This window comes from Schistocerca serialis, chromosome 1, assembly GCF_023864345.2.
Source record: "Schistocerca serialis cubense isolate TAMUIC-IGC-003099 chromosome 1, iqSchSeri2.2, whole genome shotgun sequence".
Taxonomy (NCBI): Eukaryota; Metazoa; Arthropoda; class Insecta; order Orthoptera; family Acrididae; genus Schistocerca; species Schistocerca serialis.
In genome coordinates, this window is record NC_064638.1 from 948,321,194 (window position 1) to 948,393,282 (window position 72,089).

Consider the following 72,089-nt stretch of genomic DNA (forward strand, 5'->3'; position numbering starts at 1 on the left):
CGTCCGAGTGCCAATTTCAATGAAGTCTTTAGTCACAAAGCAGGTCCCATACTCTGTTCACTAGGTGACAGCGCCGACTGCACTGAACACTTTCCGAATATCAAAGAGCGTAACATCAACTTGGGCATCGCTATCCACTTTTCTCTGGAACTCACGGACTAAGGGCACGAGCTTAGTTTCAGAAGGCCGCCACCTGGCGGATTCCACGTCGATATTTACCTTTGTAACCTAGTTTCAAAGGATGATATCGGTCTTCGTAAAGGTGATAATTCGTGAGCACGGCACTTGTTCCACAATACTGCAACACACTGACGTCTGCGACATTCGCTTTATTTATTTTTTATTCGTCAATCTTCTGACTTGTCTGGTGCTGCCCGCCACGAATTCCTGACATGTGGTAACCTTTTCATCCCACAGTAGCATTTGCAACCTACATCCTCAGTTATTTGCTGGCATTAGTCCTATCTCTGCCTTCCTTTACATTGTCGAACGCGTTTTCCAGGTTGACAAGTCCTATGAACGTTTATGGACTTTTCTTCAGTCTTACTTCATTATCAGAACTGCCTCTCTCGTGCCTTTACCTTCCCTAAAGCCAAACTGATCATCGTCAAACAGATTCTCTATTTTCGTTTCCATTTTCGTGTATTCTGTTCTTGTCAGCAATTAGGATGCATGAGATGTTAAGATGATTGTACGATAGTTCTTCTGAATTGAATGTATAATCTTTTTCCGAAAGTCTGATGGTATATCACGTCTCAGGTATTTTAGGCGACAATTTAAATAGCCGTTTTGTTGCCACTTCCCCTAACGATTTTAGAAATTCCGAAGGAATTTTATCCATCCATTCTGCCTTATTTGATCTTATGTATTCGAAATCTCTCTAACACCCCAGGATAGTATCCCCAGCGGACACTGAAAATTCGTCCAAGTTCTACCTTGGCAGCTCTCAGAAAGCGAACCGTCTGTGTCAATGACCAGTAGACCGCCAGAGAGTGAGAAATACTGAGCGAGTTGTGGCAAACATGGAAGCTATCACAGCACGGGGGAACGACGAGCGCCAAGACTTCAAGTGAAGCATAATGACGTGGTCGAAGTCGAGAGATACCTTGATACTAGTGGAGCTTCGTGAGAAAGATTAGATACAACGCAACTTTAAGTACTCAGGCGTCGAGGCTGCAGAATAGAGCCACTGTAATGTGAAGTTATGAAGTCTGAAGTTACTGGGAGAGCTGACAGCGAGGAAAACTGGTAAACACGATGTCATAGGTATCCCTATCACCGCAGAGCACTCGGCATGCGACCATATAAATATCTCACATTTTTAACAAATGTGTGATTGATGGTTGCTGACTGCCGACTGCCCAGCGCGTAGTCTCAGCTCTTGTGTCGGTTGCAGGTGTCCAGTGAGAGGTGAGGCTATGGAGATCGACCTACGGCACGCCTAGCTGTCTCTGATCCACTAGGAAACCATGAGTCCGGCTAGAATGCCGCTGCTGCCATCTGCAGTGCCAGCTTTGGAGGCCACACTATTGGGACGCGGAGGCCGTCATTGCTCTGCAGGCGTGCTGGAAGCTTGATCTGCGTGACGTGGACGCTGTCCCGTCATCGGTCTTCGAATGGGTGGCCACCGCTGCAGCTCATTCCTATTCCTGTGGCAGACACCAATGCTGCTGGCACGCTATTTACTAAACAGGGCCTGAGAATCGATCCCTGCGGACCAGCGAGTATTTCAAGTGGACCTGGGCCAGACTGCTGAGTGAAAGTCTTCGAGGTCCTTGAGGTCACTTTGGAGACCGATACTCAGAGCCGGATTCCGCCGGATCCCACGGTCGACAGCTGCCACCTAGCACTTCACTGTGCTGGCGACATTGCAAGACGAGCGCAAGCAGTGTTCCGCCACTGACGGAGATGGTACTCCGCCGGCCAGGTTGTGACACAGCGCTTTCGAAGACGATCCTGCATTACTGCCTAATGAACGTGTTGTTGTCAATGACGTTTTCTTTGCGCTTTCGAACATAACTAGCTTCTGGCGGAAGCTGTTTCTAATACTGGATTCTGTTTCTAATACTGGATCCCCTATCTCTTCCCTGTCGACTCCTGCTTCTTCTTCTATCACGTCACCAGACCTCTCCCTCGTAGAGGCCTACAGTGTATTAATCCCACCTATCCGCTCTCGCCGGCCGGAGTGGCCGAGCAGTTCTAGGCGCTACAGTCTGGAACCGCGCGACCGCTACGGTCGCAGGTTCGAATCCTGCCCCGGGCATGGATGTGTGTGATGTCCTTAGGTTAGTTCGGTTTAAGTAGTTCTAAGTTCTAGGGGATTGATGACCTCAGCAGTTAAGTCTCATAGTGCTCAGAGCCATTTGAACCATTTTATACGCTCTCTACTCTTCCTTTAACAGCGAAATTTGCGTCACCATCCTTGATTTTAGTTTCACCGAAGGTTGCTTCGACTTTTCTATATGCTGAGTCACTCCTTCCGTCAATCATTTCATTTTCGACAGCTTCACATTTTCATGCAGCCATTTCACCTTAGCTTCCTTAGATTTCCTTCTTATTTAATTCGTAAGTTCCCTGTCTTTCTGTATTTCTGAGTGGTTTTGTACTTTCTTTTTAGTTGATCAACTGAGGTATTTCTTCTGTTAACCATGGTTTCTTCGCAGCTACTTTCCGTGTACCTATGTTTTTCTTTCCAACATCGTTGATGGCCCTTCTGAACTGCTTACTGAGCTATTCATTATCGCAGTATCAGAGAACTCATTCCATAGTGTTTCCATACCCCACTTTTTTGCGCATTGACTCCTCCTGACTAGTCTCTTAAACTTCAGATTACTCTTCATCACTACTTAATTTTGATCTGAGTCTGTATCTGCTCCTAGGTACGCCTTACAATGCAGTATCTGATTTCATAATCTCCGCCTGAAAATGATATAATCTAACTGAAATCTTCCCGTATCGCTCTGACTTTTCCAAGTATATCTCCTCCTCTTGTGATTCATGAAAACAGTACTCGCTATTACTAGTTGAAACTTGTTACAGAAAATTAGTCTTTCTCCTCTCTCATTCCTTGTCCCAAGCCCATATTCTCCTGTAACTTTTTCTTCTACTCCTTCCCCTACAACCGCATTCCAGTCACCCGTGACTATTAGATTTTCATCTCCCTTTACGTACTGGATTACCCGTTCAATATCCTCAAATACTTTTTCCTTCTCTTCATCTTCTGCTTGCGACATCGACATGTATACTTGAACTATCATCGTCGGTGTTGGTTTGCTGTCGATTCTGATGAAAACAATCCTACCATTGAATTGTCCACAGTAACTCACTCTCTGCCCTACCTTCCTATTCCTAAAGAATTCTACTCCCGCCATACAGTTTTCTACAGCTGTTGATATTAACCTATACTCATCCTACCAGAAATCCTTGTCTTCCTTTCATTTCACTTCACTGGCCGCCTCTATATCTAGATAGAGCTTTAGCATTTCTCTTTGGAGATTTTATAGCTTCCCTACCACGTTAAAACTTCTGACATTCCATGCCCCGACTCTTAGAACGTTACCCTTTCGTAGGTTATTCAATCTTTTTCTCATCGTCACCTCCCCTTTCGCAGACCTCTCCCGGAGATCCGAATAAGTACTAGATCGGAGTTATTATCCAGAGGAGAGATGATCATGATACTTCTTCAGTTACAGGCCACATGTTCTGTGAATACACAGATCATTGCTGTTGATCATTGATGATTCTTGCATATATTATGCGGCAGTTTCACACATCTCAGCACTTGACGTCATATGCTTGAACTCAATACAGTACAATGTCTTATTGTTCTATACACATAAAAAAAGTTTCGCATCGCCTCGGTTCCGAGAGTTCAGGAACCTGTACAGAAAATTGGAATAGAGATCAACATAAACATCTCTTCCGCCCTTTTTATCGCTCATGAAAACCACGCGTTGCATGTTGTACCACCTTACAGCGAGACCTTCAGAGGTGGTGGTCCTAATTACTGTAAACATCGGTACCTCTAATACTCAGTAGCACTTCCTCTTGCATTGATCCATGCCTCTTTTCGTCGTAGCACATTATCCACAAGTTCATCAACGCACTGTTGGTCCAGATTGTCCCAATCCTTAACAGTGATTCGGCGTAGATCCCTCAGAGTGGTTGGTGTCTCACGTCGTCCATAAACAGCCCTTTTCAATCTATCCCAGGCAAGCTTGATAGGGTTCATGCTTGTACAACATGCTGGCCACTCTAGTCGAGCGATGTCGTTACTCTGAAGGAAGTCATTCACAAGATGTGCACAACGGCGACGCGAATTGTCGTCCATGAACACGAATGCCTCTCCAGTATGCTGCCGATATGGTTGCACTATCGGTCGGAGGATGGCATTCACGTATCGTACAGCCGTTACGGCGCCTTCCATGACCACCAGCGGTGTACGTCGGCCCCACATAATGCCACACCAAAACAGCGGGGAATCTCCATCTTGCTGCACTCGCTGGACAGTGTGTCTAAGACGTTCAGACTGACCAGGTTGCCTCCAAATCTGGTTGAAGGCATGTGCAACACTAACCGGCGAAGAGAAACGTGGTGCCTATCCTGAGCGGTCCATTCTGCATGTTTTTGGGCCCATCAGTTCCACTCTGCATGGTGTCTTGGTTGCAAAGACGGACCTCGCCATGGACGTCAACAATGAAGTTGCGCGTCATGCTGCCTGTTGCACACAGCTTGAGTCGTAAGATGATGTCCTGTGGCTGCACGAAAAGCATTATTCAAAATGGTGGCGTTGCTGTAGGGTCTCTCCAACCCATAATCCGTAGGTAGCAATCATCCACTGCGATTGGACCGCGGTATTGACCGTCTAGGCGTGTTCGAGCCGTGTACCTCCCTCTGGGTGGAATGACGAACTGATCGGCTGTCGGACCCCCTCTGTCTAACAGTCGCTGCTCATGCATGGTTGTTTGCATCTTTGGGTGGGTTTACATCCCTGAACAGTCAAAGGGGCTGGTCTGTGATACAATATCCACAGTGAACGTCTATCTTCAGGTGTTCTGGGCACCGGCGTGATGCAAAACTTTTTTTGGTGTGTGTAGATATAGTCAGCGGCATATGTGGAACTATCTGCGAAATGTGTTGAAAATAGAGTTAATAGCGACGAAGTAATTAATTAAAAAGTCCTGCATGATGTGGAAGTTTTTCACGTATGTCACTCATTATGTTTGAGTGTAGAATATGTTCCAAGATTCTACAACAAATCAATGTCTAGGATATTGGAAAGTAGTTTTGTGGATCACTTCTAGTACCCTTCGTGTAGAAGGGTGTGCCCTGTGCTTTTTTCCAACACCTGGGTATGGTTTTTTGTTCTTTTCTTCTTGAGCTGCATACTTTCCCTGATTACTTTCTTCATCATCCTTCAACAGTAATTTGACTTGTTCTTCACACCTTGCGGGATTTATTATTGGGAGCTCCAACGTTAGGCGGGTGATGGAGCCCCTTATGGAAATAACGGCGAGGGCTGGAAAGAATTCCAACGTTCACTCGGTTTGTCTGCTAGGGTACCTCATCCAAGATCTGGAGGCAGCCTTGCTTGCGGCTATCGGGCGTACGGTGTGCAGTCGTCTGCAAGTAGTTGCTCACGTCGGCACCAATGATGCCTGTCGCTTGGGTTCTGAGGCGATCCTCAGTTCGTACAGGCGGCTAGCGGATTTGGTGAAGACCGCTGGCCTCGCACGCGGGGTGCAAGCAGAGCTCTCTATTTGCAGCATCATTCCCAGAGTGGATCGGGGTCCTTTGGTTTGGAGCCAAGTGGAGGGTCTCAACCAGAGGCTTCGTCGACTCTGTGACGGTCTTGGCTGCAGATTTCTAGACTTGCGCTATTGGGTGGGGAATTGTATGGCGCCCCTAGATAGGTCAGGGGTGCACTACACAAAGGAAGCGGCTACTCGGGTAGCAGAGTACTTGTGGCGTGCACATGGGGGTTGTTTAGGCTAGGCAGTAGCGCGAGGTGTCCTGATGGACACTCACCAGTCGACGTGCAGGCAGGGAAATCAGGACGCGCTCAGTGTAAAGACGCTTCAGCTATCAAGATATTAGCAATAAATTTCAGAGTGTTCGGAATAAAGTTCCAGAATTTACTGCCCTCCAGGAAGCGTGTGGTGCGCAAGTTATTCTTGGGACTGAGACCTGGCTGACCCCTGAGATAGGAAGTTCTGAAATATTTAGTGAGGGCTGGAACGTGTATCAGAAAGACAGATAAGATACCGTAGAAGGTGGTGTCTTCATTGCAGTTGACAAAAATATTGTGTCTACTGAGGTGGAAGTAGAGTGTGATTGTGAGGTTATCTGGACACGTTTAACAGGGCTAGGAGAAATAAAGTTAATTGTTGGGTGTTATTACCGGCCACCAGGTTCCACCGTGATAGTTCTAGAATCATTCAAAGGGAGTCTACAATCTGTATCGCAGAAGTACCCGGATCATGCTATATTAGTCGGAGGCGACTTCAACCTACCTAGTATAGACTGGGATGTCTATGGATTCATTACAGGTAGTACAGACAAACAGTCGTGTGAATTACTTTTGAACACATTATCCGATAACTGTCTTGGGCAGCCAAATCGACAGCCAACGCGTAATGGAAATATTTTAGATCTGGTAGCCACGAACAGACCAGACCTCATCGACGGTGTCAGTGTTGAGACAGGGATTAGTGATCATGATGTTGTCATTACGACTATGGTTACGAAAGTTAAAAAGTCGGTCAAGAAGGCTAGGAGAGTATTCTTACTAGAAAGAGCAGACAAGCAGTTGTTAGCAACCCACTTAGTAAATGAATCGACTTCATTTACTTCCGGTGCGATGGACGTTGAATAATTATGGGCAAATTTTAAACACATTGTAAATCACGCATTGGACAAGTATGTGCCGAAAAAGTGGGTTACGGACGGAAAAGACCCACCGTGGTTTAACAGCGCAATTCGGAGAATGCTCAGGAAGGAAAGGCAGTTGCACTCGCGGTACAAAAAGGATCGGGGGAATAAGGACGGGCAAAAGTTAGTAGAGATTCGTGCTGCTGCAAAAAGAGCGATGCGCGAAGCATTCAACCACTACCACCGTCATACCTTAGCAAAAGATCTTGCTGAAAACCCAAGGAAATTCTGGTCTTACGTAAAATCGGTAAGCGGGTCGAAGGCTTCCATCCAGTCACTCACTGATCAGTCTGGCCTGGCAACGGATGACAGCAAAACGAAAGCTGAAATTTTAAATTTAGCATTTGAGAAATCTTTCACGCAGGAGAATCGTACAAACATACCGCCGTTTGAGTCTCGTACACATTTCCGTATGGAGTACATAGTGATAGACATCCCTGGGGTTGTGAAGCAGCTGAATGGGTTGAAAATAAATAAATCGCCAGATCCTGATGGGATTCCAATTCGGTTTTACAGAGAGTACTCTACTGCATTGGCTCCTTACTTAGCTTGCATTCATCGCGAATCTCTTGCCCAACGTAAAGTTCCGAGAAACTGGAAAAAAGCGCAGGTGACGCCTGTACATAAGAAGGATAGAAGGACGGATCCTCAAAATTACAGACCAATATCCTTAACATCGGTTTGTTGCAGGATTCTCGAACATATTCTCAGTTCGAATATAATGAATTTCCTTGAGACAGAGAAGTTGCTGTCCATGCATCAGCACGGCTTTAGAAAGCATCGCTCCTGCGAAACGCAACTCGCCCTTTTTTCACATGATGTCTTGCGAACCATGGATGAAGGGTATCAGTCGGATGCCATATTCCTTGACTTTCGGAATGCGTTTGACTCGGTGCCCCACTGCAGACTCCTAACTAAGGTACGAGCATATGGGATTGGTTCCCAAATATGTGAGTGGCTCGATTACTTCTTAAGTAATAGAACCCAGTACGTTGTCCTCGATGCTGAGTGTTCATCGGAGATGAGGGTATCGAGTGTCCCAAGGAAGTGTGGTAGGTCCACTGTTGTTTTCTATCTACATAAATGATCTTTTGGATAGGGTGGATAGCAATGTGCGGCTGTTTGCTGATGATGCTGTGATGTACGGGAAGGTGTCGTCGTTGAGTGACTGTAGGAGGATAAAAGATTACTTGGACAGGATTTGTGATTGGTGTAGAGAATGGCGGCTAACTCTAAATATGGATAAATGTAAATTAATGCAGATGAATAGGAAAAAGAATCCTGTAATGTTTGAATACTCCATTAGTAGTGTAGCGCTTGACACAGTCACATCGATTAAATATTTGGGCGTAATATTGCAGAGCGATATGAAGTGGGACAAGCATGTAATGGCAGTTGTGGGGAAGGCGTATAGTCGTCTTCGGTTCATTGGTAGAATTTTGGGAAGATGTGGTTCATCTGTGAAGGAGACCGCTTATAAAACACTAATACGACTTATTCTTGAGTTCTGCTCGAGCGTTTGGGATCCCTATCAGGTCGGATTGAGAGAGGACATAGAAGCAATTGAGAGGCGGGCTGCTAGATTTGTTACTGGTAGGTTTCATCATCACGCGAGTGTTACGGAAATGCTTCAGGAGCTCGGGTGGGAGTCTCTAGAGGAAAGGAGACGTTTTTTTCGTGAATCGCTACTGAGGAAATTTAGAGAACCAGCATTTGAGGCTGACTGCAGTACAATTTTACTGCCGCCAACTTGTATTTCGCGGAAAGACCACAAAGATAAGAGAGATTAGGGCTCGTATAGAGGCATATAGGCAGTCATTTTTCTCTCGTTCAGTTTGAGAGTGGAACAGGAAGAGAAGATGCTCGTTGTGATACGAGGTACCCTCCACACGCACCGTATGGTGGATTGCGGAGTATGTATGTAGATGTAGATGTAGATGTAGATGTAGACGTACGTCGGCATATCTCCTGAACTAAGTGTCGTGCAATGATATAACTTTTTCTGGTACGTTCAGTGGTATATGTGAATACTGTCTGCAAAGTATGTCACGAACGCAATTAGTATTAAGGAAGTAATAGATTAAAAAGTCATGTTTCATGTGCTAGTTTCTACGCACAGCGAAAATGCAGTAAGCGTTAAACTTTTTTCCTTTCATCATTTTGTTAGTGTCATCGGTGAGAAGAAGTTTCATAAAGGTTTTAAATTATAGATAAAGTTTGTTGCAAGTCTCTAAGTTCTCTCATTCTCAAACACTGGATGACTAAATTATGGGTATTCTCTCGTTGTAGGCTACGCAGCTTTCACAAGTTACCATTTGTTTAATACATATTTGCTTTTCTTTATGTTTACTTCATTTAGAGTCCGGCTGTTCATATAGCATCACTGGCGCTTCTATATGTCAACTTCTATTTATTTGCGATTAACTACATCTTTAGCCTAGGAAATCAGTTCCCTGGTTTGAAAACAGCAGTGTAAACTACGTTTTCGTGTTTTGGCTTGGCCGCGCGGGATTAGCCGAGCGGTCAAAGGCGCTGCAGTCGTGGACTGTGCGGCTGGTCCCGCCGGAGGTTCGAGTTCTCCCTCGGGCATGGGTGTGTGTGTTTGTCCTTAGGATAATTTAGGTTAAGTAGTGTGTAAGCTTAGGGACTGATGACCGTAGCAGGTAAGTCCCATAAGATTTCACACACATTTGACTTGTTTTTGGTTCGCTGTCATGCATCTGTCAGGATGAAGCAGGGCTGTAAGTGAATCGCTTACTGCGGAAATCTTTTTGCAAGGTAACACCTATCTGGCACCACCTACAATTTTCCATTTACTGTAGATAGGCAACTACTCCGGAGCATGTTGTTGGTTGTACAGGATAATTAGGAGCAAGCTGAAGGAGGAGAAAAGATATTGTGCAGTAGATATCTTCGTCGAACTCATAAAATGAGAACAACTTTTCCAATGCTCAAATGAATGTGGATTCTTTTATCGACTGCAGTTGCTGGTTGCGTACATTCTATTAAAGAACCTGCCTCACTGATGATTAGTTTGATAAAGTCGCTTTTAGAGACCTGAAAAGTGTCTCACTATTTCAACATACCATGAAAGGAATTTCTCAGCTCAAAATCCAGATATTTTTACGTGTAAGATGAATATTACTAGCTTGGCGATGGACACTTTAAGGCTGAGAAAAGCTGTACAATCCTTGGAACTCCCTTCAAAGGAAGTCTACATATCTGTACTATCTATAAATAACAGCAAAATGGATGGCACCAGGAAATCTTTGGTCTATATTCCTCAAGATGAGGTGCAGTTATGGAATTCAGTCACATCATGGTTGACAACAACGGCATCTCGTGATGTAGGTGAAGGTAACTGAGTAATGCAAGCATACAAAACGTCAAATGCTATTCAAAAATATATTTAAAATGTTTATTACAATAATAGACGTCGATATATACAATTCTATTTTAAAACATGTAACTTAACCCTAAAATTAATTTGAAAATCTAGTGTACTGCAGAAAGGGAACATGTTTAACAGCAACAAAGTCAAACCCTCTTTTTCCCCTTACGTCATGCTTGACTTTCACACGAAAACCGTGCGGTTCTAGGCGCTTCAGTCTGGAACCGCGTGACCGCTACGGTCGCGGGCTCGAATCCTGCCTCGGGAATGGATGTGTGTGATGTCCTTAGGTTAGTTAGGTTTAAGTAGTTCTAAGTTCTAGGGGACTGATGACCATAGATGTTAAGTCCCATAGTGCTCAGAGCCATTTGAACCATTTTTTTTCACACGAAAATATGAGGGCTATTCGGGAAGTAAGGTCCGACCAGTTGCGAAACTGAAACAACAGTGAAAATCAAAACTGATTTATTTTGGGACAGTTAGCTACACTTCCCAGCTACATCTCTACATAGCTACCGCCCCGATTGAGACTTGTGTCTAGCTTGTACCAACTTTCCAATACCGTCATCATAGAAGGCAGCCGCCTGTGCTTTCTGCCCATTCCCTACACTGATCTGCAGCTTGTCTGTGCCATAATATTGTCTTTATAGCCAGCGGTTCACATGAGCAGAGATGAAAATGAGAGGGAGCCAAGTCTGGGCGGTATGGCGGGTGTTCAAACACTTCCCATTGAAAACGCTGCAGGAGAGTTCTCATGGCCACTGAATTGTGCGGCCGAGAATTGTCACGAAGAAGGAAGTGCATGACAGTTACGTTGTGTGGGCTGCATGAAATCAGGCGAAATTTTTCACAGGCATTCATGCTTGGTGGGAGACACTATTTTCTAGGTATCTTTACGTGCTGCCTGTGGCTCAGAACTGAAAAAGAGTTTGATCGACAGGCGTACTAGAGATAATGTCCAACACATCTATACAAAAGCATCAAATTTTCACTGTGGTTTTGCGCTGAACCACCGATCCTGTCGCAGCAATTCAGCAACGATGTCTGCAGCAGGGGAAAGAAAGGCAATCTGCAAACCAACAGGCTTCACAAGAGCCTAACCGTGTACCCAATATCGACGGTCCGCCGCAGATCAAATTATAAGTTTTTTTCCCAGTTACTTCAAAATTCCATAAAGAAAAACGTTAAGCTGTAGCAGATTCAACCCAGAAGATAAGGATAGACGCAGCAAAACTCACCAGTCCCTGCTGCAGAAAAGTTTTATCGTAAAAAATGTTTTTGACAGTTCCACAAAGTCACCGAGTTTCTATATGTTCGTTGTGCGGTCTGACACTCCTTGATATCATTGCCGGAATAAATTGAAGTTCTCCTAATTTTTGCTTAAGTAATTAATTAGTGTCACTAAAAAATCAATCTTGTTCTCAGTTAACGAAATATTCCACTTAAAACCGATCGTCTTGACCACAATCGCCTATAAAGTTTTAAAACAGAATTTTAATACACTTCACAGTATTGATTATTTTCAAAATGTCAATGCGTGTCGACTTCTCATTAATAAAACTTTAAACTAGTTAATTATTGAAGGTCGTCCACACTCCTGATAAAATTCTGCCAGAATCTCTTCAAGAAGTCTGAATTTTAATAAAATTTGCAAATTTCACACATAAGTAATATTTACGATGTATGTCGTAACAACAGAGTCAACTGACTGTTTTAACTTCCAACTCGAAGTTTATTTAACAGTTGATAACCAATTGACAGCTCTCGTGGCCCGCCGCGTCTGGAGTCCCCACGGGATCATCTTGCTGCCACGCTCGACGTGAAAGAAAAGAAACAAAATCTTTCTAAATAACAAGTCTCCACTTAACATACTACAAATGAATAAATATATATATTAACATTTCTTACCTGGCGTCCCTCAAGCGGTAAAGAAACGCGATGTTTCCTGATTAGACTTTTGAAACACCACAGTTTCCATTTCGCGACCGATCGAGCCTTACTTTCCGAAGAGCCCTCGTAATAATCGAGTATATCTACAACGTGAAACCAGAAATACACGTCGGGAGATAAATAGTATTAAACCGATTTTGTTCAGTTTGTTGTCCCTACTGTAAAAGTAGGAAACGAGGACATGTCGCCTTTCTGCAGTAAGCGGTGCTGCATGGTCAAGCGATCGGACCGCACCTGGGCCCACGGGGCCATCACGTGGGACAGACGCAGTCCCAGTAGCCACCAGCTCCCACATGCGCCCGCTCGCTGTGTTTGTTTCTCCTCGGCCCGCAGTCTCCTGGTCTCTAAAGCCCCCGTACCACGTTTCTGCTGCCGAGCCCGCAGTTTGTTGATTTAGTTGCTCCACGTCGGGAATTGCCTCACACTGCTTTGTTTGCCTTATGCGATATTTCTGTTACGCTTTAATTACCTTATGTTAATCTGAATACCTAGAGAATGAGGAAATTTTATATGAATCGTATGCGTTATTCTCTGTTGCGTATCGTGGCAGACACGAGGGCTTATAACACATCAGGACCCACTGTACAAGAGCTTGTGCACATTCTGAAGAGGGTATTCAAACAGACTTTTTAATCTCACCAGAATCCATTGTCACCCTTTTGGTTTTCATTACTTATTTCGTAGAATTTATTTTCTCGTCACTTTTTCGTTCTCGTTTAATTATACTATTACATTCTCCTCTAGTTTTATATAATCTTACACAAGTATCCGATGTACTTCTCGCCTGATCTAATTTCCCTTACGAGAACATTTATTAAACTTGAAACTTTTTCTTGTTTAGTTTGCATTATGCTGGTTTTACTCGCAAAATGCTCGTATGCAACAACTGCGTGAACCTAGATCAAGAGAACGTCGCATGCCAGATTAAAGACCGCAAGACAGGTACCCGAACCTAGTAGTGTGTGGCTCTTTGGCGGTTTTCCACGCACGTCTGGAATAGACTTCTATTCTGTCGAAACACAAAACATACAGATCTAAAATAGTGGTTCACACAGAAGAAAGTTTACTCTATTCACAAACTGATGCCACTCAGGACGGTCCTGAATTGTCTTACTGACTATTCCAAAAGAGAAGGAATATAATAGCGTATTATACACTCAACGACCAGATTATTAGAGACAGAACACAACCTAGAATTGTACTGTAGTCTTCTTACGAAAACTTTTATTTATTTGCCAAGATTGCTACGTTAACACTGTAGTGGGGTACTGCTTTCGACAGCATACACTGAGGTGACAAAATTCGTGAAATACACTACTGGCCATTAAAATTGCTACACCACGAAGGTGACGTGCTACAGACGCGAAATTTAGCCTACAGGAAGAAGATGCTGTGATATGCAAATAATTAGTTTTCAGAGCGTTCGCACAAGATTGGCGCCGGTGGCAACACCTACAACGTACTAGCATGAGGAAAGTTTCCAACCGATTTTTCATACACAAACAGAAGTTGACAGGCGTTGCCTGGTGAAACGTTGTTGTGATGCCTCGTGTAAGGAAGAGAAATGCGTACCATCACGTTTCCGACTTTGATGAAGGTCGGATTGTAGCCTATCGCGATTGCGGTTTATCGTATCGCGACATTGCTGCTCGCGTTGGTCGAGCTCCAATGACTGTAAGCAGAATATGGAATCGGAGGGTTCAGGAGGGTAATACGGAACGCCGTGCTGGAACCCAACGGCCTCGTATCACTAGCGGTCGAGATGATAGGCATCTTATCCGCATGGCTGTAATGGATCGTGCAGCCACGTCTCGATCCGTGAGTCAACAGATGGGGACGTTTGCAAGACAACCACCATCTGCACGAACACTTCGACGACGTTCGCAGCAGCATGGACTATCAGCTCGGAGACCATGGCTGCGGTTGCCCTTGACGCTGCATCACAGACAGGAGCGCCTGCGATGGTGTACTCAACGACGAACCTGGGTGCACGAATGGCAAAACGTCATTTTTTCGGATGAATCCAGGTTCTGTGTGCCGGCCGAAGTGGCCGTGCGGTTAAAGGCGCTGCAGTCTGGAACCGCAAGACCGCTACGGTCGCAGGTTCGAATCCTGCCTCGGGCATGGATGTTTGTGATGTCCTTAGGTTAGTTAGGTTTAACTAGTTCTAAGTTCTAGGGGACTAATGACCTCAGCAGTTGAGTCCCATAGTGCTCAGAGCCATTTGAACCAGGTTCTGTTTACAGCATCATGACGGTCGCATCCGTGTTTGGCGACATCGCGGTGAACGCACATTGGAAGCGTGTATTCGTCATCGCCATATTGGCGTATCACCCAGCGTGATGGTATGGGGTGCCATTGGTTACACGTCTCGGTCACCTCTTGTTCGCATTGACGGCACTTTTAACAGTGGACGTTACATTTCAGATGTATTACGACCCGTGGCTCTACCCTTCATTCGATTCCTGCGAAACCCTACATTTCAGCAGGGTAATGCACGACCGCATGTTGCATGTCCTGTACGGGCCTTTCTGGATACAGAAAACGTTCGACTGGTGCCCTGGACAGAATATTCTGCAGATCTCTCACCAACTGAAAACGTCTGGTCAATGGTGGCCGAGCAGCTGGCTCGTCACAATACGCCAGTTACTACTCTTGATGAACTGTGGTATCGTGTTTAAGCTGCATGGGCAGCTGTACCTGTACACGCCATCCAAGCTCTGTTTGACTCAAGGGCCAGGCGTATAAAGGCCGTTATTACGACCAGCGGTGGTTGTTTTGGGTGCTGATTTCTCAGGATCTATGCACCCAAATTGCGTGAAAATGTAATCACATGTCAGTTCTAGTATAATATATTTGTCCAATGAATACCCATTTATCATCTGCATTTCTTCTTGGTGTAGCAATTTTAATGGCCAGTAGTGTACCTGCTAACATTGTATTCCACCTCCTTTTGCCCGGCATTGTGCAGCAGCTCGACGTGGCATGAATTCAACAAGGCTTTGGAAAACCCGTGCAGGAATCTTGAGCCGTACTGCCTCTACAACTGTCCATAACTGCAAAAGTGTTGCCATTGCAGGACTTTGTGCATTAACTGACCTCTCGATAATTTCCCATAAATGTTCGATGGCATTCATGTCGGCCTATCTGAGTGGCCAAATCATTGTCATTCTTCAAACCTATCTCGAACAGTTGTGGCCCGGTGACATGGCGCATTGTCATCCATAAAAATTCCATCTTTGCTTAGGAACATAAAGTCCATGGTTTACAAGTAGCCGAACATAACCGTCTTCAGTTAATGATCGACTCAGTTGGACAAGAGGATCCAGTTCATTCCATGTAAACGCAGCAAGCACGATTATGGAGCCACCACCTGCTTGTACAGTGTCTTGTTGACAATTTGGATCCATGGTTTTCGTACACCACACTCGAACCCTATCATCAGCACTTACAGACTGAAATTGGGGCTCATCTGACCACGTCTAGGTTTTCCAGTCGTCTAGGGTGCAACCGATATGGACATGAGCCCAGCAGAGGCGCTACAAACGATGTCGTGCTTTTAGCAAAGGCACTCACGTCTGTCACCCGCTGCCATTAACGCCAAATCGCAATGCTTTAATGGCTGCCTTCATTTTAGGTCCCACATTGATTTCTGTAGTTATACCACGCAGTGTTACTTGTCTGTTAGCACTGACAACTATACGCTGCTCTCGATAGTTAAGTGATGGCCATTGTCCACTGCGTTGTCCCTGGTGAGAGGTAACGCCTGAAATTTAGTACTCTCAGCACATTCTTGACATTTTGAACCTCGGGATATTGAATTCCCTAACGATTTCAGAAATGGAATGCCCCATACATCTAGCACCAACTACCATTATGCGTTTAAAGTCTGTTAATCCCCGTCGTACGACCACAATCATCTCGGAAATCTTTTCACGTGGATCATCTAAGTACAAATTACTGCTCCGCCAACATATTGTCCTTTTACACCTTGGTTACGCGATACTACGGCCATCTGTATGTGTGCATATCAGCATCCCATAACTTTTGTCACCTCAGTGGAAACTGCTGTCTTCTGTTCTATAAGTAGGCAGTGGTGATTACATCATACAGTGATTTAAACTAGTGTGTCACAAGAACATACAATGTGCACAATAAAGACGATACATTACAATAACAGGAGAGATGTGCAACCAAGATGTATGTAATGTATCGACTTTGTTGTGCACATTATATATTCTTCATGTTACGTAGTAGTTTAAATCGTTGTGTGATGTAACTATCACTGCTCGGTTTTATGGATCTGAAGATGGCAGTCCGTACTGCCGAAACAAGTAGTCCACTAATCTGTTAACATAAAGATCTTGACAACATCTACGATATTGATATCTAGATCACCTCTTGTATCGACTGAACATGTTAGGTAGCCACAACAACGTAGAATGCTACAAGAGCTGTGCGGTAAGTCAGCAATGGCCCTTGCTGGCATTTGCCTTAAGAGATTTAGGAAATTCTGCAGAGTACAAAGTGATTTCTTATCAATAGCGACCACTTCCATGAAGAGAAAAATTCTAAAGAAAAGTTATTTACTCTTTAATTATTAATTATTGTGAATTACAAAACTATTTAATGCAAAACTTGGACTTAGCATTTATGTAGATATACCTCTAGCTCGCACTGAATTTGCATCGGATGTTGACACCCGAACTCGTGGATTTCTTGGTTATTGTAATTGTTTAAAGGGGCATTAAGTAAAAGAATCCAGGTTACTGCTAGAGTAATTTAATGTTATACTTCTAGTGATGGATCCATTTTGGCTAAATTGCTATCTTAAGACCATATGCGAAAGTTAAATTTTTTTTTAATTTTATTATAATGTTGGTTAATCATATTTTCGGATATGCAAATTTCGTAGTTACACCCATATGCCATCAGTGGTTGCTGTCACTCTGTACTGTACTGCAACGTGGTGTAGGTTTAGTACTCTTATGCTTTAAGCTGTTTTGCAATTTGCTCCTGTTGTTACTGATCCTTTCTTGTCAGTTTTACAATTTCTTGTTTTATCATGAGGTTTGATAGACTAGCAGTTGTGACAGATGACCGAAGATGCTATAAGGATATAGTTTCCGTGTTGTGTAGACGTTATCATTGCGAGCCATATGTAAGATCTTAGTAATCGAAGTGTCTATGGGTAGGAATTCAATAAAAATTTTGTACGAAATGTTTATGTTCTAAATCCGTTTGTTCATTAAAAATTTTATTGAATTCCTAACCAAAGATAACGGACAGATACAACTAATCACAAACATTTTGACTACAAAGATCGTACACAAAGTCCGAAGTGATGACATCAACACACCATAGCAACTGTAACTATATTGCATCTGTGGCCATCTTCCACTACCGCCTGTGTGTCAAAACTGACGATAAAAAAGTCAAATTATTAAATTTACAAGAGAGGATCTACATCTACATCCATACTCCGCAATCCACCATACGGTGCGTGGCGGAGGGTACCTCGTACCACAATTAGTATCTTCTCTCCCTGTTCCACTCCCAAACAGAACGAGGGAAAAATGACTGCCTACATGTGTCTGCACGAGCCTTAATCTCTCTTATCTTATCTTTGTGGTCTTTCCGCGAAATGTAAGTTGGCGGCAGTAAAACTGTACTGCAGTCAGCCTCAAATGCTGGTTCTCTAAATTTCCTCAGTAGCGATTCACGAAAAACACGTCTCATTTCCTCTAGAGACTCCCATCCGAGTTCCTGAAGCGTTTCCGTAACACTCGCGTGATGATGAAACCTACCAGTAACAAATCTAGCAGCCCGCCTCTGAATTGCTTCTATGTCCTCCCTCAATCCGACCTGATAGGGATCCCAAACGCTCGAGCAGGATCATTAGCAACAGGAGCAAAACATAAAACAGCTTATAGCATAAGAGTCTTAATCCTACACCACGTTGTAACACAATACAGAGCGACAGTGACCACTGATAAGTACCAAATTTGAATATCCGAAAACATGGTTAACCAACATTATTATAATAAAATAAAAGATGCCATGTAACTTTTGCAGGTGGTCTGAAGATGGCAATCTAATCGAAACGGATCCACCACAAGAAATACATCATTAAAATACTGCAGCAGCAATCTGGATTTTATTACATAATATCCCTAAGAGATACGTTCTACGTTGCGGACCCATTGGATCGTAAATTATATTTAAAGAGGCATTTTACGCTGGTGACACTGTGGTGAGACTGTATTCATAGTGAAATATTTTAGGTCTCGTGATTTTTTTTATTATATGATTATAGAAAATGAACGCCCCACATGACTAACTACGTTTTGTCGCTGTATAGCAAATGAAATTCTTTAAAAACAAGTAGACTAACTGGTATGGAAAGACTGCGGCATTATTGAAAATCTTATCAGCTTATCGCAGGGCATCAATCCTGACTTGCTGGTAGCTTTGCATTTAACGTGTATCGCCGCAGTGGCTTACGCGCTACCTTAAACGACAACTTCGGGAAATAGGGCAGGGAAGTGGAAGCCTGCTTATGAGCTGGTGCGCTGTGGCATATACGGAGAGAGGAGGCGAGCAATAAATTAGTGTCGCTGTAGGTGGCGGGAAGGGCAGGGAAGCGGCGAGTGGCGCGGCGCCTGCAGCAGACAGCAGGCAGCAGGCAGCTGGAGCAGCGAGGAGGACAGGAACAGAGTGACGCGACGCCGATATTAAAGCGGAGCGGCCGCTCCGGACAGCCGCCTCTGTACCGCCGCCCGTCACTTCGGCTGGTGCTCCCAATACGTCAGTCGGTGGGCGCTGCATTCCGACCCAGAGAGCACACTGGAACATCTCTCACTTCTGTCTACTGGATCTTAGAAGACATTTATTAGACGACCGCTGCTGAAAGCCATTGTACCAACATTTTCTCAATTATTGCAGTTTCCACAATAACTTGTCGACAGATACTTCGTAGACCTGCAATTTAATTTTTTAAGTATGGTTTTAAGAGGGAAAAAATTGGGCAGGTGCGAGTTGGAGATTTTCGTACAAAAAATGGCTCTGAGCACTATGGGACTTAACTTCTAAGGTCATCAGTCCCCTAGAACTTAGAACTACTTAAACCTAACTAACCTAAGGACATCACACACATCCATGCCCGAGGCAGGATTCGAACCTGCGACCGTAGCGGTCGCGCGGTTCCAGACTGTAGCGCCTAGAACCGCTCGGCCACCCCGGCCGGCGAGATTTCCGTACAAACTCAGTATGTGTATACAGGGTGGAAAGTATTTAAACCGACAAACTCTGGGAGGTTGTAGGGGACGTCAATACAAATATTTTTACCTACAATCATTTTTTCCTATGAGGATTATTTAAAGCGGTGGAGGCCGTATTACGCTCTTCGGTTGTTAGAGGCCGCATTACGATCCTCAGTTGTAGGCAACTGCTGTCCACCTGTGTAGTAGTGCATTGTCTCTGTTTACTAATGGAGCGATACACCTGGAGTGATTACACTGATATGGTTGGTGCGTACTACGTAGCGCACCACATCCGTACCAGATCGGTCTGACGGAGGAGATAGAGAAGATCCAAAGAAGAGCGGCGCGTTTCGTCACAGGGTTATTTGGTAACCGTGATAGCGTTACGGAGATGTTTAATAAACTCAAGTGGCAGACTCTGCAAGAGAGGCGCTCTGCATCGCGGTGTAGCTTGCTCGTCAGGTTTCGAGAGGGTGCGTTTCTGGATGAGGTATCGAATATATTGCTTCCCCCTACTTATACCTCCCGAGGAGATCACGAATGTAAAATTAGAGAGATTAGAGCGCGCACGGAGGCTTTCAGACAGTCGTTCTTCCCGCGAACCATACGCGACTGGAACAGGAAAGGGAGGTAATGACAGTGGCACGTAAAGTGCCCTCCGCCACACACCGTTGGGTGGCTTGCGGAGTATAAATGTAGATGTAGATGTAGATGTAGATCGGACCCCGCATCATACGACCTCTGCTGCTGTGTACCGTCTGAGTGAGACCGGGTCATTTAGCAGATTACCTGGACAGGGACGCCGTCGCACGGTAAGAACGCTGCATTTTGAGGAAGTTGTCTTGAGCATGTGGAGCGGGATCCTTCAATCAGCACTCGTGCAATTGCACGTAACATGGGGACGAATCAGACGAATGTAAGAACAGTTCTTCGAGAGCAATTGTTACGTCCATTTCACTTACAGCGTGTCCACAACCTGGAACCAGTTGATTATCCACCCAGAGCAGTTTTCGCAATGGTACCTGGAACAGTGTGAAATGCACCCTACATTTCCATCCTCTGTGTTGTTTACCGATGAAGAAACGTTCGGTCGTATGGAGTCTTCAACATGAACAATTCGCATGTTTGGAATGAGGATAACCCACATGCAACAGTTACTAGCGGTCATCAAGTGCGGTTCTTCGTTAATGTGTGTGTCGGTGTTGTTGGGGACTGTTTAATTGGGCCGTATCTGATACCTAGGCCATTAAATGGAAGTCACTATCACAATTTTCTCGCCAGAGCATTGCCAGAACTGCTGGAAGACGTCCCGCTCCCTACACGACAACGCATGTGGTTCCAACATGACGGGGCGCCGGCACATTTCAGTCGTCGTGTGCGTCGATTCCTGGACCGACGGTTCCCAGAAACGTGGACTGGCAGAGGTGGTCCGGTACCATGGCCTGCTCGATGCTCAGATATGTCCCCTCTTCACTTTTTTGTGTGCGGAGAGATGCGCAATCTTGTTTACGCAACTCCTGTTGCATCAGAAGAGGATCTGGTTGCCCGGATAGTAGCAGCAGCAGGAACAATACAGCATATTCCTGGGGTTTTTGCCCGCGTCAGACAGAACATGATTCGGTTGTGTTAATGTGTTGTCTCTTGGTCATAAAAAAATGGAAAAGTGTTTGTTGGTTTAATTGATTTGCCGCCAGGGAAATCTTCCTCTACCGGTTTCAATACTCCTCGTAGGAAAAAATGACATTAGAGAAAAATATTTGTTTTGATGTCCCCTACAACCTCCCAGAGTTTGTCGGTTTAGATACTTTTCACCCTGTAGACAGTTCAGCCATCCCGGGAATCGAGGACCCCGACCTTGATACTGGCAAGATATCTGTTCCAGCGATTCCAAAACTTTCCAGAACGTTTTAATTTCAAGTCTGAGTCGGGTAACAAATGACAAAAGAAATATTTTTTTCGTGTGATAAAATTACAGATTGTCAATTTTCTCTTTTCCTTCTCTTGTACTGTGAAACGTTTCTTCTTTCCGAATTTCATGATTCTACCTCAAGGGGAAGTTCCGTATATTTTTTAATGAGTGAGTTTGCGAGTATCAAAATATGTGAGATAAATGGCCGTAGCTTTTGACTGCACTGACTTGGAAGCTAACATTTATTATATCACCAAGGAACCAAAGATCTTAGTATGTGACAAATTTCAACTTGATACGCCTATCCTTCCTGAGAAAAATGGGTCGTGACAGACCAACGAACTGTCAGACAATCTGATAACAAACGACAAGAAAATTTTTTCGTGTTACATAATTACAGATTTACAGTTTGCGGATTTTTCCTATGGTTGTACTGTGAAACCTCGCTTCTTGCCATATTTTCTGATTCTAGGCCAACGGGAAGTATTCTATAAGTTTTGATGAATGAGTTTGTATCAGAATTTGTGACCTAAATGGCCGTAGCTTTTGGCTACATTGACTTACCGGCTTACATTTATTACATCGCAAAGTGAGTATACACCTTAGTATATGACACAAGAGTTTCTGACATACACACAGATAAATGCACAACAAAGAGATCTTGTAAGTGTTCCGTTTTTACACGACGACGTAAGGAGCCCTAAAATTAACAAACAGGCTTAAGGTTCTAGGTAATGAAGACTGCAGGTGACCATACTGAATATGATTGAAGAGTTCTTCAAAACTCTATATAACGCACCTCAGGTAACGAAAGCAAGTACCAGACTGTGAGAATGACTGAATTCTGTAAGTGCTACCACTAGAAAGCAGTTAAGCGCAGCGAAAGAGTGGGAATGTTGAGATTACAGCGCAAATGACAAAAGCATATGGAAAGTTGACGAGAGTAAGACTTGCAGTTATTCACAGAATGTTTGCGTGCGAGGACGATACCAGACAGTTCGAACAATGTTGGAATTGTACTTCCCAATAAAAGAACCAACGAAGGTGTGAGAAACTAGCTGCTTATTGATCTTGAACCAGGTGTGTATAAATACTTTACAAAAACTTCAACTAATCATCTAGAGCATGTTTTACAATTTAAACTGAGAAAAAAAAAGCTGGCTTTAAAAGTGGATATAGCACAATGGATCATTTACAGCTTGTCAGTGAAATCACTGAAAGAAGCAACGAATATAAGTTACCATTTTGTACGGTATTTATTGACTACGAGAAATTGTTTGATTCCGTCGAAGTAATATCTATTCTGGTAGAACTTAGAGAGGAATAGAATCTACCTAGACTATTTTGTTGAACGTGTCCAATTAGGCTACTGCTTTCATTTGATTAGATAAGGAGAGTGATAAACTCAGAATGGAGAAAGGAGTTAGGCAAGGAGACTCCATTTCACAAAAACTATTTTCTAGAATCTTACAAGGCCTCTCCAAATCATTGTAGTGGGATACAGAAGTAATACACATAAACCGGTCTATTCTGAATCACGTTAGATCGCCAGATGACATTCTTTTGTTTGTTTCGCATCCATAAAAACTTCAGCAAAGGATGTAGGAGCTGAAAAGAGCAAATGTGACTGAAGATTTGAAACGCCCCATTTGAACAATTATACAAGACTGTGCTTAAACTGACATACAATATTTTTAGCGCAACGCAATCTGACTTTCAAAAATCCCTACAAAAGAATGGCCTTGAGTAACATTAAACTATACCGTTCAGAAATCACTTACCTCACGAAAATCTTCATTACTCGAACTACTGCAGTACAGCGAGCCACTACTGCCAGCTAAATAAAAGATTCAAACTACGGAAGGCACTAACTACTGATAGGGATAGTTAGCAAATGAAAGATATTAATAGAGAACAAACAATGTATTTACCTTAATAGTCATAATATATGTAGCAGTTCATGACACAATACAAAACTCCGCCATCTCTCTCCCCACATCCACCACTGTTGGCGGCTCACCTCCAACTGCGCAACGCTACGCGCTGTTCACAGCCAGCTGCCTAACACTACAATGGCGAGTATTACAACAATGCAAAGCAGCCACAGACTGCACACAGCACAGCCAGTGATTTTCATACAGAGGTGGCGTTACCAATAAAAAAAAGCTAAACAGCCTACTTACATATTAATTACAGCAAGGCGAAAATCATGTACTATCAGTAGGTCGATAGGAAAATAGCAAAGATTAATCATCAAGTTTTAAAAAAACGACATTCGTATTGTGCATTGATAGAAGGCAAAGGTAAATTTAATTGGAAAAACGGACCAAATCGTCATGACCATATACTGAGAACAGTTCTATTACCTATAGGTAAAAAAACAAATAGTTTCTCTTTCGCTTGCTCTCTGATAATCTCTTGCATCACTTTATGCCACTCAAAAGAATATGTTCACAAAAAATATTTTCTCTTTATTATAAGTGAATAATATTCTTAAAAGACGCGATACAGCCTGTGAATTACAGTCGAACAAGTTCCTGGCAATTAGTTACTTTTAGTTTTAGACAATGTAAAATATTTTCCGAATAGTAATTAACCATTTTCTAATAACACATAAATTCGACATTACATGTTCATTAGTCACTTATCAGATAGCTGTAAAAAGAGAATTTCCGGTAGGTAATCGACAAACCTTTAAGAATGGTAGGTCGCACAAACACCACAATTTTTATGTTCTACAACATATTCTTGAAACTTCCTGGCAGATTAAAACTGTGTGCTGGATCGAGACTCGAATTCGGGACCTTTGCCTTTCGCGGGCAAGTGCTCTACAGACTTTTTTATCTCATTTTCTTTGTTATTGTTTGTTCTATATGATCCGGGCGGGCGTCCCATGACGCTTGTTCATGTTCATAGTTGATCCATTAATTCAATTTTTTTTTATTACAGAGGGCAGCTAACCCTCTTACCCAACACGCTGAACTACCGTGCCGGCGGCCGACTGAGCTACACAAGCACGACTCACACCTTCAATTCTGCCAGTACCTCTTCTCCTACCTTCCAAACTTCACAGAAGCTCTTCTGCAAAACTTGCAGAACTAGCACTCCTGGAAGAAATGACCAGGTACTTGGGTAGCTCATTCGGTAGAGCAATTTCCTGCGAAAGGCAAAGATCCCGCTTTCTAGTCTCGACCCAGCACGGAGTTTTAATCTGCCAGGAAGGTTCATATCAGCGAACACTCTGCTGCGGAGTGAAAATCTCATTCTGTAAACAGATTCTTTCAGGCCACTATTTATGAGCTTTCAGACTGAGATGCTCGTAAGGTTATGACAGTGTATGACATAACTATGCCCAAACGATGATTTATTAACACGCGAAGATATTTACAAAAGCTGTTCATTCTTCCCTGATCCTCATCATAGGCATTATATCTTCTCACTTGCACTTGGCAGGATTCTGTCACATGTCTTGAAACGAATAATAGATTCAAACAGTCAGATGAACTCGGGAGTAAATTTCAATAGTACACACCGCGCTTTTGATGTCACTATCCCTCCACCGTCTCCCGCATCCTCTACCCTCTGCCCAGGAGAAAAGGGGATTAAATGAAGAGAATACAACATACCTATCCACGTGGACAGTTGGCTGTGCTCTAGCTCCTGTCCCAAAAAACGGATAAACCAGACGTGACCTCCGAGTCGTGGCAGACTACGACCACCTGAGGTAGCTCAGCCTTCATTATCTGGATATGGGACTGGGACTCGGTGAAAATGTGGGGAACTGTGCTAGCAGCCAGTCAACTGCAACCCTAAGCTCTGGGCATGCCTTAGCAACCACCGTGCGATGCTGCGATGGAATCGTGCGCGTCCAAAGGCGAGGAGGGTCTCGGCTTCACCACCCGGATCGCGAAAATCGTACAAACCTCTTCTTTTTCTCTAAAAAGAATGATACCTCATGGTGTGTTCCATGCCGATGGCTTAGATACGTGTTGATGAGGAACAGACGTTATACAGCAACCTTACTGAAATTTGCTGCAGCCCAGTTGTATAAAGATTACACAGGCAAGCGGGGCTCTGTCTGGGTGGACTCCTAATACTCTTGTTACTCGTGGAATTTCTATTAAACCTGCATCAGTTCCTGATACTCACAGCGGTTCTGATGGTCCGTTGGGCAGTACTGACACCCAGTCCCCAAAGGGAACTCGTGCGGCTGGTCAACCTGAGACGTCTGTCACTATGAGAGAAAGCACTGCCCGTAATAGACGACGATCTGTAATGGATAGCTTTTTCATGGTTGTTAAACGTTCGGGAAGTGCTTGTTATCCTTCTATAGAAACAAAGCAGGCCACCTTCAGCCTATAAAGAGTCTGTATGATGGTAAAATCCTGGTCTAAACAACGATATCCATTCATGTAAACAGGCTATTAAATGTCAAGTCGCTTGGATAGTATGAAGTCAAAAGTGAAATGCACAGTACGTTAAACTGTTGTGTAGTGTAGCCTATCGACATGCCATGTCTATAAATGGTTCAAATGGCTCTGAGCACTATGGGACTTAACTTCTGAGGTCATCAGTCCCCTAGAACTTAGAACTACTTAAACCTAACCTAAGGACATCACACACATCCATGCCCGAGACAGGATTCGAACCTGCGACCGTAGCGGTCGCGCGGTTCCAGACTGAAGCACCTAGAACTGCTTGGCCACTTCGGCCGGCCTGCCGTGTCTATAGCTGCTAAAGAACAGCCACAGGAATCGGAAAATGAAGATATTATAGAACTTAAGAATTGGTAAATAGATAGATTTCAGCTATCAGTCGTCCTATTGAAATTTTGTTGGCACATCTAGATTTCAGCTAGAAACTAGCCATTCTCAATGCACTATCATTTTTGATCAATACATGTAATGCCTGTTGTTCGGGCTTCATCCACAGTTCACTGAATACTCAATTGAATATTCAATAAACTGTATATGAAACCCAACCAACAGGCATTACATGCATTGATCAAAAATGATAGTGCACTGAGAATGGCTAGTTTCTAGCTGAAATCTGGATCTGCCACTAAAATTTCAAAAGGACGACTGGTAGCTAAAATCTATTATTTACAAGTCAATAACAGTCGCTGCGTGCAACAGCCTCTGAATGGGGAGTAGCTTGACTTAAGAATTTTATGAAAATTGTGCGAGTAAATGGTGAACGCGAGAATACACCATTTATTCTGATATTAAACTTGCCACAGTGGGCGAAATACATTGCGCGAAGACTTACACGCCTTAAAGTTGGACCCTGCATACATAACCCTACGAAGTCTCTTAAATGTTAACTCTTGGGTCAGACCGCTTTGGCTTGCAAAGGTCTCGCTACGTGTGGGAGATCCGGTCCAGCTGCCCTTGAATCAGGCATTCAGTGCACTGTCCCACTGTCAATTTCTCCCAAAACCAAGCAGTTTAAAGCAGGGAACGTCCAGTATTCTAAGGAGAAAAGAAAATTCTGGAGATCAGAGCTACACACCACATCTCATTCTCTGAGGCGAAGAAGGTATTGAAGATCACACAGTCATTTACTTTCTTGAAATCATTCGCCTAAGCACTAAAGCAGCCTGCACCAGAGAGACTATTGCTGGCAAGCAGCTATTGACAGCTGGACAGACCACAACTAACTGCAACTGAAAATCTAGCGACAGTCCTGCGACATTATTTAAAACAACAACTAAAATAATAGTGCTAAAATAGTATACTATTGGGAAGCAGAGAAAAAGTCTACCAGCAAACAAGAAAGAAAACCAGAAAATATATCTGCTAAAACAGTTTTACCACTGCAGCGCCAGAACCCTTATTCTGGTAGTACCTAAACAAGCAATATAAGCAAACACATTAATGAAAAGTCATTTCCCTGATGGCCCCCACCAGGACACACTGCTCGATGCTGGTGACACCCGGTAGCTACGACCAGGACACAACGAGTCAACATTGATTACTACTCGGCTGCTACTAACCAGAATGCTGAATTTCCCAATCGACAGTGTTCGGCTGCCAGTACACGAATGCTGCGTCGCATGACGTCAGCTGCCCTGCCAGCTTCCACAAGGTCGCTGCGCCACCTAGTCCATGACCGCGACGTGGGCTGCGCGTGACATCGGCTCCCCTGACTACTTCCAGCAGCATGATTTGTCTCATGGCCGTGCTCGCGATGACGGCTGCCCTGATTGCATCCAGCAGGATGCAGCTTCTCCCAGTCCGTGACCTTGGCTGCCCTAGTCGCTTCTTACAGAATGCTGCATCTTATGGTTCTTGCTCATGATAGCGGCTGCACTGGTTGCTTACATCACGGTGCTGCGTCTCGTGGTCATTACTAGTGACCTCGGTGGCCACGGCTCCTTCCAAATGTATGTTGTGTCTGTTAGTCATTCCTCAAGACCTCGTCTGCCCTCGTTTCTTCCAACAGAATGCTGCATTTCAGGGTCATTGCTCGTGACTTACGACGCCCCAGGTGCTTCCAAGGAGATACTGCACCTCAAAAGTCGTCGCTCACAATGTTGGTTGCCATGGATGCTTCCAACAAGATACTGTGTCTCGAGGTCATTCCACATGACTCATTGCTCATAAGATCGGTGGCATTGGCTGCTTCCAACAGCAAGATGTACCATGTGGTCTTTCCTCATGATGTCAGCTACTCTGGCTGCTTCAGACTCTGCTCTGTGTGTCGTGGTCATTTCTCATGACCTCCGCAGCCTTGGCTGCTTCCAACAGGATGCTGCATCTTTTGGACAATGCTCATAATGTCGGCTGCCCCAGCTGCTTCCAATAGGATACTGCATAAACTGATCGCTGATCATGACATCGGCTTCCCTGGCAGCTTCTGACAGGATACTGCAACACGTGGTCGCTGCTCATGACATCGAATACCCTGGGTTCTTCCACCAGGATGCTGTGTCTCATTGTCGTTGCTCATGACCTCGAGTACCTTGGCTGCTTACCACAGGACGCTGCATCTCATGGTTGTTGTTCTTGATGGCAGCTGCTCAGGCTGCTTTCAACAGGATGCTACATCCCGTGGTCGTTTCTGACAATGTCGACTATCCCAGCTAATTCCAGTACAATGCTATACTTCCTGCTTGTTGCTCATGATGCGAGCTGCCCTGGCTGCTCCCAACGGGATGCTGAATCTCGTGATTATTGCCATTGATGTCTGCTGCTCTGGCTGCTTCGAAGAGGATGGTGTGTCACATGGTCATTGCTCATAACGTTGGCTGCCTCAGCTGATTCCAAAAGAATGCTGCATCTCGTGATCCTTGCCGGCAATGCTGGCTGACTTGGCTGCTTCCTACAGAATGCTTCGTCTCATGGTCATTGCTAGTGACCTCAGCTGCCACAGCTACTCCAACAGAAGGCTGTGTCTCATTGTTGTTTCTCATGACCTCGGCTGCCGTGTCTGTTTCAGACAAGATGCCGTGTCTTGTGTTTGTTGCTCGTGACATCGGCTGCCCTGACAGCTTCCACAAGGTTGCTGCACCACCTAGTCCTAGACATATGCTGTATCAGCTGCTTCTAACAAGATGCTGCATGTAGAGGCTGTTGTATGTGTTGACAGCTGTCCTGGTTGCATCCAGCAGGATGCGTCTTCTCCTAGTGCTTGTTCGTGACGTTAGTTGGTCTGGCTGCTTCCAACAGAATGCTGCATCTTATGGTCCTTGCTCATGATGTCGGCTGCATTGGCTGCTTGCATCACGGTACCGCATCTCGTGGTCATTGCTAGCGACCACGGTACTCACCGCTCTCCCAACAAATTGTTGTGTCTGTTAATCATTTCTCAAGACCTCGTCTGCCCTCGTTGCTTCCAGCAAGGTGCTGCATCTGATGGTCATTGCTTGTGACATAGGATACCACAGGCGCTTCCAAAAAGATGCTGCACCTCATGGTCGTCGCTCACAATGTTGGCTGCCCTGGCAGCATCCAACAGGATACTTTGCCTCGAGGTCGTTCCACATGACTCATTGCTCATGATATCGGCTGCATTGCCTGCTTCCAACGGGATGCTGCATCTTGTGGACAATGCTCACGATGTAGCCTGCCCCAGCTGCTTCCAATAGGATACTGCATAACCTAATCGCTGCTCAAGACGTCAGCTTCCCTGGCAGCTCTAACAAGATGCTGCAACTCGTGGTCACTGATGCCCTTTGTTCTTCCAAAACTATGCGGTATCTCGTGGTAGTTGCTCATGACATCAGTTGCATCGCCTGCTTCCAAAGAATGCTGCAACTTGTTGTCCTTGCTTATGACATTGGCTGATCTTGCTGCTTTAACTGGAGGCTGTTTCTCGTGGTCATTGCTTATTACCTCAGCTGCCACAGATGCTTCCAACAGGATGCTGCATTTTGTGGACAATGCTCACGACGTCGGCTGCCCTGGCTGCTTCCAATAGGATACTGCATAATCTGGTCGCTGCTCATGACGTCTGCTTCATGACGTCTGCTTCCTTGGCAGCTTCTAACAGGATGCTGCAAATCGTGGTCACTGCTCATGACATTGGATGACCTCTGTACTTCCAACAAGATGCTGCATCTCATGGTCATTGCTCATGATGTCGACTGCTCCAGCTGCTTCCAACATGATGCTGCACCTCGTGGTTGTTGCTCATGACATCAGCTGTATCATCTGCTTCCAACACCATGCTGCATCTTATTTTCCTAGCATATGACATTAGCTGCTCTGGCTTATCCAACTTCAGGATGTGTCTCGTGCTCATTGCTTGTGATCTGGGCTGTCACAGCTGCTTTCAACAAGATGTTGCGTCTCTTGATTATTGGTCGTCACCTCGGCTCCCTCGGCTGCTACCAGAAGGATGCTGCATCCCCTGGCCGCTGCTTATGACCTCGGCTGCCACAACTGCTTCCAAGAAGGAGCCGTGTCCCGCAGTTGTTGTCCGTAACATCGGCTGCCCTGGCTGCTCTTGACAGCATGCTTTGTCTCACGGTCGTCGCTTATGGCTCTGACTGCCTTGGCTGCTTACAACCGGATGCTCCATCTCATGTTCATTGCTCGTCACGACAGGTGCCATGGCTGCTCCAAAAGGAGTTGATCATGACCGGCTGATTCCAACTGAATGCTGCATCTCATGGTCATTGTCCACGACGTCGGCTGCCCTACCTGCTTCCAATAGTATTCTGTGTCTCGTGATTGTTGCTCGTAACATCGGCTGCCATGACTGCTTCCAACAGGATGCTGTGCCTCATGGTCATTTTTCGTGACTTCGGCTCTCCCTAGCTTTTTTCAGCAGGATGCTGCATCTCGTGGTCCCTGCTCATGACGTAGGCTACGCTAGCTGCTTCCAAAGTGATGCTGTGTCTCACGGTCGTTGCTCATGACCTTAGCTACCACTGTTGCTTCCAACAGGCCTGTGCCTCATGGTCGTTGTTTGTGACTTTGGCTGCTCTGGCCGCCCCCAACAGCAGGCTGCATCTCGTGGTCGTTGCTTATGACGTTGGTTGCCCCAGCTGCTTCCAAAGCGATGCTGCATGTCGTGGTTGTTGCTCGCTAGCCAAATTATGAATGCAGTATCCTCCGCTGCACTCACTTATACTCTCCTCACACTTTTGTTTCAATCAGTGTCTATTACTGTGTTCCTTTCTCTCTCTCTCTCTTTCTCTCTCTCTCTGGTTGTGTCTCTCTCTTCTCATCAGCTTCACTCCTGCGAATTTATGCTCAAACGTCACTGTATCGGTTTCCAGTTGTGGCCGTCCACCCTTGTTTATGTTGTTATTTAAACATCATTAAACGTAGTCTGTAACATCCAGAAGACGAAAACTTTCAATTAAGTACGTACAGTAAGTCAGCTTGACCGTTTCAGACTTCTTTCTGCAAGATCAGAAGTAGAGAGAGACGAAATTTCAATCATTTTATGTATCATTAGTTCCATGGAAGTCTGAGACGAAATTATAAAAGGGAATTAGCTCCAGTCAAAATGAAAGACAGACAAGATAAAAACTTTATTTGGGAAAAAGTTATTATAGATTTTGTACATGATGTAAGAGGAACAAAAGGCAAAGCATACAATATAATACAACATAAACAAAGAAGATAAGGAGAATCTACAAATAAACATGAACCGTGAATTTACTTTCAAAATTTTTTTTATTAATGAATTTGCTTTATTTACTGGCAATTCATCAAGAACGTTGACACATTTAATCACACTAGGTGAGCGTGGAAGGAGTTACCAGGAAGTAACTCATGGAAAATTACTTTTAACAAATGTGAATTTATTCCTAAAAGCTTTTTCAAAACAGATTTAAAATTATAAGCAGAAAAGCGCACTCGAAATATCAAGTCACAATTTAACAAATATGAATTTTATTCCTAAAAGCCTTTTCAAAACAGATTTAAAATTATAAGCAGAAAAGCACCCTCGAAATATCAAGTTACAGTTTTATTTAGATGTAAAGAACAATGTTAACAGTGGGAGCCTTCGGGCTGGGAAGCTTGCCTGCCCCCTTTCAACACGGCCGTAGTCATGACTGCTCACAATAACCTCTGAAAGAGTACACTGGTGCAAATCTGCAACACACCAGATTACTTTAAACAAAAATTTTTAACAACTCACACAAACATGTAAACTTTGCACCCCGTAAGAGGAATGGAAATGGTACAACCCTCAAATTGTTTGCCATCGAAAGTGCAATTTTTTTAAGGACTCTTACGGTGGCAACCTTGTAACCTAAAAAGACTTTAAATAAAACCCATAAAATGCAGACATACGTATAATGTACAACATGCTCCACATTACACATATACCACCTTGCAAGATGATAGGCAAGATAAAACATATTTCAGGAATTCGGCCTTTAAGCAATAAATTCGATTACACCGAATCCGACAAACAGGCAGCTATTAACGCATGCCAGACCGACAGACAGACACTAACTGCCTGACAAATGTGGACGGGGGACAGACGAGCAAGCTGGGGACGAGATACTGACCAAGAAAACAAATAGAATTTAACAAGTAAGTTGAACAACATATCACATAGCATTTAACTTCTAAGAACTGCGATGTCTGGCGAAGACCTGGTGTAGGACCCCCGAAACGCTCTCCCGAACCGTCCGCTGCCAGCCGCTTCAACGGACGCAGGAAGGCGCGCCGATCTCCCGTCTCATGGCGTCACAGCTCGCACCGGGCAGACCGATGTCGTAGGTTGGCTGCTGCTGCCCTCGTGTCGGTCGCAAAGCCACTACCCCTCGCTATACGGCGCGGTCCACTGGACTCACGTGGCGACCTCACATGCGCCGACACTCAAGACGGACAAGTTATCTTGTGTCTCAGTGCGCGACCGACCAGCCGATCGATCCAACCGCCAATGCCCATTCCTAAACAAACTCGAGCAGACTGGCGGCCTAACGCATACTCGCACTCCGGACGACAAACAGGCACTGACTGCAGCACAAATGCGAACGAGAGACAGACCAGCAACCGGTGAAGAGTGATTGACCCGACTCACTCCGCCTGACCAACTGGCTAGATTCGCCGAGACTGACAGACTGCCTTGGCTGACCAACTGACTGACCGCCTTCCGAGCTCATAGCGCCCCTTAAATGCACGTGAACAGGCAACCTTTCCCCCTTTCCCACCATAGGTAGACACCAAAGCTGCGACTGCCACAGCGGCGCCATCGCCAGCAACGGGGAGCGACAGCTTTACAATACGCGCTGCGGCGCGCTTTTCAAAACAGCAATTGTTACTATAGCTCAAAACACAATACTCATTGTAATCGGTTAAAATACTATAAAACGCTGTGGACGTATGTGTAAGGTAGGTAGGTGATTCAGTCTGAATGAGAGAAGAATGTAGACTTAAGAATGTTGGAGGAGCTGCGGGGTGCAGTAACGTCCAGCAAAAACAGGAAGACTCCTGGTTGTGAAAAATTAATATAGAACTGATAACGTATGCATAAAATATTTCAATAATAAAAAGTCCTCGATTTAGTGAATATACACTGGCGAAGTGGTCACATACCTGAAAAGTGGAATATAGCCCAGGTACGCCCTGTCTATAAGAAAGGAAACTTCCATGAACTTATGTTACAATATTGTAAGCTAAAATTTTAATAAAGCGACTTTCACCAATAGCTGAAACTGTACTGTCTAATGCATATGGTTTTCGAAAAGGCAGATCATGCTCGGACAGTATCTTCACCATGACACAGCTAACAGAAAAACATCGTGAATTCAGTTTGCAAACTTATCTTGGCTTCACTGACTACGAAAAGGCTTGTGATTAAGTAAGTCGGAACAAACTGTGGGAAATTTTAAGAAACAGATGGATTCCATCTTATCTTATAAGAGTTGTACAGGGTCTGTAAGTGAATAACAAGATATATGTAAAGACATCAGGCAGCAGACAGAATATTGCTGAAATAAACTAAAGAGTTACACAAGGATGTCTCCTCTCACCCACAGTTTTTAATCTCAATATCGACGATGTAAGCAGAAATTGGTTACAGACAACAGAACATTTTAAAATTTAGGATGTAGATGTTAGTACGCTACTTTTTACTTACGAGCAAATAGCTATTAGTCGGACTGAAAATTACTTACAAGAAGCTGTCTTTCAGTAAAGTAGCCCGAGATTACAAGGAGGAGAAGATTAGTGTCCTGTCGATAACGAAATCATTAAAGACAGAGCACGAGCTTGGATTAAGGAGGGATGGGGAAGGAAGTCGGCCGTGCCCTTTCAAGGGAACCATCCCGATTTAGGGAAATCGCGGAAAAAGTAAATCAGGATTGTCCGGCGTGGATCCGAATCATCGTCCTCTCAAGTGCGAATCCAGTGTGCTAACCACTGCGCCACCTCGCTCAGTCAGAGAACGTAATCTGATCGTCTCCATCACAAAGACAAAATCAATGGTATTTTTAGGATACCATTTTTACTATTCGAATGGTATCTGATGTGAGTGATCGTTCGACACGAAAATTAGTCGACTTTGCTTATTTTCATTTGCTTATGTCGTTTGGTATTATATTTTGGGATAACTCTTCCCATTCTAAAAGGATACTTTTGGTGCAGAAACGGGCGGTTCGGGAAATAAGTGGTGTTCACGAACCTCTTGGCGACCCCTTTTCGCGAGTCTGGGTGTTTTGACATTGGCCTCTCAATATATATATTCCTTACCGTCATTTCTTGTTAACAATATTAGCTTACTCCCAAGATGAAGCAGATTTCGCTCAGTTAATACTCGGCAGAAATCAAACCTGTATTTGAATCGGACTTCCTTAACTCTTGTGCAGAAAGATGTGCATATACTGCTGCATCCATTTTCAGTAAGCTACCACTCGAATTCAAAAATCTTAGCGTGATCCACGCGCTTTCAAATAGAAACAGAAGAGTTTCCTCATGGGTCACTCCTTCTGTTCCGTCGAGGAGTTCCTTGAAACGTTAAGCTGATTCTTGTCGTATTATTGATTGCGTTTACTTAAACTTACGGATTGACTTTTTCGGGGTCATAAACATTACTCAACTAAAAAATTAAAACACAACTAAAGAAAAGTCAAAACAAGCAGAGACCGCAAACACCCCACAAACATTTCACCACACACGGAAACACAAAACAATAACAGTCATGAGATGAATAACGGAAAAAATGGTAAACTCTTACATACAAACACAAAGCAATACACAAGATAGCAAATATATTAAAGAAACACGGATTACACATGGCTTACAGAACAAGAAACACGCTCCCATCACATTTGCGAACAACAGACAAACCAGATAAACACCAAGGAGCAGGTATATACCAGCTAGAGCCCCAACAATGCAAATCGGTATAACAGGAGATGACAATCAGAAACTTCAAAACCAGATATAAAGAATACATAAGAAGTTGGAAATATGAAAATAGCCGTTCTACCTTCGCCGAACACCTGATAAGAAACGGACATGATGTATCCAACATGGAATTTGACATAACAGTTATCAGAGTGACTAATCACAACAAAAAGCTCCTAACATTGCAAGAAAACTTTCACATACAAAGAACCGTTGCAATGGAAGATAAGGTACTCAGCGACCAAATCCATATAACCAATAAGTCTGTGATCATGCTAGTCACAAAAACAATAGCCGGCCGCGGTGGTCTAGCGGTTCTAGGCGCTCAGTCCGGAACCGCGCGACTGCTACGGTCGCAGGTTCGAATCCAGCCTCGGGCATGGATGTGTGTGATGTCCTTAGGTTAGTTAGCTTTAAGTAGTTCTAAGTTCTAGGGGACTGATGACCACAGATGTTAAGTCCCATAGTGCTCAGAGCCATTTGAACCATTTGAACAAAAACAATAACTAACTGAAATGTAACGAGATAAATAATTTATGAATCTCTTCCCACGCTTCTCTTCCCCCCCCCCTACCCCAACCAAACACACACACATAAACACATATTTATAAAAACATTTACACACACACAGACAAACACAAATATAAAAAAAGAAAAAAACTCTCAGGAAAGAATGACATAGTTGCACACGGGGAAAACACATACACACACACACACACACACACAAGCACACTACAAATGAGAAAAAAATATATCAAACCACAACACAAATAAAAGAAATACAAATGCACAACAACAGTTAGCACCACTACACACCGAAAACACACATATGTTGATCACAAAATGGAAAGTGCGAGTGATATATGCGATGTGATAAATGTGGATGTAAGAAAGCCAGAAATTGGGGAGCTGAAGTATGGAAAATAACGAATACATCTCCAGAACGACACAGATGAGTTAACAGCCCTGGAAATCGTAACACCGAACGATAAGTTCACATTATGAACTTCGTGCTACAGAAGTTGATTTTAACCCAAAAAACAAGAGAAAAACACGATAAAATGTACACTCCTGGAAATGGAAAAAAGAACACATTGACACCGGTGTGTCAGACCCACCATACTTGCTCCGGACACTGCGAGAGGGCTGTACAAGCAATGATCACACGCACGGCACAGCGGACACACCAGGAACCGCGGTGTTGGCCGTCGAATGGCGCTAGCAGCGCAGCATTTGTGCACCGCCGCCGTCAGTGGCAGCCAGTTTGCCGTGGCATACGGAGCTCCATCGCAGTCTTTAACACTGGTAGCATGCCGCGACAGCGTGGACGTGAACCGTATGTGCAGTTGACGGACTTTGAGCGAGGGCGTATAGTGGGCATGCGGGAGGCCGGGTGGACGTACCGCCGAATTGCTCAACACGTGGGGCGTGAGGTCTCCACAGTACATCGATGTTGTCGCCAGTGGTCGGCGGAAGGTGCACGTGCCCGTCGACCTGGGACCGGACCGCAGCGACGCACGGATGCACGCCAAGACCGTAGGTTCCTACGCAGTGCCGTAGGGGACCGCACCGCCACTTCCCAGCAAATTAGGGACACTGTTGCTCCTGGGGTATCGGCGAGGACCATTCGCATCCGTCTCCATGAAGCTGGGCTACGGTCCCGCACACCGTTAGGCCGTCTTCCGCTCACGCCCCAACATCGTGCAGCCCGCCTCCAGTGGTGTCGCGACAGGCGTGAATGGAGGGACGAATGGAGACGTGTCGTCTTCAGCGATGAGAGTCGCTTCTGCCTTGGTGCCAATGATGGTCGTATGCGTGTTTGGCGCCGTGCAGGTGAGCGCCACAATCAGGACTGCATACGACCGAGGCACACAGGGCCAACACCCGGCATCATGGTGTGGGGAGCGATCTCCTACACTGGCCGTACACCACTGGTGATCGTCGAGGGGACACTGAATAGTGCACGGTACATCCAAACCGTCATCGAACCCATCGTTCTACCATTCCTAGACCGGCAAGGGAACTTGCTGTTCCAACAGGACAATGCACGTCCGCATGTATCCCGTGCCACCCAACGTGCTCTAGAAGGTGTAGGTCAACTACCCTGGCCAGCAAGATCTCCGGATCTGTCCCCCATTGAGCATGTTTGGGACTGGATGAAGCGTCGTCTCACGCGGTCTGCACGTCCAGCACGAACGCTGCTCCAACTGAGGCGCCAGGTGGAAATGGCATGGCAAGCCGTTCCACAGGACTACATCCAGCATCTCTACGATCGTCTCCATGGGAGAATAGCAGCCTGCATTGCTGCGAAAGGTGGATATACACTGTACTAGTGCCGACATTGTGCATGCTCTGTTGCCTGTGTCTATGTGCCTGTGGTTCTGTCAGTGTGATCATGTGATGTATCTGACCCCAGGAATGTGTCAATAAAGTTTCCCCTTCCTGGGACAATGAATTCACGGTGTTCTTATTTCAATTTCCAGGAGTGTAATATAGCAGCATATTATATCTACCACATAATACGTTTTTTGTATGTAAAAGAAGGATACATGTATTACAGGCCACTGATGACGCTTCCCAAATAAATGATGCGAAACGCGTGTGTCAACAAACAAACTGCCTTCAATTGGTTGCATAGACGGTCATAGACGGTACATACCTCCAAGAAGTTAAAGAAACTTAAGGACAGACGGAAAACAGAAAAAAATTACAACCAACTTTCTCCTCCGAAAGTGAAAATATTTTGTTGATGCCGACTTACATAGGGAGAAACGATCATCATAATAAAGTAAGGAAAATCAGAGTTCGCACGGAAAGATACAGATGTTCGTTTCTCCCGCGCGCTGTTCGAGGTTGGAATAGCAGAGAATTATTGTGAAGGTGGTTCGATTAACCCTCTGCCAGACACTCAAAAATGAGATTTTCAGATTACCCACGTACATGTACATGTAGTTAAAGCCTGAAATGACTTGGGGTTTTATTGAAAACAACGAGTTTTATTGAAGAAAACAGTTGGCACTGGACAGCAACACGTCAGAGATGTCGCATCAGAGTTGTTTATAAAACGAGCTGTAGTGAGAGAGGGAGTCAGATCCCCAGATCCATTTGGTTATTGGTTGTGGAATCACATCAAGTCTCAAGTCCAAGCGATCGTCCGACCTAATTATGGATGATAAAAGACAATATCCAACTGACGTTTCTCACCATACCCACCGATATGGCGTACAGTGCTGTTCAAAACATTGTCCTCGACTACAGGTATTGTTGATGAAAGACAGCCGACGTGTTGAGCATTTGTTACAAAGAAGATCGTCTTTGCTAAAAAATCAATTGTTATGCTAATATTGCTTTTAAACCATACAAAGCAGCATCTGTTCGTAATTTAGTGCACTTTTTTTAGTTTTAGTAAAATCCCATATCATTTCAAACGTGCATGTCAATTTTTACCTCTCTACCTACATTATTTAGCTAAGTATTTGAATTTTCAAATGTTAACGGACATACGGGCCATACTGTAGTTGCAAATCATATTTTCTAGGCAGTGACTTTGTTTGATGATTGTAAGTATTTTGAGTGGTATAAATTCGCTGACTTAGAAACTGCCATACAGTTGCAAAGATTATGTCAGTCGCCACACTAGTACTGCAATACATGTAGGTAAGTTCGACGTCTTTACTATTCCAATGTGTACTGCCTCAGCGTTGTGAGTCTATCGTCGCTGATGACCATCTGGTTGCAACAAGAAAGAAATTAGTTATTTTGTTATTACTTGCGTTGTTTGTTGGTAAAGTGTCAGCATTTTCTGAACTACCCTAGTGATATGATAGGAAACGTATCAAGGTAAATTCACATAAAATACAAGAGCTAAGTTCGAATAGGTTACAAAATGGTGGCAAAAATTTTTGGAATGGCTTCTACGGTTAGGCCACGTCCGACTACTCATCCCATCCTCTTCAAATTAGACTTTTAAGTATACGAGTATATGTTGTAACGGCTATAAGTGCATTTATTTTGTATGTGGTACCATAACGTGTAAGCACATCAGTGTGTTGGTTGTTTTTTCTCTGTGTCTTCCCATAAAGATGTCACAAATTTATGAGCTAATGTTTTCTGCACAGCCATACAGCACCACTAAGTGGATTATGTCTGTTAGTACAGACTAACCGTTCTGTGTCCACCCGTCCACACTTTCAACGCCTGACGTGCTACCCATGGGAAAATAAGCATTAATGGTTTGCCCTTGCTACAGGACTCTGTAGTTACTAACCAATCTAAAAACATTCGACCTGTGGCGGTTATAATTATTAGTCTACAAATTATGTTAGTACTGATGTGATGTTTTCGGTTCACCGTCCTGAGTCATCAACAGATATATCTGCACTTATACCATCCGAGAAATGTTGCGACTACTTCGGGGGGGTCGTAGATGGTGTCTTGATGAACAATTCGAAGATAGTAACAAATGTCCGGAAATGTCATCGAGTGATGCAACAAGCGTCAAAGTTATAGGTGCCAGCGCGTGCCGCGAAGCCATTCCTTCGACAGCAAACATTTCTATACACTAACGGACTGTAGGTAGAATATTTCGGAATGTTTGTCATTCATTTGTTGCAACAATCGGAAACGGAGAAGATGGCGCTAGCTATTGCGTAGACAGGTCTTCTCTCCTATGAATGTGATGCTCTACTGCCTTAGTGGATGACGTTCTCAGACATGGGTTTTCATCTGCAGTTTATTTTTCTCCTGTGGGCCGAAAAGTACTGGAGAGCTTAGAGAGTTTCAGGAGAAAAATAAACTGTTGATTGAAGCGCTTGTCCGAAACTGTAATCCACGGAGACAACAGAGCATCGCATTCATAGGAGACACGGCCTATCTACACAGTAGCTAGCTCCATCTTCTCCATTGACGATCACTGAATAAACACAAACACAACAATGCATTGCAAGCCGTTACGCCTACTGTTCGTCAGCGTAATAAGTCATGTCTACTACCGAAGGGGTGGTGTAGTCGCAGGCGCCGATGCCTATAACTTTCTACGCTCTGTAGCGTCGTTAGGCGATGTTTCTGTACACGGGTTCCTATCCTCGATTTGTTCCTCAAGGTGCCCTCTACAGCCCCTCGAAGTCTGTCGTAATATTTCTGGGACAGCTTATGCACTTAGTGAAACTACCTCTTTAATTATTTCATTTTTATTAAACACTGACCTCCAGAATTTTCCCTGACAAGGACAACTCAAACTTAACCTATCCGTTTATTACCCACAATATACAATCCCAACGCAATCTGGCTGCTATACAGTGACAACATGACTTCCAGTAATTAACGCAAAAGAATGGCCCTGAATTGCAAGAAATCCTAATAATAATACAAATCCAAAAAATATGAAATTAAAGAAATATGAAACTACCTCCAACTCTGTTAATTGTCTAAACTCATTTCAATCACAAATCCCAACAGTACAAACCCCATTCTTTTTCGTAAATCACTTACTTCACAGAAAATCTTCATAACACGAACTACAGCCAGCTAAATAAAAAGATTCTAAATACTATAGGCTCTAACTGCTAGAAGGCATATGGTTAGCGAAAAAAAGGTTTTGCTAAAGTGCAAACAATCTATTTAGAAAATTTTACCTTATTCTTGTGACAACCAGTTCCAAAAATTATATAGTTGCCAATAATTCCAATGCCCACACATTGTGAACCAAACATCCATCATCGTAAATTTTCTTGCATATTTTCTTAGAAACACATCATTTCATCTCACTTTACAATATATGTCCTACTAATACAGAGTCTCCACTAAGAATATCATCTCCATACCCTTACCTACCGACTCGCTAAGCGCTAGTCCGTCCAATAACAGAATTTCTTGCCGAGGACGCAGAGCGCTTTCAGCGATATTAACACAGCCTATAGCGCTGCCAACATACAAACAGGCTACTTACAATAGGAATACATTGTTGTACTTATTTTTCAGCATCGCTACACACAAATAATTAGTACGAGTACCTAAACATTTATTTAATGCGTTATTAATACAAATTTACATCCAATTCGGACTAAAAGCATGTAAATTTGTCCAGGCTGAAAACTAAATCCCGTACGTGAACAGCCACTTCAGCAGTAAACACTTGTCCACTTGCTGTAAGACTTTGGTGATCCCTAACCTCATGGACTGTTTATTCGTGGACAGCAACTTTCAGACTTGTAGCAGTTATCTTCCGACTGCTGCTAAGGTGAGCTCCAGCTTTCTGACCGAGAACTGGTGCAGAGGGACTCCTGGATGCCGATAATAAACTGCAGGGTACCGAGGAATTTGGAACTTCTGGCTCCACCAATGATCTGCTGAATTCCCAGCGAAGTTGCTTCTGAGTCGCTGAGCCGCAATTTGTAAAGCGGCGCGGATTATTTCACTTAATCCGCGCTATTGGCTGAGGCTGCAGACAATATCGGGCGCCCCGCTCGTTCACTCCGCAAGCAGGAAGCTGTCATCGTTGTGCACATTACGAGGAGTGGCAAAATACGGCGGTCGCCACTGGTGGAATCAGGGACCAGCACTGCTCTCGGCCACGCCTAAAAGTAGACACATTGACACGCCACTACGACAGAAGGCTGGGCTATCCGGCAGGGGTTGTAATGTGGGATAATATGCTGACGGAAGAAAACCGCACCACCAAAAAATAATTAATACATAATAACGAAATTTCACCAGTAAATTTGTCTAGGTAACATATTTAAATTATTAACATTGCAAGATCAGTGGGTAATACTAGGTCTACAACTTTGCTTCCGCCGTTTTTCTCGAAGTTCGGGACCTTATTGTGAAAAACTTACAAAAAATTATGATTCATAGTATTGCCCATCGCTAGCCACTACATTCTCCCATCTTTCGGATAGCATATGAATCCCGTGGCGGAAGAACCGGGCGTCTTTTTTGGCGATCCATGAATCGATTCAACTTTGCACTTGTTCGTATGATCGAAAGTGCTGGTCAGCCAGACTTTATGCCACTGATCGAAAAAGGTGGTAGTCAGAGAGAGCAACGTATGGGGAATACGGCGGGAGGGATAGGACTTCTCATTTCAACTTTTCCATGTATATTTTCACAGGTTTTGCGGCATGGGGTCGAGCACTGACCTGCTGCAAAATTATCTTTACGTGTCTATCGCTGTATTGTGGCCGTCTGGGTTTCGGTGCTGGGCTCGAACGCATCAATTGCTTTCGATAATGATGTCCTGTGACTGTCTTCGACTGTTTCAGTAGCTACGGAAACGTTCTGTATTCCCCACCATGCTGGCCTTCGATATCAAAATCGCCGTTCTTAAGGCGCTAAAAATATTCTCTGCACGTTCTGCCACTGATAGTTCCCTCACCATTGGTCTTACCCAGCATTTTAAGAGCCACAGCCGCAGATTTTTTCACGTTAAAGCAGAAAATTAAATCTTCCCGCAAATGGCGAAAAAGGGGTACGTAAGTTGACGTACTTAATCGAGACTAACCTTATGATGCAATCACAAATAGACTAATCTTTTTATGCCATTATGTTTACAGATGCCTAAGCTTATTGTATTACACCTATGACCAACCACCTGAACCCCACTTTCCGCTATTGTCGTCTATTGCAAAACGGCGGAAGGAAAGTTGTAGACCTAATACAAGCACAAAACAGGCCATTGCAAATTGCTGTTACATTAATAACCGGTGTAACAACCAGAATGTTAAAATCTAAACATGCAAACGTGCATGAATTATGTTTTACAGGTGCTGCATGTTAGTTTGTGGGATTGAGTTCCATGCTTGTGCACTTGGTCGGTCAATACAGGAACGGTTAATGCAGGTTGTGAATGACGCTGGAGTTGTGGTCTGACGATGTTCCACTTCTGCCCCACTGGAGACAGATCTGGTGATCGAGCAGGCCGAGGCAACATGTCGACACTCTCCAGAGCATGATAGATTACAATAGCGGTATGTGGGCTAGCGTTATACTGTTGGAAAAACAACGCCTAGAGTGCTGTTCATGAATTTCAGTACAACAGGTCGAATCACCAGATTGACGTACAAATCTGCAGACAGGATGCGTGGGACTACAACATAAGTGCTCCTGCTATCATACCGGATCGCTCCCCTGGCCATAACAATAGGTGTAGGTCCAGGGTGTCTAGGACGCGGACGGGTCATCACTGGCACCGAGGCAGAAACAGCTTTGATCTGTAAACGCATCAGACCTAAGCCCGGCCCTCTAATGAGCTCTAGCTTGACACCACTGAAGTTGCCGTACAGGGCGTCTGAGTCGGAGTTATCCTTCAAGTAACCGATTTGTAACAGTTTGTTGTGCCCCTATGATGCCAACTGCTGGTCAAATTGTTGTAGCAGATGCATTACGATGCGCCAGAGCCTTACGCCGATCACGATGGTCTTCTTTCTCGGTAGTGTCAAATGGCCTTTCAGAGCCCGGTCTTCTTGCGACTGTACATTTCCGCGTCCACCGCTGCATTTTTGATTAACATCAAGCTCACAGCGTCCAATCTCAAAGATAACTAACGGTCACGATCATTACAGCGTGTAGTTAAAGAAAACATGAATTCCATCCTTGTAGTGATGCTAATAGCGCCACTTTTATGACACGAAATATAAACAGAATTCATCTTTAAGATGCTGTAACACGTCTATCATCTTTCCTTTAGTCTCACAACTCATTCTAGGTGTTGCAACTTTTTTCCCGTCAGTGTATATAAGAACAGCGTTATGGTCTCAGACGTGTCAACCGGGCCCGACTGATCGCTGTGTGAACCTCTACCAATGACGTCATTGCATGGGGAATGGAGAGGAATGTGGTCGGCATTTTGTTCTCTCGATCTTTGTCGGTTTTCTTGACCTTTGAACAGCTGTTAACCAGTCGAGCAGCTCCTCAATCGGTCTCACGAGGCTGATTGCACCCTGCACCAATCGTCCCGACAAGGAAAAGTCCCTCCCAGTGCCAGAAATCGAACACAGATCCCACGAAAGGCAGTCAGCTACACTGACCACTCAGCTATATACGGAAGAAAGAAACTTTCGTATGATTTGTCGCTGCAAAAGTACCAAGGGACATACATGAATTTATATTACATCAGTATTTCTTCCATAGATCATGAATACGACATTTCATAATGATGTGGAATGCATCAGTTCAATGTAAGGTTTTTTTGCAGCCAAAGAAACTTGTACACCTGCCTAATATCGTGTACGGCCCACGCGAACACGCAGAAGTACCGCAACACGACGTGAAACGGACTCGACCAACGTTGCAAGTAGTGCTGGAGGGAACTGTCACATCAGTCCTTCAGGGCTGTCCATAAATCAGTAAGAGTACGAGGGGGTTGAGATCTCTTCTGAACAGCACACTGCAAGGAATCCCCGCTATGTTCAATAATGTTCATATATGGGGAGTTTTGTGGCCAGCGGAAGTGTTTAAACTCAGAAGAGTGTTGCTGGAGCCGCTCTGTAGCAATTCTGGCCGTTTGGGGTGTCGCAATGTCCTGCTGGAATACCCAAGTCCATCGGAATTCACAATGGACTTGAATGGATGCAGGTGATCAGAGAGGATGCTTACGTACGAGTCACCTGTCAGAGTTGCATCTAGACTTATCATGGGCCCCATATCATACCAACTGCACGCGCCCCACATCTTTACACCAGCTTGAACCAGCTTGAACAATCCCCTGCTGACATGCTGGGTGGACGGATTCATGAGGTTGTCTCCATACATTCGACACAATTTGAAACAAGACTCGACCGACTAGGCTACATGCTTACAGTCATCAACAGTCCAACGTCGGTGTTGACAGGCCCAGGCGAGGCATAAAGCTTTGTGTCGCGCACTCACCAAGAGTACATGAGTGGGCCTTCGGCTCCGAAAGCCGATATCGATAATGTTCCGTTGAATGGTTCTCACGCTGAGACTTGTTGATGTGCCAGCACTGAAATCTGCAGCAATTTGCGGAAGGTTTGCACTCCTGTAACGGTGAACGATTCTCTTTAGTCGTTGTTGGTCCCGTTCTTGCAGAATCTTTTTTTCAACCGCAGCGATGTCGGAGATTTGATGTTTTACCGGATTCCTGATGTTCACGGTACGCTCGTGAAATGGTCGTAGGGGAAAAATCCCCAGTTCATCGATACGTCAGAGCTGCTGTGTCCCATCGCTCGTGCACCTACTACAACACCAGGTTCAAACTCACTTAAGTCTTGATAACCTGCTATTGTACCAGCAGTAACTGATCTAATAACTGCGCCAGACACTTGTCTTATATAGGCGTCGCCGACCGCAGTGCGCTATTATGCCTGTTTACATATCTCTGTTCCTAAATGTTGGCTGTCTATCTATCAGATTTTAAATGTTATTTCGTAGATCACCAAGGACTTTTGTGGCAGCATAATTCACACCTTTCTATCCAAACTCAGATTTATCCTGTATAGTGAAGATCATCTTTTCTTCTAGTGTTGCAGCTATGCACTTTGCTGTTATTTTTGTACTGGAATGGAATAACATATTTCATGTTCTCTGCAAGCTGATCTTGGTTGGCCTCCAGCTATTATTCAGATTACACGCTTTTTTGCAATGAATACTACTTCTCTTTATGATGAATTACTCCAGAATATGTAGCTATATGAAAGCAGTGAATAAAAACATGCATAGTAAGCTAATTTACTGATACGTTTACCACCAATATTTGCAATAACCCTAGTAGCATAAGTAGCTGAACTCAAATATTTCAGAAAATCATCAATATGTTTCTTCCAATTCAATGTTTCTTCAGTGCACACACCCAGAAATTTTGAATATTTTGCCTTAACAACAGACTTCAGTTCAAAGTCCGTATCTATCAATAGTGTTATGTCATTTACTGTGCAGAACTATATATACTGCGTTTTCTCAATATTTTGTGAGGGTCCATTTGCACAGTACCACTTAATATGTTTCTGAAGGACATCGTTTACAATTTCCTAGTCTAATTTTTGTTTGTTGGGTGTGATTACTATACATGTATTATCAGGAAAAAGACCTAGCCGTGTGTCTTGATGGATATAGAGTGCAGAGTCATTAATTTATATTAAGAACAATAAGGGATCCAAGACTGAACCCTGTGGGATACTGTTCTTGATAAGTCTCCAGTTGGAGGACTCTGCTGAATTTTGCAGACTATTTGCACTGTTAATTTCAACCTGTTACATTCTTCGAATTAAATATGAACGAAACCTTTTGTGAACTGCCCCATTCACACCACAATATTTAAGCCTATCTAGAAGAATTTGATAATTCACACAGTCAAAAGCCTTTGAGAGATCACAAGAAAATCCCAATGGGTGATGTTCGATTACAAAGAGCATTTAACATTTGATTAGGGAAGACACATATATGTTGATAAGCCTTTCTGAAAACCAAATTGGCATTTTTTAGTACTTTATTTTTACAAATATGTGAAGTTACTACTGAATACATTACTCTTTCAAGAATTTTGGATAATGCTGTTAGAAGTGAGAATGGGTGGTAGTTGTTAGCATCAGACCTACCCTCCCCCCTTCATATACAATGGTTTAACACTAGCTTATTTCAGTCTATCCATAAAAATGCCCTGTTTCAGTAAGCCACTACATATGTGGCTGAGAATCCTACATATCTGTTGGAAACAAGATTTTAGTTATCTGTTGAAAATGCCACCAATTCCATGCATTTTTCTATTTTAGGGTGAATTTATTATTTTCCTAATTTCAGTAGGAGAGGTGGGTTGAATTTCAATGTCATCAAGCTTGCATAGGTATTGCTTCTTCCATACACAGCCTTGCATTTTCCAGCCTTGCATTTTCCAATGAACAGCTGGATCCAATTTTCTATACTACACTTGAAAACTTGTTACTAAAAAGTATTTTCTACTTCTGCCTTTTGTTAATAATCTTTTCATTGAGTGTCATAGAAATACAATCGTACTCTGCTATTAGTTGCTCTGTTTTCCTTTTAATAACATTTCAAATTGTTTTAATTTTATTATCAGAGGTGCAAACCTCAGACATAATGCACATACTTCTAGATTTCTTAATAACTTTTTTTAATACAGTGCATTATTTCTATAATGTTTGACTGCTTCTGGATCATTAGTCCTTCTAGCTATAAGAAACATATCCCTTATCTGTTTATACGATTTTTTTATCATCATAGCTCGATTAAACTGGGAACATACGTAAAAATAGCTACTGCAGTGTAGTACAGAAGGTAACAAAGAAATACAAAATGCAACGAACACAAATGAGACCTATATTCAAAGTCAATAATTACACTGAAGTCTCTGCAAATCCTGATGCTCCCCTGTATATTTCAATGGGTGGGATATTTTTCTTAATAGGATGTCTGATCTCCAAATACAGCAATACATGGTCTATAACACGCTGTACACAAGGCTGATAAGGAGTTCCTATGGTGGCGCATTCCATTACTCCAAAAGCGTGGCAGATAACTGCTGGATGGTCGCTGGTGCATGTGAACGGGCTGTAATACATATCCACATCGGAGTACACACTTACTCGATGGGAGTTAAGTCGGGGAATAGGCACGCCAATCCATCCCCCCAGTATCCTCTGGTTCAAAGACCTTCTCCATCTCCCCTGTTCGATGCAGACGCGCATTCTTGTCCACTAAAATGAAGTCACGCCATCTCTAGATAGACTCACTTGGTGAAGGACTATGATGTGACAACAACATTGACTGATAAGTGTATCGTTTAGAAAGATTTGAAGGTCAGTATTACCATGTAATATTAGGACTCCCCACTCCACAACCATATCCACAAAAACCATCAGATACAACAACGTTCCTGGGTGCATACTGTGTTCCTACCTGTCGCCACACGAGGGTACTTCGTCGAACATGTACAGTCATACTCAAAAGTATCCGAACGACCTGAATTGCATTTCGGCTGATTCGCATGCAACCGGCATAACGCAGCTGTCTAGCAGGTCCTCTAATCGCTCCTTGGTACAGTCGTTTGACTATTGAAAATGGTTCCAACAAGTCACCACTAGAAAACACTGTTCTGTATCGCAGTAACTCATGATGTAAAGTAATACCACGATGCTACAAATATCAGGGAACACCTTATCACAGATAAGACTGTCCTTAAGGCTTGTAAGCTCACATTTATTACAATAAATGACATACCTGAAATGTTACCACTCTCATTATTACGTCAGATAGGTAATGCACGTAGTAAGTTCGTCGTATTCATGATTTCCTCTTCAAAGTAAAATACAGTACTTATTATTTAACACAAAATGATATTAAAAATTTAAGTTATCCACGAGCAGCTAGTTGAGAGTATGTATTAACTTCAAATGACATGACGAACCGTTTCGTTCTGCATATGGATTCAAACCCAGGTCAGGCAGACTAATTAAAGATTTCGTGATTGACGCAAACTAACAGTCATTCCTGATTAGGCATACAGAGAGTGATATACCTCGATTTTAGACAGTATCAGTTATCAAACATCAACTTTAAATTACATAACACAAACATTTTTAACGGACGCGAATTCCTCCCCAGCATCTTTTGTCCCTGTTAACAAACTACGAGAGATGTTAAATATTGCTTCTTCACAAGTCAGATATCGTTAGTGTTGACAACGAATGAAAAAACATTAAAAATCAGAATTATTATCCACCAGCAGATAGGTGTTCTCATGCTAGAGCTTGATAACACATAATGAAATCTTTAGTGCCGGGCCAGAATTCGAGCCCATTCACGCGCAATATGTGGAGATGTTGAGGAATCTGCAGTTTTGAACAAACAACAAATTGTAGCTGAGCTGTATTGCCACGAAGGGATCAAATTCCGCGTTAAGGGTGGTCTGAGTTGCATTCTCAGTTCAGAACCAATTTTATCGACATACAGAAGCTCAGATAAAAGAACTTATGGTCAGCGACTAAGTGTAAGGTCAATGAGTCGGATGCGAATTTTGCAACTGTGAAATACTTTCCTGCATTATAGAAGCGAATATTAAATTTGAACTAATACTGCAAAAAGTTTGTACCTGGATAGCTTAGAATGAAAATCATTCTGTTTATTTCAAAGGAAAACAATTGATTTTCTAAAACAATGTCTGTCATACACAACTGGAAACAGGTCATGTCGATCAAATCGTATGGAAGAACTGACAGCGACGTATATCGGAAGGCCGTAAGATCTCTTGCCTTTTGGTTTGGCAGTACTCGACAGCCATTTCTAGGCGCAAGTAAATGAAGAAAGGTAGGCGCGTCTTTGTTATCAAGTAACGTCTTCATCAATTACTTTAGTTTTAATGTGATCTACGAGTAATTGCTGATGTTTGATATTAACATGAAAAGGATTCCGTAGACAGGGAAAGAACCCGTTCTTGGGAAACTACTTCTATATTGATCAAAAGGTATTAAATGATCTTCAAGCACGTGTGTTCCAGCAGCGGTATGAATAAAATGATAGTAATAATGACGGTAATAATCGAATTATCCGGTAACTTCACACTTCACAGTGGATTTTCACGAACTAAGAAATTTGCTCAATTTGTGAAAATTCAAAATGGCTTTACTTCCAGCCTATGATGCTTAGAAGAGTCTTTACATCCTGCTGACATGAGAATAGCATAATCTCCGCGTCAGAAGCTTACTTCTACTTAACCATTTAATTGACACGCATTTTTTCCACCGTGACTAATTATGTAAGATAAGCACATCATTCGTTTCAGCACACTCTTGAGGCTGGGAAATGTGGCCACAATGGTCTGGTGGAACGAATTATCACAGGTGCAAATGCTTGGGTTCAGGAATTTACTTTTAAGAGGCAGAAACAGATTTATTTTACCTCTGGTAACCTCAAGAGAAAGACGTTATAATCCACAATCCGCATTAAACATCAAGTTCCTTCATTTCCAACTGGGCAGAGCCGGTTTACGTTGGGAAATGACATAGCGGAAGTCATAGCAAACAGAAATACAGTTGCCAGTAAACTCACTTACATTAGAAAATTTTATTTTATTTGATGAACCGAGAGCCACTTAAAGGAACAGGTCTCTTATTTTACTTGTACTTGATTGAACTAGAGACGTTGAAAAATTTAGTGCTGGACTGTGATTCGAATTCGTATCTCCTCTTTCGAGAATCTTAATCTCTCAGAACAGTATAGTTCAATCATTTCGTTCCTTTTCCCAAGACTGCAATCTTCTCTAGGTCTCCTCCAAAGGATCCAGTACAAAAATATTCATAATTTCATTTCAAGCCCTATCAAGTGCACACCCACCTGCTAGTGAAAATTAAGGTGCATTTTTAATGTCTGTTCATGTGTTGCCAACAATCACAATAGGTGTCGTTATTTCTGGTCAAACACGCACACATCTTACGGTTGGTGAGTAAGCAACTGATACTTAAGCTATATTCGTGGATGCATCGTAGGTGTGAAGTTCGATTGTCGCTTAGGCACAAAACTTTGTATCCTTATTTTAGATTCACATACCTAGCAGCTCGTAAGAAAAACCGATACGTAACATTTGATTTTTCTTAGTTAACAATCCGATTACGTGTTGGGTTCGTATCTCCGTCACAGAACTTCACATCTTGCTCTTCATCTTTAAATGCATGCACACTTTGTTACTTCAGAATGGAGGTATATCAGACATCTTTCGTGGTTAGCTAACAAGGACGAAAGGGTCTTGATAGGGGTCCCGGCTTATTACAAAAATTGTCGTCTTTTATTTTCAAGTTTAGATTTGGTTACTGGTATTGGCAAAAATTTCGGTAATTCATGACTCTTCATGGCTAGTCATCAATATGATGTGATTAGATTTGATTAGATTAATTCTTGTTCCATAGATCATGAATACAACATTTCGTAATGATGTGGAACGTGTCAATTTAAATGAAAGATTTCTTTACATATCATGATTCAATTTCTTTCCAACAATTTTTTACACACACACACTTTCTCTCTCATTCTTTTTTATTTCTCTCTCTCTCCCTCTCTCTCTCTCTCTCTCTCTCTCTCTCTCTCTCTCTCTCTCTCTGTCACACACACACACACACACACACACACACATATTATTTTTTTTTTTTTATTTGTTTGTTGTGCACGACTATCGGCGAGGCACGAAAACGCCTGTGAATGAGTTTCTTAGTTTTGAGTACACTTACGAAATAAATATAAAAACAACTATGAGAGTTAATGATTTATGATGCTTGGTTTGCAGTCAATTCTGAGTATTTTTAGTAACTACGCTCCAGTCCCTAAACCTAGTTACAGAAATGCGAATCAGTCGCATTACGTATTCCGTAGCAGCTGCGACTTGGAGACACCAGCTATGGTCACTTCCCAGCCCGCTATAGGATCACATCGGTTCGTCTTCTTCCTGCTGGTAGTGTAACTGAGATAAGGCAACGTATGTTTGGCAACTCTGTGATCGACGAGTTACTTCCTTGTGTGCACGGAATTAAGTCTCAAAGTTCACTTGATTTTACCTGTCATTTCCATTGAACAATCTCAGTTATTATCGCTTGAGTCGCAACTAATCTCGTCCTTTAAATAGCGGTTTATGAGTTCTAGCCACTATTGGCCTCGTAAGAGGAAGCTCATACACATACCTGTTCGCCAGCTCTGTGGTAACATGCTGACCTGTGAAAAGGCGTCTGTTATGGTTCTCAGTTCCAGTCTCACTGACTTCAACGTTTTTACTCCTTCTGTGAAAGAGCTACGAGCAGTCAGATTAAACATCAATAAGGAAATCGCAAGAAAATATTTTCGGTTCATAGTGCAATGGTGAAAAACTTAAAATGCTGCAATCAAAATCTAAGTGAGTAGTATTTTACTAATTCGTGTCGATAGAGGCATGCTTGTGTACAGATACTCAGTTTTATTAAAACAGACTATCGTCGTAAGGTTATCGTAGGTAGTTTTATTTCATTTCTTATAATACAGTGCACAGTTTTCGTAAGGTTTCCTTTAGTGTTGTTGAAACAATAGTAAACATGAGAGCGAAATTTATCATCAACGATATATGCGAATTCTCTGATGTTATCTATAATAGTCTGACGCTGCACATGCAATTTATTGATTACATGCATGTAGAAAACTTATTCTGAGTTAAAACTGTCAAACAATGTTTGAAGAAGAATAAAATGCCACTACCACACGACAGCTAATGTAGAAAATACTTTTCTGACGTATTTGGGCACGATGCGCTCTCCCCATACATAATACAAAAGCTTCGAGATGCATCTGCTGCCTGGCTGTCTATTAAACCTGAAAGGAACAAAATGTCACAGAAGTTAGCCCTTTTTCCACATGCGACTATTCTGGGTTGAGAAGTGAAGGGAATTATGTTCAAAGTTCCTTTAGATTGGTAACTTCAGCAGACAGCAGAATTGCGTTTTAAAAAAGTTCAGTAGTAAATGTATTCGAACTTGCGACATCTTATATACGGTGCATGACACTTATCATAATACTACTAGCTGACACATAGCTCCAACAGCTCCAGAGCTGAACAACAATTCCTCCAGAACTTCTGCATACTACAGCGCTGCGAGATAATGCAAATGGCCAGGTCTAGACTTTTGACAATGAGAGAAACAGTTACAGCTTTTCTTTTGCGCTGCACAACGTTTTTTACAAACAGATAGCGCAATAGAATAGCTCAAGTGGAAAGGAACACTTCCTATTTAAATTTCTGCATCCTACACTGTTGGCAGTTCTGTGTAGGTGGCAGTTACGTGATTTTATTTCGGTGATTACAAAATAGAGTCGAATGTATGCACTGGGTAGCCGAGGCAGCTAGTTTATGGTGATTCGGTCAAGAAAGTAAATGAATTTACTGAACATGCTGCAAATTACTACAGGGAGCCTGTGTGTCAGAATTCTCATCCAGTGTGGCGCAACGGCGTTACAATAGAAAAATGGGGCAGAGAAAAGAGGGTTTGGTGGTCTGTGGGACTGATGTTAGGTTCTTATACCTATGGTCCGGGTTCGATTCCCACTTCTGACTATGATTTTAGATAGGGAGAGAAAGATTCCATTCTCTTCTGACTACACCAAGTGAAGAAGATATAATGGCAGTGTGGTCTGAAATTCACATTAAAGATGAGATTCCTTCTCTGCCAAGTAGACGTTAGGTTGAACCACAATAAAGTCTGGAGTGGCGACATGTTGAAACACTATCACCAGTAACCTTTCTTATACTAGTTATTTATTTCTAGTGACGAAACAAACATTATGTAGAGTCACAGGACACTTATTCCATCTTTTATCTGAGCTTCTGTATGTCGATAAAATTGGTTTTGAACTGAGAATGCAACTCAGACCACCCTTAACGCGGAATTTGATCCCTTCGTGGCAATACAGCTCGGCTACAATTTGTTGTTTGTTCAAAACTGCAGATTCCTCAACATCTCCACATATTGCGCGTGAATGGGCTCGAATCCTGGCCCGGCACTAAAGATTTCATTATGTGTTATCAAGCTCTAGCATGAGAACACCTACCTGCTGGTGGATAATAATTTTGATTTTTAATGCTATTTCATTCGTTGTCAACACTAACGATATTTGCCGTTTTTGACTACCAGTGGGACACAGAACTATTTGCGAGATCACTGTAAGTTCAAGATGTTATTCCGAGCTGCTGGTGGAGAAAAATTCGGAGCTGACGTCTCTTTGTGTGTAGTCAACAACGATATGTGTGGGGCTCTATTCCCAGTGAGCACTGAACTCTTCGTCATATTATTTCTAGTTCAAACATGCTCACATGTCGCTGTTGGTGCAACGAACCCATACTTAACGTTCGTTTTCTCTGGAATATAACAGCGATAGGTGCTGGGTTGGAGTCCTGGGAAGGAAAAAATTAATGTTTCTTCTCGTCATTTCAGTTAAAACATCTAGCTCCTGGCAAGGAAATCCGATAAGTCACAGTTGGTTGTGTTTCGATATCGTTCCGATTATGTTCTGGGTTCGAATCCCTGTCCAACACAAAGCTTTACTTCACGGCATTTCAAGTAAGTTACTTGTGAAGAAGCAATATTTAACATCTCTCGTAGTTCGTTAACAGGGACGGGAGATGCTGGGGAGAAATTTGCGTCTGTTAAAAATGTTTGTGTTATGTAATTTAAAGTTGATATTTGATAACTGATACTGTCTAAAATCGAGGTATATCACTCTCTGTATGCCTAATCAGGAATGACTGTTAGTTTGCGTCAATCACGAAATCTTTAATTAGTCTGCCTGACCTGGGTTTGAATCCATATGCAGAACGAAACGGTTCGTCATGTCATTTGAAGTTAATACATACTCTCAACTAGCTGCTCGTGAATAACTTAAATTTTTAATATCATTTTGTGTTAAATAATAAGTACTGTATGTTACTTTGAAGAGGAAATCATGAATACGACGAACTTACTACGTGCATTACCTATCTGACGTAATAATGAGAGTGGTAACATTTCAGGTATGTCATTTATTGTAATAAATGTGAGCTTACAAGCCTTAAGGACAGTCTTATCTGTGATAAGGTGTTCCCTGATATTTGTAGCATCGTGGTATTACTTTACATCATGAGTTACTGCGATACAGAACAGTGTTTTCTAGTGGTGACTTGTTGGAACCATTTTCAATAGTCAAACGACTGTACCAAGGAGCGATTAGAGGACCTGCTAGACAGCTGCGTTATGCCGGTTGTATGCGAATCAGGCGAAATGCAGTTCAGGTCGTTCGGATACTTTTGAGCATGACTGTACGTTGTAGTGGTCCAGGTGTTATGGTGTGGGTAGGCATAATGTTGTATGGGCGCACTGATCTCTAAATCTCTGAACACGGTACTCATAGGTCAACATTGTTGTCACGCCGTACTCCTTTACCTAAATGCATCGTGTCAGGGGTGCATTCGGCCATGACCTTATTTTTATGAATGACAATGTGCCAGTTACTCCGTTTGCATATTACAAATGACTACCTTGTAAGGAAAGTAACTGGGGCGCTGTGGAAGGAATTATAGTCACCTCCTGACACTGCGACAACGAAGAGCCCGACGACAAATGGCTGATAAGTAGCTCGCATTCCTGTCGACTTTGACGCTGTCAGTCATTTAATCTTGTGCTGTTTCGCTTGGTAGCAAGTACAGCGTGTTTCGAAGAGATTCATTAGATTCTTCGTGATTGTATCTTCTAGAACAGTGGTTCGCAATGTAGAGGTTGTTAAGCCACAATTTGTACTTCCAAGATGCTACTCCAGGGAGGTGTAGTAATGAGTGTACGCAATGGAAAATACTGAACGCGAAAATGAAGATTTGGCCGTGTTTGACTACCCCCTAAGCAGATCTTAGGATATCTTAATGATATTATTTCCTCCTTCTTACTCTTAAACATACAAATTACAACACAAAACATGAATGAATGATTAAGGGAACTATTAACTACAAAATGATGAATGTAGTTTTTGCTTAAACATTTATTGTAGATTAAAACCCCTTTATATATCACAAATCTTTATATATCAATGTCCAATGGACGCAAAGAGATACAAATGAATTTCCTAACTAATGTTACTGATGAACTGCCCAAATCTGCCCGTTTGATGGCTACGCGATCGAATATAAATAGCACGAGTTGACTGACATCATCTAGGTACCAAATACTAGAAGACACTACTTTCAAAATTGATCTACAGTGACGTGTTACCTCAATCGAAATAAATTTACGTGATCACAGCGATTTAGCTTTATAGCCCTAAGAAGCTGAAGCGATTAGCACTATCACCGTATGTACTGTACCCGGAGCGTCAGAATGATGGTTCTCGTACGCGACTGCGATGACGGAAGAATTCCAGACACAAAATATATAAGAAAAAATATCATTCAAAGATTAGGACGGCAGAAGGCGGTCCTCTGACTCCTATAATCAGATACTGTCTTCTCCTCTCTGTGTTCTATAGATGAGAAACGTGAACCTCCCAGTCACAATGACGGAATTCAGATAATGTTCCAACCTGAGTATAGGCAGAAGACGTGCTCTCAATCACCGAACGCTGCATACTTAACGCTCCCTACCCAGAGACGAAGTCCAGAATCGTGTAAGTTCGCAATAGTACAGTGCCTAACTGTTCACTAACTATAAAATCTCCTGAGAGCAAAGACAGCAAGTCCGTCTGTACCAACAAAAGTTGATACTGATCGACCGACAAACATGGTCTCTCCACCGCTGACTTCCCAGCAAAGCTTGGCTCCCCTCCTTCATAATTTCAGAGGGCGAATTATATTCTAGAAACCACAGAATATTCTCCCTGTCTATAGATTCTTCCGACCGCCGACGAACCATATTTTAGTCTTTTGTCGTCCAGTGCGGGAAGTTTGCGAGGAAATATCTATTCCAGTTAATTGGGAATTCATACAATGGTAGTCTTCTCTGAGTAAAAATCCTCGGAAATAACCCAGCCTGTGTGATTTCCAAGGTAATACTTCCTCGTTCCTCTCTGTCGCATCAAGATTTTCAGAGTTTCCGATGTATTATCCGGTTATTCTTCCGGCCTCGCTACAACCGCCCGGCCGCTACCCTATTGTGCTTCAGCGCTCAGGTGAACGACCGTCTGTCTTGGGCTACTTCCTGTGTCAAGCAGAGCTGACACACCTGTGCGGGCCTTCCACCCAGGGCCTGAGTTACGGCTGCCGTTTCGTTTCCACCGGTGGACCAACCTCTGTTACTATAGGCAATCATTCATTACGCCGTTTGATAATAAAGACAATCCATCATCTTTCATCCAATAAGCATTAACAAGTATTTACAAGGTGTAGGTGACAATGTCAGTATTCTTTAAACATTCGTATATAGATGTACAACCTATCAGATGATACCTAATTCCGATTATAAATCACGGCAAAGTATGTAGATGAATCCTCGTAAGGTGCAAAATTATAGCCACCTTACATACTTCCCCCGAGAGCTAAAATGATATTTTATGAGGGGTTAAAAGAGTTCGATTACAAAAGAGTTCGATTTTGTTTGTCACTAAAGTAAATTTTTTTTGAAATAACATTACTATTACAGTATTACTGTTTTGTAATACTGTAATAATGTTTAAGTATATTAACAGCAATAAAAAAAATTCCAGCTATCAGCATTAACATGTGACACAATAGTGTGGAGATAGAAGCTTGGGAAACGAATAGATGAACAGCATATTTCTCACATAGTCCACTCATTAAACGTATATTTTGTACTTGTACCACGCATCCTTGATAGTAAAATTGAGACATATACGTCACATCTGCTTAAATATTTCAAGCAAATGCTTTCTCCAGTTGTAGGTAGTTCCCGCAATGAACGAGAAATTGTTTCACAATACAGTTCGCAAACGAACTACTTAACAGCAAAACGCAACACTAAGTACGTAATGGCCACTACTGTGCTACAGGGGCTACACGGTACTATTATTATTATTGCCAGTGGTCATATACAAACCATTGGTGGTGCGAAGTCTTCCAGCTTCAGCTGGTTCAGCGGAAGAGAGTCCAGCGTTCAAATGATTTATAAACAATAGTCGTACACCTACCTCCATCCGAATAGGCCCTAGAAGGCCTAACGTTATCGATCGACCACCTTGTCGTCCAAACCGATGGGTGTCACTGGATGCGGATATGGAGGGTCATGCATGTAGTCAGGAAACGCACCGCAGGCCATTGTCAGTTTTCGTGATCACAGCCGCTACTTCTCAATCAAGTAGCTCCTCAATTGGCCTCACTTTCCGACAACTGTTGCAGCGTATTTACTGTCAGACGTTTCCAGCCATACAAGCCAAGGACCATCTGTCCGATGGATCATAAAACGTATTCTTCTGAAAAGACCACCTGTTGCCAATCAGTGAACGTCCAGTTCACTGCACTGTCGTGCAAATCCAGCGTTCGTCGCGATGAAAATCAATTAGCACGTGTGCAAGAATAAGCACGCGGCAGACCCAGAGGGTGACCCATCCAACTGCTAGCCAAGCTCGACAGCGCTTAACTTCGCTGATCTAACGGGAACCTGTGTTACTACTGAGGCAAGGCCGTTGGCAATAGCTACATAGTGCACCATTTTTAACTTGGTTCATTTTCAATGGGGTGCAAAATGTGGGGAGATGCAAGTAGAGGATGACAGTTCTTGAAGTATATTAAATAAAATCGTCATAACTTCTCAACGGTTTGCTTTAGGACGTTCAAACTGCACAGTTGGTCACGCGGCATGATGGGAATAAGTATGCACTGTATTGTTTGTTTCAGCGAGGAACCCCACTTTCATTTGGATGGGTTCGTCTATAAGTAAAATTCGCGAATTTGGGGGACTGATAATCCGCATTTCGCGATCGAGATGTCTCTTCACCCCCAACAGGCGACTGTGTGGTGTGCAATGTCCAATCACGGAATAATCGGTGCTACATTCTCTGATGTCACGGTGACGACCAAACGGTACGTGAAGGTTTGGAAGATGATTTCATTCCCACTATTCAAAGTGAACCTCATTTAGACACGCTGTGGCTCAACCTAGACGAAGTCAGACTCGAACGAAGCAGAAAAGTGTTCCGCATTCTGGCTCTGGGCCTTGATTGGCCGCCATATTCTCCGGATCTGAGCACTTGCGACACCTTTTTGTGGGGCTACATTAAGGACAAGGAGTACAGCAATAGCCCCAAAACCATTGCTGAGCTGGGAACAGACATTCAGGAGGTCATCGAAAGCATCAGTGTTCCGACACTTCAGCGGGTCATGCAGAATTTTGCTATTCGACTGCCCCACATCATCGCCAATGACGGCAGGCATATCGAACATGTGATAACCTAAATTCGAATATCTGTAGTAACGTTTACGTTTTAGCGTGTGCACGCCGTAGTCTGTAATCAATTTACGTTTTCTTCATATACTTCAATAATTGTCACCCTGTATCTACAGAAAATTAACCTCTCTGTCCTGAATTTGAGGTCAGATTGTACACTATACCACTGCTAATCAATATCATCGTTTACGTACCCAGTTTCTCAAATTTAAAAAAAAAAACTGAGGCCGAAAAGTCTCGTGGACTTCACAATTTTTCTTTCGTTTTGCACATGTAAGCTCGCCATTCTTCTTTCCTCTCTGTGATTTTGGTATAATAAAAAGATTGATTAAGCTTAAATAGGTTTTATATCTTAGAAAAGGAACCAATATCCATGCTAATATCACGTAAAGCCTTTGCCTATGTTTCAGCTTTGAACAACGTTGCGAAGTGGTTGGTTTGGTGACGTGTTGGTTACCTGCCATCCGCACGCCATGATATGCGCATCTGCATGTGTATGCCGAACCTTGAAATCTAAATTTTTTGTCACAAAATCCGATTACTACTTCTGTGTAAAGCATAAGGTTCTGTTACATTGTACATCATACTGTCACGGTCCGCCGCCACCAAAATTTTTCTCTCCCCAATGACTACTGTGCAGCTGACTCCAAGAAAAAAATGACAGTAACAGGTAACGGGGAGGTTACGGCCGAAGCAAAGAGGTTTGATGTTAATAAACATTAATATTTTAATGACACACATTTCTTTATTTTATTCCTGCTGTGGTAACTGTGATATATCCCGACTCTGAACAATTTTAGCTTCCCGAGGACTGAATTTCAATCATTTTCTTTCACAATAAGTACTTCATTTCGAAGGATACATTACATATCGCTCTGCAGAGCAGTGCTGCAAAGGAAGCACGCTTTCGTAAAAAGTGTCTGCCTCAATGTAGATAGTTAAGTTAGCTAACTTTCTGTTATGAGACGGAGTTGTAGTTAGCACTTGCGATGCACTGAGAACTGATGCACCGTTCTATCAAGAAATGCGCTGCATCATTTAGCTCAGTGGCTCATTAGCACATGGCTTAATAAAACGCCTACAAAACCTAAATATCATGTATCTTTCGTCGTTTCAAAAACAAAATTGTTCAAAAACATGTCTCTTTCACTCTAAACTTTAGTTAGACAGCCATGTTGATGATGGTGATGGGGGGAAGTGCTACCAGCTAATATGTAATTGCAGTCAGCGCTAATGACCTAGGAACGTTGGGAACTACTGCCTAGCTGAATGTAGATAGAAACTTGTAAATTTTAAGTAAACTGAAAGTCTCCCATGGCGCTAGTTTCAAGCTGCCGATCCATGTGGTTGCCGATAGCAGTCTCGTTGGTGCAGCTACCTCACCCGTCTAAAGTGCAGTGTGCATCTATTTGAGACGGCTGTAACACAGCAGGGAAAGGAGTTTTATTCATGTAAGAGTGTGGGCTACCTCAGCGACGGATCGACCGGAAGGTGGAAAGGTGCTTACGCTTTTCGCATTGTGTTAATTGGCTTCCTAGATCACCTGACATCAAGGGAAGAGATTTTTTTCTTTCTTCCGTGGACGTCTCCGTTTGTGTGCATATTCTTCGAAAAACTTTGAGTGCACCATAACGACCAATAACAGCAGAAGTCAATGCAGTGAGCAAAAGTATAGAACAAGTCTGAGGGTAGCCTGCACGTTTGGTATCCGTACGGTAGAGGGCACATTGAACGTTTGTGGAAGGTAAATGAGAACTTCATCCCAAGCGTAATGGTAAAGAGTATCCGAAAGTTGCATGTGCATACATGTAGGCGGTGTTACCCTTACAAAATCACCGAGCGAGGTGGCGCAGTGGCTAGCACACAGGACTCGCATTCGGGAGGACGACGGTTCAATCCCGCGTCCGGCTATCCTGATTTAGGTTTTCCGTGATTTCCCTAAATCGCTCCAGGCAAATACCGGGATGGTTCCTTTGAAAGGGCACGGCCGACTTCCTTCCCCGTCATTCCCTAATACGATGAGACCGATGACCTCGCTGTCTGGTCTCCTCCACCCCCCCCCCCCCCCCCCCCAAACAACCCAACCCAACCCTTACAAAATCGGATGTGTCCTTAGAAAATAAAAATAACTTGAATAACCAACTTTTGCAGCGGGTACTGCTGCGATACGTACAATAACAGGGCCAATGGGGTTCTGTGAGGTACCGATAGGGACGTGAAGCCATGCCGACTCCAACTGAGGACCCATGGTGTGAACATCTCAATTCTGTGGTCCTACAGTTTCTCGACTGGGTTTGAATCCGGGGAGTTTGGTGGCCTGTGTAGTGCGATATGTCATCGTAGTGCTCTTCGAATCACGTGCGTGCGCTGGAGTTGTGTGACATGCTGGATTGTCCTGATGATAGATCCCACTGTGCCGAGGAAAGAATAATTGCATGTAGGAGGGGGGGGGAGGGAGACATTGTCCTCAAGGATAGACGCATATTTGTGTTGATCCATTATGTCTCCCAGAATGATGAAATGACGGAGGGAATGTCACGAAAGAACTGCCGAGACCATAACGTTCCCTCTTCCAGCCTGGATCTTTCCGACGATTGTTGCAGCGTATTTGCTTTTAGACATTTCCCGCGATACACGCCAAGGGCCATCTGTCCGATGGAGCATAAAGAGTGATTCATCTGAAAAGACCACCTGTTGCCACCCAAAGAACGTCCAGTTGCGGCACAAATTCGAGCCTCCGTCGCCGATAAACATCCGTTACCATGCGTGCATGAATAAGCAGCCTGTTGCAGAGGCCCATAAGCAGCAACTTTCGGTGAAGGGACTTTGAGGAGTCAATGCTGGTACTTTCTTACTTCATTTGGGCAGTTTGCGCGATCAGTTGGTCAACAGTTCCACGTCTATTCGCCCGTACACATCTCCACAGCCGTCGTATAGCCCTGTCATCTGTGACCTATTGTGCGCCACAGTTGCCTCTATGCTGGTTTTGGATAGCGCCATTTTCCCATGCACGGTATACTTTGTCCGTGGCAGCTTGCGAACAGTTTACAAAATTTGCCGTTTTGGATATGCTTCCTCCTTTTGCCTGAATGCTGATGATCATGGCCTTTAGGACGTGAGATAAATCACTTCGTTTCCGCATTACGACAACGACTGCACAGTTTTCCGCGTCCCAGTCACACACTTTTTGTACGTTCAGCTTCTTGTGCTGCCACCTGCCGTCTTTCAGCGGTTATTACACGTTGACTTCGAACGTAAGTGGTGGTCACATTATCGTGACTGGACAGTGTATCTTCATCTTGTGAAAAGTGTTACTTTCGAAACAGCCTGCAGGGAAGGAGCGCAAGTACGGAACACTTGGCGCGTCAAAAATGGCGCTACGAAGACAAAGCAGTACTACACTGCCGAAAGGAGTTGGTCCACGTTGCGGGTGCTAGAGGGTTTCTACGTCGTTACGGGAGTATTACCCTTATACTCGCTCGCTGCCATACCTTCAAATGCGTCGCCGTTTCCTCTTTGAAGGTGCAAAACCGCACAGAAATTATAGGCTGTGAGAAGAATGAAGAGGTAATGTGCACTGTGCGTGTGGTGAGAACTCTATATAGGACGGTAGAGAAGCGGGTCGCTTTGATGTGCAGCCGCAGGGCCGCGGGGAACCCCCGCGGCGCGGCGCGGCGCACAGTAGTGGAGGACGTCGCGGCCCCAGCCACAGCCGCATCGCCCCGGGCGCGGGGCAGCCGCTGCCTTAGCGCGTCACGCGGTGCGCACTTTGCAACGCCGCGCTCATAACGTACCAGCCGGCTTCCCCCTGAAATGAAATGAAAGGTGCGCGCGGCATATTTCGCCTGTAACTGCATCTCTATAGACGTAAAACACAGAGAATCCCTTTTTACACAGTTTTGTGTATATTAGCAAACACATTAGCGTTTAGTATACACAGTACTCGTAATGCGTATTGTATTTACTATCTGACCACAACATTATTGCATTTGGCCAGCCGTAGCCCTCATGGTACATACGCGGTGTCGTTACAATAAAACAGTACAGTGACGACCAAGGGAAACGCATCGTACTATGAATGATTTCAAGACAGTTATGCATATACTATCAAGTGGTTCAGCGTCTCTTTTGTGAAATTTCACGATAAAAACTCGCCGTATGCCAAGCGAAGCACCCTCACTCCCAGGTACAATAATATATTGGTGCACTAACACATAGTTCATGTTATAACAGAAACGTTAGCGAATTAATACAATTAAAGCTCCCCTAACTTTCAAGGAAAATAACAATCTTATGTTTGTCGTTGCTTGGAAACTATTGTCACCAGGATTCTACAGATATTCTGGAATAACTCACAAGGGGGTGCCTCCAGGCACAGCTAACCCGGTCGGTTCAAACTCCGCTGGTCTGTTGTATAGACCCTAAAAAGAAAGACTAAGACATTTTGGCTCAAAACCTTCCGTTTTTGAGAAAAACCACCTGTAAAGTTCATGACGCGCAATCGACTCATAACTGAAAGGATCTATAGATAGCCGGCCGGAGTGGCCATGCGATTCTAGGCGCTACAGTCCGGAGCCGCGTGACCGCTACGGTCGCAGGTTCGAATCCTGGCTCAGGCATGGATGTGTGTGATGTCCTTAGGTTAGTTAGATTTAAGTAGTTCTAAGTTCTAGGGGACTGGTGACCACAGCAGTTAAGTCCCATAGTGCTCAGAGCCATTTGAACCATTTGAACCATCTATAGGTAACTGAAAATTGAGTACTTTTCACCATCACATACTGCAGCTGCAAACGCATATTTTTTCTAGAAATCGAAGAAAGAAACTTTATTGACTGCCTTTTATATATCCAAGACGTAAATGTCATGGAAAGAAAGCGCCGCTGGTGCAGTGACCGACCGAGGCGTTTGGCTGGGTAACAGAGAACCTTTGTTCGATTGCCAAGTACACTCATTTTTATTTCATTTTTTTCCGTTTCGAAATTGGTAGGAACAGAAGGGGTAATAAAGTAAGTGAATGAGGAATAAGAACAAGATAGGAAAATAAATTCTTCCAGCGATTTGTATTAGTAAACATTTAAAAATTTAATGCTGGTCGCTTAAACAACAGCTCTTTCACTCACTTTGCTTCATCGTCTCCATTTCCTTCGAACAACTAAATGCATGGTACTTGTCATAAAAGCATTCGAAGCAAACACTGTATACCAAGAACACCTATTGAAGCCAATCTGCGAGCAAATACGTTATTCTTTTCGAAGATTCGGTAGAAACCAGTCTCGATTTGGATTTAAAAAATTTTTAACTTTCGGGAATTAATTTTGATGCAATCACGCACACGATAACACTGCCCCAAAAATCGGTGTTGAAAGTTGATCATGAAACATGCTGTGAATCGTTATTGAATCTGCGCTGTTGCGGAAATGCCACTGATTTTCCAGAAGCAGATTACAATCTCGAAGCCTCAAAACAAAGTTCTGTCGATAAAAATAAACATCATGTTGCTGGCACATACGTGCGCAATTTCGCGGTATTACTCCTAATGTGCAGGTCGGTTGACCCTCGCATCTATAAACATGCTGTTATACATGACGGTATTACTCTTCCCATCCCAGCAGTCCAATACCAGTACCACACAAAACTTGTTATCAGTAACGTATTATTATAAAATATTATTAGTATACTAGTACATTTTCGAAATTTAATTTGCCAGTTTACCTAATTTACAATAAGTGACGTAAATATTTGAAGAGCACAGGAAAGGAACGTGCTTTGTTCACATTATCAAATTGTTCAGGAGAGTAATTTTGAAGTTTGAAACCGAATTTCATGGACGGTAACGGACAACATTAATGAATACAAAAGTCAGTTGGAAGGATATGTTATGTACACTAAATTTAATATAAACTGATTTCTTTAAATATTTAAATTGCATTTTTACTGTCATAATATATAAGTCACACGTTACAATGGAAAAATGTGCTGCTTGTATACAGCAAAATAGAATATAACGCAAGTAAAACCGTAATTTTGTCAAACATTGTGTCAGAATATTTTGTAATGAAAAACAATATCTGAAACAATAAAGATACTTCTTGGTAAGGAGCTTCTCTTTGCTGTTTTAACGTTAATGTAATAAAGTGGTAATAAGAGTGTGATATAATATCACTTTGTCCCAACATGATCTCTTAGCCTAGTCTAAAAGGTTTGTGTAAAACACTATCTTCTTTCCTGCACTACTCCTTCAAAACATGGAGGTACCGATACTTATCGTTTGTTAGAGGACCTGCAAAGACAAATTATTATTATTATTGTCTTCACTTTCTCAGACGTTAATTATTATTATTATTATTATTATTATTATTACTATTATTATCAGAAATATATAAAATTATTCTAAAATAATATTGTATGATGTGTTTGTGTTTTATTCCTGTAAGCAGAGCATGGGTATTCTCCAGACTGCTATTTGTAAAGTCGTTGTGAAGCTCTCACCACCACTGATCAAATCCAAGCTCCATTATAAGTTTCCCTATGTTGAATGAGGCAGGGATGTTTTCTGTGATGACTGCCTCTCTCATGGATCATGTTAGGGAAGGACATTTCCTCGAATTTTCCTTCTTCGGAAAAGACCCCCAATTTTGTATTATATCTTGATTGACCACCACAACATCAAAAGGCTTAGATTTACATCAAGCTTCACCGTGATCTGCACACAATCCATTGGAACTTCTGCTAATGCTTATATGCTAATCAGTCCCATATTATTATCACACTGCATAAAGGATTGTCTTGCAATAGGGGAAGTTACTTCAGTTGTCTCCAAGAGTTTCACTTCACACACATGGTAATTAAGATTACTTCGTACACTGTAATTATTGTTCTGGCCTGAACACAAATCACAATAACTTCAAGATTTTTGACTTTCTTACGCAGTAATTCTGTGAGAAAGCGATTCAAAAACGAAAAAACTTCATTGCCCCATTTTGTTCCAGTATTTCCAATGTAAGTGTTGAACGCTAAAGTTGCATTTGAAAGATGATGAGTACTGAAAGAGTAAACAGACAGCTGCCTTTTGCAATAGACGTCATTACCACTTATGTTTGGTAAGCACGCATTTTTTCTGGTAGTCCATGCAGATTGCATGTTTCTTTAGACTTTTGATTTCTTAAATGAACTTTATTTCCTGGTATAAAATGTTTTATCCTTGACTTTGTGTACTTCCTGGTCAATGGTGGTATTATTCATTTCTTTCAAGACTTGTTTTTTCATGTCATCATCTAAATTTTCACATAACGTTGCATTCACCACTTTCATCTCAGCAGTGTACCTATTGCAAGCTGAGGATGTGTCATTCCATGGATACCCAAAAGCCATATTGAATTTGGTATTAAATACTGTTCTATGCATTTTATTTGAAACGTCAAAATCTGTGTACTTTTCCTGGAACATTTCATGCAATTTTTTTCACCATTAGTTTCTTTGTGAGTTACAACCTCAGGGAATTGTTATTGTTGTAATGATTTCGTCTACCCTTAAGTGAATGAATGTGATCATAAACTGCCATTCCTACTTCTTCCTTAATTTTCCGTTTCCTACTTCCATGCTTACCCTTACAGCACGAGCAGACTGTCATTAATCACCACCTTGTTACTCCATGCACTGTTGAGGAGCCTTTTCCCGTAAAATGTCGTCACCTTCACCTTTTTCTGTGAAGTTGAAATTGCATCATCATAGCTGTCCTTCATCTTCATTCTTCCTTGATCGCTTTCTGTGATGTAGAAGTACTGTAATGAGGCCTGCCAGATACAATGACTGCTCATTCCGCTATACCATATCACTGAATTTTCGTATAATATTTGGTCTTTCTCCAGCACTTACTACCTCAAAACACTTTTAACTTCAGCTGCAGTCTTTTTTCCCCTGTTCGTGCCACTGAGCCCTTAATTTCTTCATGGCTGTACCCAGTCGCCCCCGTACTGCCCTTTCCTGATACTGTGAGAAACTGTAGGACTCTGTCTTCCGTCCTTAGATGAAGTACTCATCATTCAACATAATAATCAACTATTAAAACTGGAATGCATCACTTACAGCACCTGCATTAATAAACAGACTGTCTCGAACTAAAGCAATGGTTTTCACTAGTACAAACAATGCACAGTAACGGAAAATTCTCTGGTTCTTACTTCAACATTGTTTGCCTACCCACAAGGAATCTGAAACTTAAAAAGAAACATTAGACGAGAGAGAGACGAGACAGATTAGCATGTTCTTTCACTGTGTGCCTAATCTAACGTGGGTTATAGAATGTAGACTATTACTATTCTCACACAGGTCGATTAACAGTATTAGAAAACATTGAGTCCTACATCTCATGTCATACATAACTCACTTTTCAAAAAAAGTGGACAAAGTAGGTTTAACGAGTCGGTTAAACGTTGACCTCTTCTTACACTCCAAACATCAAAGTAATAGCTTGTTCCTTACAGAAACACGCGGATTTTATGCTACATTTTTCCAGACGCTGTGAAAGAATATTGCTCCTTGTACGAATGCCTTACTTTAAGTATACTACCAACTACGGCACGGGTTCGTTTTTCTCCCTTATGCGATAACGTGCGTCGAGTCGTCGTCTTCGCAGCACTCTTGCTCAGAATCGTTTCTCTTCAGCGAGACTCAAAATCTTCATTGTTTACGGTCAAGTCTTTGAGAAATTCCTTAGTGATTTACTGACCTTATTAATCCTCCTCTTCATATCAGTTTCGAAACTGAAAAAAATACAAATGAAAGGCAATTAATACACTTGGGAATCGAACACAGGTTCTCTGCTCCCGAGCTAAATGCCTTGGTCACTATGCTAGCGGCGCTTTCATGGCACAGTGTTTACCCTACGGGTATATAAGCGGCAGTCAGAACAAGTTATTTCGCCGATTTCCAGGAAAATATGCGATTGCGGTCCCCATATATGATAATGGAAAGTTCTCAGCTTTCAGTTGTCTACCTATCTTGTCAACTTTGAGTCGATTACACATCATGAGTTTTAAGGATGGCTTCCTCAGAAATGGGTCTTGAGCCAACAAATTTTAGCGTCTTTAATTGTAGGTTGTAGACAAACGACCTGCTAAATATGACCAGCATCCTCTGTCAGAGGAATTCGCTGAGGTTGGGCCTACGAACCCTCAGCCATCAACGGCGGATCACAGAGTGAGGACAGAAAATAACGAAAAAAGAAATGAAAGGATTAGTGGAGACGGCACTTCACGGCAGGTCCAAAGACTGGCAAGGAGAGAAAAAAGATAAGTCGTGGCGAAGCGGAAATCAAGAAATACCGTTGCGTTATGACAATCACGGCGAGAGCAAGGCGAATACACCACTGAGTATGGCGTCGCTGTGCGACGGAAGTTATACAGATGGGGCAAGTAAAACTGGACCGGGGAACAGATTTCCAGGGTACAAAGAAACAGCAGAGGAAAGGAAATACAGTACTAACTTGACTACCGCAGATATTGAAAGCTACCACCATTTATCTCTTGGCACTTTTGGGCCGTGTTCAGCAATTTGCTGAAGATGGATCGAAGTTGCTGGAATTGCTGCAGTCTCAACCGAAATGTTCTGCTGCAGTTCTTGAAGACTATAAGGGTTGTTGCGTACACCTTAGACTTGAGGGCTCCCCACACAAAGTAATCGCATACTGACAGATCAGGTGACCTGTGTTGCCAGTGGGGCCGCGACCAGACTGACCACTGCTAACAATTCCGTCAGGTGTTAACATTTTAAAAATGTTCGTTAAGCTTCGACCCGCTGTATGGCCCGTTATTACATCCTGTTGGAAACAGCTGCAGGTCTTTTCCTCCTCCATCAACGCTGCCACAGATGGTTTCAAAAAGTTGAAAATGAAGTCAGCATCTGATGAAAGAGGGTGAGACCAATAATGTGGCGTGCAGACACTGCACACATAATCCCAACCTTCTGATCATACAACGGTGTTCCGTGAAAGTCATGCGGATTCTCTGCCGCCCAGAACCTGATATACGGTGAATTGACATATCCTTTCAGGTGAAACTGCGCTTCATCAGACATAAGAAACAGACTACGTCCAAACCATTTATTGCTATCTCAGTGAACAACCACTCATAAACCTGTAAGCGCTGAGGAGCATCTGCTGGTTTTAATGCATGAAGAGCAGATACTCGTTAGGGATGTTTGTGCAGCTCCAAGTGGATTGTTCGTCCACAAAATCGAAGTAATATACCAGCGTCTTGCGACAGGCGTCAGGTTGATTTAGTAGGACTTTGAAGAATTTTCTGGTGAACTGCAGCCACATTTTCTGGCGTGCGGGCACATTTCGGGAAGTTTTTTGATTTGTTCAAAACACATCCTGTCTGATGCCATTTTCGGACTAAAGGTTGCATGGCGCTATTTGCTGGCACTTTGATACCATTAAATTTTTCAGCAAGCAACTGACCACACCGTTCCCAAACCTTTGCTGTCACTTAACTTTCTGCAACGAGCACACACTGCTCCGCTGTGAGTACCGTCGTCCCCTTTTCACTGCTGCACTCCCACTGACACAGCCAGCACTATGCTCTGAACCGTATGGATCACGTGGCGGGCGTACACGTGGTGTGCGCGTCACATGCTGTGGTTATATACATACATTCACCTCCAGTCGTCCCGGCCACTTCTGTTTTCCCCACTCTGTAGAATGACCCCAAGCTCTGATCGGCCTGCAGAATGGTGTGTGGCGCCACCAGCCGGCTGTGAGAGCACCGCGATTAGACACACCTGGTAGCTGAAGTCCAGTTCTACATTCTCCAGTGGGCTTTCAAAGTTGTCAGGCCAGGAAAGCAATTCTCCCACCCCTCAGATATGGAAGCATAATACATGAACTGACCTGTACGATGTTTCGGCACATGAGCAGGTAATGTGGTTGGCATCCTAGCACTTAACCGTTCCAGCTGGCATGAGAGACTTCGTGTGTCCAGCATCATACTAGGACACGGTAACGTGGGCGTTGTATGGCTGTGGTTGCAGAGGCTGTGTGGATATATCTGCCTCCAGGTCTGTGTAAAAAGAAATCGATCCTAGTTTTCTGAGGCAGAAGTTGTGTCTGTCTGGTTGTCGGACTGTCAATGGCGCCCTTTCTAGGTGAGAGTGAAAAATTGGCGGTGAACTAGTTGCTAGGCATGGAGAGAGTCTGTCGGTACAACAGCACTCTAAAACTTTCTCTTTTACCACTGATGTAACGAACTACCTGTGCTACTGTTTCTGGCGTCCACACGGGTGTTGTACCACACGAGTGTACTCTCACTGCTGCACTCAGTGAGCATTGCCCATAGTGGCACATTGGGGGTTCATGGAACTTAGGGTTCAGGAGATAGAGGGTGGTCACGGTTCCCTCTTAAGGAGGAGTTCCAGCGTTATATTGTTTTGGATGAGAGTGGTCCTGAACATGCAAAGGAACATTGTGAGTGCTGTTTTGGCTGAGAATCTTACCACTTTCAACATGCGCTGCTTGAAATTCTGCACCATACGTGCACCTTCCCATTGGCAGATGGGTCAAATGGCAGACTAGAAAGGTGCGTTATGTCGTTTGATGTGTAGAACTGTTCTAAAGCCATCGCCATGAATTACTGCTCATTGTTCAAGATATGGTTCAGGGAAGCTCTCATTAGGTGGGGCGTCCATTGTGGTGGCCGCCATGCTGATCATGTGTGGGTACCTAGAGTATCTACACAGAGACAAGAATGTACCTAAAAAGTCCAAATGTATGTATTCCTAATGGCAATGGTGGAGGGAGGAGGGGAGAGGGTGAAAGTTGGACATGGTACAGCCTGACGTCAGGTGCAAACTGAAAAGCTGTGCTCCATGACTTTCAAGTCCTTATTTAAATTTGGCCAGTAAGTGTGTTGCATCGCTAGGGATTTCTCCTGTGACATTCCCCTGTGTCCGTGATGGAGTAGATGTAAGACTTGAGGCCACAGGGAGAACAGGACTATGACTTGGTGATTATCTGCCTCACCATCTATCAGGAGGACATTCTTGATGACTGTGGCCTGGACCTTGAGGCTGGTGTTGCTCGAAATGCAAATCGGCTGCCAATGGAGCACGTAGTGCATACTTGCTATAAGACTGGGTCGCGGCGCGTGTCTTCAACGATTCGTCAGCCGTTAGGGGAAGTAGAAATGGAGCACTGCATATGATTGCATGTGAGGACCTCCCAATTGAGGTTAGAATATAGACGTGAAACAGCACAATAGTCTTCTGGCTTCCTGGAGGAGGACCGTATCAGAGCCGACCTGCGCCTCCTTAGTGGTGGAAAATCGAAGACAGTGGCTATCGACAATAAACAGCCTACTCAGCCATGTGACTTTTTCGTAGGCAACAGCGAATGTAAAATGAACCCCAATTTAACTGTCGCTATACGCTATCACTGTACTGGAGATCGGAGCTAATTCCCCGAAACCAAGACGATCGTCCATTTGGAGGTTTACCAGATAAATGCCAGCTCCTGCATCCACCTGGAAACGAACGTCGTCGTTCACTATTATGAGGTTTACGAATAACTTGTTAGCGAAATGATTTCCCAGAAAAAGATTGCCTGAAGTTCACCCATCATTCATGGGTACATCCAGGGAATGGAATCGTATCGTCCTCAAAGTTTATGGCAGATTGGTCGGAGATGCTCATCTTTTCTGCAACAGGTGAAGTGCACACAGTGATCCAGACACTATGAACACAAATGTTCTGTGAAACGCTCTAGACATGACAGAAGACACCTCAGCCCACGTCGATGGGAGATGAATGACTGTTCAGAGGTCATTGATAAATATTATATTGATGAATCACAAAGACGCCGTCTTCTAAGTGATTTCCAGATATTTCACATCCCTGAGACACAATGTAGCATCTCTACTGCTGTCATTTTCAGGCGCTCATTTGTTTCGAAAGAGTGTTCGATTACCAAAATACAGGGTGTCCCAAAAGAATGAGACG